This window comes from Staurois parvus, unplaced genomic scaffold (genome assembly GCF_062004578.1).
Source record: "Staurois parvus isolate SC_StPar_1 unplaced genomic scaffold, SC_StPar_1.0 ptg001762l, whole genome shotgun sequence".
Taxonomy (NCBI): domain Eukaryota; kingdom Metazoa; phylum Chordata; class Amphibia; order Anura; family Ranidae; genus Staurois; species Staurois parvus.
Window position 1 is genome coordinate 2,368 of NW_028319558.1, and position 72,089 is coordinate 74,456.

The following is a 72,089-nucleotide window of genomic DNA, read 5'->3' on the forward strand; positions in this document are numbered from 1 at the left end:
AGTGCCCCATCATTGGTGTCAGTGGGAGGAAAAGAGCCCCATCATTGGTGTCAGTGGGAGGAATAGAGCCCCATCATTGGTGTCAGTGGGAGGAATAGAGCCCCATCATTGGTGTCAGTGGGAGGAATAGAGCCCCATCATTGGTGTCAGTGGGAGGAATAGTGCTCCGTCATTGGTGTCAGTGGGGGGGATAGTGTACTTGTCGGTGTCAGCAACAGTGAGGCAAAGCTCTGGCCACTGACGGGGGGGTATAATGCCCCAGGGGCCGCATAAAAGCAACCAAAAGGCACACATCTAGTTTGGAGACCACTGGCCTAGGTGATTGGAGTGGAAGTGGGTAACACCGCCCCGCCCCCCCCCCCCCCAAGACCTCCAAAAGTAGGAGAGAAGGGAAGGTGTTAAAGTGGAACTTCCCTTTTAGGGTGATGTTTTGTATTTAAAGAACTTCTTTAGTCCCCATAATGCTGCGCCCCCCATATTTCAAAATCCGCCACATGCTCAGAAGGTATCTGCACGTGTGCCAAGTGTCCCCACACATGCGCAGACACCCCGAGATCCAGGTCCCCGGTAACCCTCATGCAGGTGCCATGAGGAGTAAGTAGTGCGCGGTCAATCTCGGGGCCCCCCCAGACAAGGAGGGAGGGAATGTGCTGTAACACAAAAAAAAAAAAAAGTATCTAATAGTGGGAGAGGGAGGGGGTATAATGGGTACAAATAATTGTTTTTTGATGCAAAGATCTGCTTTATGGACTAAAAAAATAATCATTGAAGCTGAACTCCAGGAGACAATATCATCTAAATCCATCGATCGCGTCTTCTCGGAGATCTGTGCCGTCATCCAGAGTGAGACTTCCTGGAATAAAGACAGCTCTCCTTGTGCAGGGGACTGGTCTGGGCTCCGCCCCCCTCCTATAGTTTTAGATGCTGGCTGGAAAATGATTGCCCCTCCTACAGTTCTGATGATGTCACTGCTTTTTTTTTTTTTGTAAACACAAGATAATATCTGGGTTTGCAAAGGTATTTGATGCACAGAGTAGATTTATACCCTTTGCAGCCATTAAGCAATACATTTAAAGGGAGATTTTTTTTTGTGCATTTTTTTTTTTTAGTTGGTAACCTCCCTAGCGGTCTGATTATGTCAGTATTTCTGTGCTCAAAGCGGTACATTTTTTTGCATGGAAATATGTTTTTTTATTGTAGGCTGTAATTTTTAGGAATAACTCACTGAAATCTGTCCGGACAAGTGTCTAGTAAACATCCCGGGGAGGATAAAATTTGAAACACGAAATCATAAATTATAATTTAATAAATAATCATAACAAATAATAATACATTTAATTCAATAATATAATCAAACCAAAAACACTGAAATGTGAAATAGAGCGCCAAGTTCGCACATCGCTGAGCTCAGTCGCAGAATCGTTTTCAGTGTCTGATGAGGAATTTCCCCCACCAATCATTATCACTCAATTCTGCAAGTGGTTCTGATTTACTATCGCTGTTCTCTAGCCGGTCTAAAACCGCGTCTGACCTAAAGGGACGCTTTTTGGACGCCATGGACGTTTCTCAGTTTCCAGGCAGAAAGAACAGTAAAAATGCAGGCAGGGCGCCGGACAAAGCACTCGGGACACAATGTATGTGAAATGGTTTGATACAGGAATGTTATACTATGTGATTTTAGTGGATTTAGTGAATGTCACTTTACACAGGGTGGATAAAAATCAATGAAAAAAAAAAAGATTTTTTTTAAAATCAGATTTTTTTGATATATATATATATAAAATGCTTTTTGAGGAAAATATATTACCATCCAAAGGTTATTCCATCATGAGATAAAGATTAGTTTTTTAATTACGTAGAATAAGGCTGTATGTGTTTCATTGTTTTGGTACATAAATTCCATGAATCCATTCACAATGTCGCTCTCCAGAGGTTTCTGTAAGATTATTGGGCAGTTTCTCTGCCTACAAGATATTATCACAGATGTCGGTTTACTTTTGCAGTTCTCAAAACTGAATGTGACTCAGCGGAGATCACATGCCTCTTCACAGCAAAAATGTTATAACATGAACAGAGGTAAGAAAAAGACCTTCATCCTAACTTCTACACACCTATGAATACAGAATCCACCCCTTCACTGCCAAGGTGCAAGAAGTTCAGTGAATAGAATAGAAACAATATTTTTCTGATTGTTTGGAGTGGAATAGATCTGCACGAGGAGGAAGGGGCCGACGGTGCGTGAGGAGGGAGGGGCCGACAGTGCGTGAGGAGGGAGGGGCCGACAGTGTAAGGTTCTTAAAATATATATATTTTGTTTAGCCAAATTAGGTAACAAACATGGATGTTTAACCCCTTGCCTACCAGGCACTTATACCCCCTTATTTACCAGGCCAATTTTCAGCACTGCCGCACTTTGATTGACAATTGCGCGGTCATGCAACATTGTACCCATATGAAATTTTGATCATTTTTTTCTCACAAATAGAGCTTTCTTTTGGTGGTATTTAATCGCCACTGGGCGCTTTACTTTTTGCGCTATAAATAAAAAAAAAGTGCAAAAAATTTGGAAAAAAAAAAAAGTTTCTTTTATAAAATTTTTCAAACAGGTATTTTTTCTCCTTCACTGATGTGCGTTGATGAGGCGGCACTGATAGGCAGCACTAAAGGGCACTGATAGGCAGTACTAATGAGGTGGCACGGATAGGCGGCACTGATAGGTGACACTGATTATGGGTACTGATAGACAGCACTGACTGGCATCACTGCTGGGCACTGACTGGCACAACCCCTGGGCACTGACTGGCAGCACTGATGGGCTGCACTGGTGGGCGGCACTGCAGAGTGGCACAGGTGGGTGCACTGCTGGGCACAGGTGGGCGGAGCTAGTGGGCGCACTGCTGGGCACAGGTGGGTGGAACTTGCGGGTGGCACTGCTGGGCACCGATCATCAGTGCTCTGATGATCGGTGCCGATCCCCGCTCTGACAACTGCCGGTTCTCGGCAGTACTTTCCTCACGATCTGACAGCGTGAGGAAAGTGCAGCCGAGAACCGGCACTTGCATTTCCCTCTGATCAGCGTGTCATTGGACACCGCTGATCAGGTGGTAAAAGGCCGCTGTGATTGGCCTTTTACCACATCACGTGATCAGCTGTGTCTGTAAGACACAGCTATCACGGATATCGCCGGGTGCGCGCCCCCTGGGGTGCGTTCTGGGTGGACGTCATATGACGTCCACTCAGAACTGGCCGGCCGCAGTGCAGCCGTCATTCGGCTATCTTCGGTCGGCAACTAGTTAATCAAATCACAGACGCTGGAATGTTATTGTTTCAGTTGAATAAATCTATTTAAATTGTTATTATTAAGGTGATGATTATTTTTCTCCTTCCTAAGTACAACAGAAAAGTTGTCCAAATATGAATGATTAACCTATTAAACTGGGGATAAAAAAACTAATATGAAAAGTTATTCTAAAAATCTTCATCTCCTTGTATATTAAAGTTATACCAGAAGAATTAGTCTTTATGTAGAAAACGAGGATTTACATCCAGCCTTACTGACTAGCGATTTAAATCAAATCCATCCTGCTTTTACAATTTTCAAATTTCCCGCCAGCTCAAGACAGATGCTTGCATCCGCCGGAGGACATTGCCGGGGACACTGCAGGGGGGACATCGCAGGAGCGCAGGACAAGGTAAGTGATCGAGAGATCCCGGAGCCGCGCCGCATGGTATTCCCGAGTGTACCTCGGGGTTACCGCTTGTGGTGCTCAAGCTTTACCCCGAGCTACACTCGGGAATACCGCCAGGGAGGTTAAATGATCCAGCCATCACTTTTTCCTGACCAGTTCTTAAAGTGGAGCTCCACACAAAAGGGGAAGTTCTGCTTTAAAGCATTTCTAAAAAGGGTCATTTTTTTTTTGGTAAAATAATAAACATGTCTATACTTACCTGTGTGTAGTGGTTTTGCGCAGAGCAGCCCTGATCCTCCTCTCAGTTCCCCCGCAGGCTGTCTGTCGGGTGCCCCCACAGTTAGCAGGTTGCTATGGGGGCCCCCGCTGCTCCGTATGTCTATTCACACACGGAGCCACAGCTTATCCCTGCCCCCTCTCTCTTCATTGGCTGACTCGGCCAATGAGAAGGCAGAGACCCAGGACAGCTGAGGCCGTTGTGTAAACCACTGGATTACGATCAGGCATTGAAGGGGGGCTGCTGCATACAGAAGGTTTACCTTCATTCATAGAATGCATGAAGGTAAAACAAACAAACAAAAAAAAAAAAAAAAGTAAAAAGTAAAATTAAAAAAAAAAAAAAAAAACAACAAACAAACCTAAAACCAAAAACACATTCTCCCTTTACAACCACTTTAAGATGGTTCAGCGGTTTGAATAGTCTGTTGGACTGGATTTGGCCTTTCCAGAACGGCAGCGCAAAGCCCGGATCATCATCATTAACAGACGCTTTCTATGCGTTTCGTTAAAACACCGCCCTGCCATAATGTCCAACACGCACGCACGCACACGTTAGGAAAAACACAACGCCGAGTCATTTTTATTTTTTTATTTTTTATTTAAATACCACATATATTCAAATAATATTCAGACACAATAGCTGCACGCCACACAAGTTTATTGCTAAAATTAATGCTCTACGATGCCATATAATTTAATGTTTAGAAAAAAAAAAAAAAAAAAAAAAGATTTTTTTTTTTTATTACAATACAGAGGGGATGTGATGCTGCAGAAATCAGCATCAGGAAAAAGTTCTGCACCTCTAGAGTGGAGAGGAAAAAAAATAAAAGTTACAAAAGCAATTTCTGGTGGTTATGGATTCTGATAGCGGGGGTCCTTGTCCTAGAGACTTGACCTGCTCCATCCCCATAGACAGCGATTTATGTGTCTGCAAAAAGAACAAAAAACATACAGGAGGTGCTAGAAAAAGGCATTTGGTCACCTGCTGCCCTTTCCTCTGGCTGCGAGGCATGCTGGGACTTATAGTTCCTAAAAGGGAAAAAAAAAAAAAAAAGGGCCAAAAGTGGCAAATAGAGGGCTACAGGTTTACTGTTCTGCAAAAGAAACCAAAAAATTCCAACAAAGGCTAAGTGAGAAATACCTGCCAAGACGACCCACTGGGCCCTCTGCCGAGACGACCCGCGGGGCCCTCTGCCGAGACGACCCGCGGGGCCCTCTGCCGAGACGACCCGCGGGGCCCTCTGCCGAGACGACCCGCGGGGCCCTCTGCCGAGACGACCCGCGGGGCCCTCTGCCGAGACGACCCGCGGGGCCCTCTGCCGAGACGACCCGCGGGGCCCTCTGCCGAGACGACCCGCGGGGCCCTCTGCCGAGACGACCCGCGGGGCCCTCTGCCGAGACGACCCGCGGGGCCCTCTGCCGAGACGACCCGCGGGGCCCTCTGCCGAGACGACCCGCGGGGCCCTCTGCCGAGACGACCCGCGGGGCCCTCTGCCGAGACGACCCGCGGGGCCCTCTGCCGAGACGACCCGCGGGGCCCTCTGCCGAGACGACCCGCGGGGCCCTGGGGGAGGGACTATAAGCACTAGTCTTACACACGCTTCATTATAAATATAGTCTTTAAATTAACTAGCAGTTTGTGTTTTAAAAAAAAGACATTAACTTAAGTGTCCGTAAACCCAAAATCCCCCAAATTATTGGCTGTTATTGTGCGCTCAACATTCCTGTCTTTCCTATATTCTGTAAAAGCGGGTTGATCTAGTCATTTCCCTTTGCCTCCATATTCAGAGGGGAAACGCTCTTCCAGTCCATCATCCATCTTCAGCGTTGCCTCTCTGATCATGACCTGCTCTGAACCAGAGTGTTCAATGTAAGGAAGTCAACATCTGCCCCTGAACTATGCAAAAGAACACATTGCTAGCATCCCTTTATATAGGCATGTTGCTCTCCACTAGCAACTGCGGACATTAGCTGTGCAATCTGTTGCAGAAGCAGCCGATAAGAGTAATCAAGCTAATAATTAGCTTTGCAATCTGCCGGTCAGTTGCAAAGCTAAAGTCAAGCAACTGATCAGCAGATTGCAAAGCTAAAGTCAAGCAACTGATCAGCAGATTGCAAAGCTAAAGTCAAGCAACTGATCAGCAGATTGCAAAGCTAAAGTCAAGCAATCTGCTGAAGTCTTTAGCACCCATTGCTCTCAAAGGCCCAGAAAGCAGCATGCACATCTAAAAGGGATGGCGGGGAAGTGTTCTTTCATATCAGGCTCAGTTTCTTCTGACGCTGAAACTAATTACACCCCGCTGTCAGACAGTGAGGTGGTACACGTTACATCACTTGAGTGCAAGATAAGAGGCCAAAAAAAGTTGCTTTACGTTAAATGGCCATAAATAGCATCTCTCCAAATGTAGGGTCCTCTTTAATCCTCGTATGCAATGAGTAGTTCCAATGGGTTTACATACACTTTAAAAATTGATCGACTCCCCAACTGCTCCTAGCTGCGTTGTTGAAGGAGCTTCTTCAGAAACAAAGTTTCCTCTGAACCTTGAAATACCAGATTTGATCCTCAAAAGCTGAAATTTTGTGTTTTGTGACCCAGAATATGACACTGTTCATTTTTTTTTTTATTATTCATTTAAGCTGATAAACTATATTTCAAGGTCACGAAAGTTCAGAAGAGCAGGCTGGTGTTCAACGCTCATCGGTGACGGCGGAGAAGGAACGCGATGTCTGGATGTTGATAAAGCACGAAAAGCAGACATCCCCCTCCCCCATCGATTTGGAGACTTGGTACCAGATATGAATTCTGAAATCCTGAAGGTTTTAAAAACCAGACGTTTAGCTGTTAGGACGAGAGGTAGAAACTCACTGGATCTTAGAGGAAAAAAAAATGCCTAATATTGAACCCGTCACCGTTTCCCCATAGGACTCATGTTAATCTGCAGTTTATTTATTCAGCAGGAAACACGTCCATCACCTCATACAATGCCACAAATATCAAAACTGAACCCAGCCATCCAATGTCCAAATTTATCAAACTGAAAACAAATGGTCAGCAGGGAGGAAAAAAAACGAAAAAAATTGAAATTTAAAAAAAAAAAAAAAAACAAAAAAAAAAAAAAAAAAAAAAAACCACCAACCACCAAAAAAACAAAGAAAAAAAAAACCAAAAATATAAAAATAAATTAAAAAAAAAAAAAAAGTTCCCATCAATGTCATTGATTTCCAAGGCTCCTTCGGGGGATTGGCTACAGAGGGCGAGGCAAGAGAGCCAGTCATAGAAGAGGAAATTGGTAACACTGTTCCAAGAAGTAGGTGGAGCCTTCAGTAACCTCCGCAAGCTCAAAAGCCAACAAAAAAGGGAAAAAATGCCAACAGAAAAAAAAAGTTGGTGCCGAGACCCGGGACAGTTCAGCCAAGTTGTCCTTTACCCATCATGCTTTGCAAAGAGAAGGCGGGGCCTCAGAATCCGAAGGTGGAAAGAGTCCAGTCACAGTAAAGAAGATTATAAAGGTCCCAACAGAACAAAAAGACGGTTGGCCAGGGTTGTGCGCTGCCCCCTATGTGGAGCTGCTGAGCAGTGCAACCTCCTCACTCCATGATGGCGCGGTACAAGGCGGGCTCGATGTAGTCCTCCCTATACCTGGAGTTGATGACTCGCTGTCTTTTCACCTCTTGCTTCACTTCCTGCTCTGTGAAGATTTCCGTAAAGCGCATGTCGGACGCCACAGACTGTCAGATGGGAAAAAAGAAATAAGAATTAGGAAACAAAGTTTAACCACTTCAATACCGAGCTCTTTCAACCCCCTCCCTGTCCAGGCCAATTTACAGCTCCGTCACACTTTGAATGACAATTGCGCAGTCATGCAACACTGTACCCACATACATTTTTTTTTTTTTTAGAGATTTCTTTTGGTGGTATTCAATCATTAGGTTTTGTTTTTTTAGTTTCTGCAAAAACCCCCCCAAAAACAAAAAAACAAAAAAAAAAAAAAAAACACCCTGAAAATTTTAATAAAAGATAAAAAAAAATAGTAAAAATATATAAAACAACAAATATCAAATAAAAAAATATATATAAAATAATTTTTATATATATATATATATATATATATATATATATATATATATATATATATATATATATTAAAAAAAATCTCAAACAAAAAAATAAAAAATATCAAATAAAAAAAAATTCTATAAAATGATAAAATAAATATAAGTTTCCATTATAAAATTTGATAAATATGCAATTCTTCACCAATGTGCACTGTGATTTAGGGATGTACTGGTACCGAGTATTTTCACAAGTACTCATGAAAATGCTCCCGATACCCAAAATCAATACTTTGCAGTGCAGTTTGCATCCCATACATTTTTTTTGTATTGAAGTAAATTGCACCACAAAGAATAGCATGCTGAAATCACATGCGGTTTCCCCACTGCTCCGATGTGAACCCAGGCTTGTCATTAGTGGGACCCCCCCCCCCCCCCATCACGAATCCCATGGTGTCACACAAAAGAAAAGCAGCTTCACAGGTCTGGGGATTTAAAATCCAAGTGGCTCTCTCTCCTCCCCGTGCAAGGATGACAGTATGGACTAGATCAGGGGTGGGCAAACTTTTTGACTTGAGGGCCGCAATGGGTTCATATATTGGACCCGGGGGCCGGACCAAGAGTAGATGAATGATGTGTATGTGTCATCCATAGTAAGTATAGTAATTCATCCCCCCTATAGTAATTCATCCCCCACACAGTAATTCATCCCCCACACAGTAATTCATCCCCCACACAGTAATTCATCCCCCCCTATAGTAATTCATCCCCCATATTAAGTCCCCAAGTCCCCCGTGTCAATTCACTTACCTTTGCTCAGCGCGTTCCTCTCGCCGTGTTCCCGCGCCGTTCCGGTGTAGCATGAAAATCTGTCTCCTATGAGGATCTGTCCCCCTCGACGTATCTGCGCATGTGCCAGTTTCAGGCATTAGCAGCCGATCGGCGATCTCCGGCACATGCGCAGATACGTCGCGTGGGACAGATCCTCATAGGAGACAGATTTTCATGCTACACCGGTCTTCAGGGCGGACTGTGAGAGGAGCCTAGCGGGAGATTAGCTCCCATCGCATTGCTGACCAATCAGAAGCCGGCTAGCTTGCTGCAAGGAGAGGAGAGAAAGCAGCCAGGATTTCAAATCCCCAGACCTGAGAGGTGGCTTTTCCTTGTGTGACAGCATGGATCAATGCGGGGGGGGGGGGGGGGGGTTTCTGGATAATGACAAGCCTGGGTTCACACAGGAGCAGTGGGGACAACACATGTAAACAATGTACCGACAACCTCACCTCACACAGGAGCAGTGGGGACACCGCATGTAAACAATGTAACAGCATCACCTCACACAGGAGCAGTGGGGACACCACATGTAAACAATGTACGGACAGCCTCGGCGGTTATCTCTTTTCCTCACAGACACGACATGTGAGCAAAGGACTGACTAACTGACAAGTCTGTTTACATGTGACCAGCTGTGATTCAACACAGCTGATCACACGATAAAGGGCCGCCGTGTTTGGCCCTTTACCCCGATCTGTGATCAGCTGTGCCTACAGGAAAAACAGGAGTCGCAGAGCATGCCCCAGAGGGCGCACAGGGGGTGGAGCTCAGAGAGGACCTCCTCTCAGAACCAGACGAATGCACTGCAGCAGTGTTTCGGTGATCATTTGGATGGCAAGCAGTTAAACATTCCAACCGACACCAAACACAGAACATGATTGACAGCCAAATACTCACCAGACGGGACTTCACTTTCTTTGGCAACTCTTCATCAAGAGTGTACACGTCGTCCCTCTTTGCTGGGAGCTGAGAGCCATCCTCGAACTCCACCTAAAAAATATAAAAATTGTACTGTAACCAAGGATACGGGATGATTAAAAAAAAAAAAAACAAAAAAACTTCACAACATAAAGTCGTAGAGATGGAAGACAAACCTAACAAGAAAATGTAAAGCTCAACCGACGTCTCAGCATTAGGATTTGTGATGGATTTTCTGCCTGGAAACGCATTGAGAATGTCACTTCCTGCCCTCCCGCTGCGGTGCTCTGCGCTTGCAGAGCTGAGTAACAGCCACAACCCCTCGGCACACGTGTTCTCACACAGACTCCTATTGCAGAGTGAGAGGGCGTGTCTGACAAGTACCACCTGCACTACCTGTGGTGCCTACTGGACAGACCAGCCTATTCACAGCCTTCACATGAGCTCTGGAGAGGTGGATCGTACATTACACTGCAGGTGGGAATTTGTCGCCTCTAACGGTCTTCCTTCCCTCACTTGTGTTTAATATACTTTCGGCCTCAAATAATTCCCAGTGACATTGCTGGACAACTTTTATCTGACCTCATATCTGCTGGGCTTTTAGTGATACATTCATACACACAAAAGAAAAAAAAAAAAAAAAAAAACCCACACAACACAAACAAAAACACAAAAAACACACAAAACAAAAACGCTTACCTGGTACATCTGTATAGTGTGAGATGCAACAAACTTTGCTCCATACACAAGGCCATCGGTCCAGCGGACCTGAACGATATCCCCGGCGGCTGGAGGACCCAAATTAAGACAGTCGCGGCTCTGCAGATTAAAATGAAAAAAAATTAATTTATTTTCCAAATATACAACTTTCTTTGGCATTCCAGGCATTAGAGACAAAAGAGGTGCAGCACAGGGATGGTGGGAACCCCTCAATGGGTACAGCAGGTGTACATACCCAGGAACTCCACACAGGGATGGTGGGCACTGTCATAATGGGCACAGTGGGTGTACACAGCTGGGAACTCAGCCCAGGGATGGTGGGAACCCCTCATAATGGGCACAGCAGGTGTACAGACCCGGTAGTTCCCACCAATAGAATCCCTAATGCAGGCCATAGACCGGTCAAAAACCGGCTGTTTTTTAATAAAAAGGAAAAAAAAAAAAAAAGTTGGATCATTCAATCGGCCGACGTTACCACCCACAGTAGGAAAAAAAAAAAGCGCCAATTTTCATCCCGTCTACGGCCAGCATTTAATGACTTCTGTCCCTTGCAGAGAGCTCCGCTATAATATTTGACATGAAAAAGTCTTGCAGTTGCAACAATGTATCCATTTTGGATACAGATGTTTTTATTCGGATACAAATAGATACATTGCTGCAACTGCAAGACTTTCACAAAATTTAATAGCGGACTGGAATTCTTATTCTTGCAGGTCACGGCTCATGCGCACATTTTTTTTTTTTTTTTTTTTTTTTTTTTTTTTTTTTTTTTTTTTTTTTTTTTTTTTAAATCGGCTGCAAACTTTCCAACTTTACCAATAAAAAATAAAAAAAAAAATGTGCCAAAACACCGAAAAACAGCCGACCAATGAACCCACTAACTGTGTGAAAATTGTCCGATTTTCTACCAGTCTATGGCCGGCATAAGTTTATTGCCAAACAGACATATCCGTGTTCAGTAGAGCGATCCTTTTCATGTATAATAACAGTCTGAAGTTTCTCAGACCCCCCCAATCTGTGAGCCGGCCAGCAGAGATAAACTCCCAAGTATAATCAATACCACACCCAGGACTGGTGGTTCCCCATTTTTGAGGGACCCCCCCACAGATACACAATCAGGGGAGCTGCCATTTCCCAAGCAATGTAGGGGATCCATATCCACGCATTGGGCATCTCTAGTCCAGGTCAGAGTCGGCTCTTACCACGATATCCTCTGGATAGAGATTGTCACTGAAGGAGCCATCATCAAAATTGACCTCGTAGAAGGTTTCCTTTGTCAGCTTGACCACCTCGCTCTGGTAGTAACGGCCATTCTTGTGTTTGGCGATGACCGTCTGCCCCAATACGATGTCTCTATCAGAGTCTTTGCCCTGTCGAGAGAGAAATGGAAGATGCAGCTTTAGGCTCCTCCCCGCCTATAAACCTACAAATACTTCCTGTGCACCAGATTAGAGTACATAGGAAATGAAGATTTACATTGGCGACCATTGATGGTCTTCTTCTGAAAATGCCAAAATGTCTTGCCTGTCCATGAAGCATTTAGGAGAAAGAAGGGGAACCAGAACTCCACCAGGCTTCATCATGCTGTGATGGCCAAGAAAGGGGCCTATGACCCTACAACTTCTATGCTTCCTTAGTAAAGGGGATGGGGGGGGGGGGGCATAGAAGATGAGTGGTTCTAGGTCTCTTCCTTAGGGGGTAGGGCATGAAGAAGCCTGGGTACGGTTCTGGTCCATCTCCCATCCTCCAGTTGTAAATGGGGACATAGAAGATGCAGGATTATAGGGAGGTCCATACCCTTAGGAGGTAGGGTGTGAAGAAATCTGGATAGGGCTCCGGTTCCTCTCCTGCCCCATAGTAGATTACTTCACGCCCTACCTCCTAAGGGTATGGACCTCCCTATAATCCTGCATCTTCTATGTCCCCATTTACAACTGGAGGATGGGAGATGGACCAGAACCCTACCCAGGTTTCTTCATGCCCTACCCCCTAAGGAAGAGACCTAGAACCACTCATCTTCTATGCCCCCCTAACCCCTTTACTATGGGGTAGGAGAGGAACCAAAGCCCTATACAGATTTCTTCACACCCTACTTCCTATGGGTATTGACCTCTCTATAATCCTGCATCTTCTATGTCCCCATTTACAATTGAGGATGTGAGCTGGACTAGAACCCTACCCAGGCTTCTTCTATGTCCCCATTTACAATTGGAGGATGGGAGATGGACCAGAACCCTACCCAGGCTTCTTCATGCCCTACCCCCTAAAGGAAGAGGAGGCCTAGAACTGCTCATCTTAAAATACCGGCAGAGAATCGATTCTTTATCAATCCAAAAACCGTACTCCACATTACCTCATTCTGGGAGGGTTTGTGTCTGGAGCAGGTTATGAACACCACGAAGGGCCAATCATCCGGCTGCATCATCACTCCAGCAGCCTGGGCGCAGGAGACATGGAACGACGTGGGGCATCGGCCGTGTGAGCACTGGACGCAGCATCCCGCCACCCTCTTTCGCCTCTTCTTGCAGAAAGCACATTTCTAGAACAAAGATGGAGGAGATCAGCACCTTTTGAAACACAAATCACCAAAAGCAAAAGACCCAACAAAGCCAGAACACATACCAGCCGGAACCTCATCAAGGGGATTTTACTGATGTCTACAGGACGCCTCTCGGCAATGTTGACAAATTTTGCTTCGGCAATGGCCACGGCACACATGACGTGAACCCACCTGGAAAATAAAAAAAATAAAAAAAAATAAAAAAGTTCAGAATGATCATTCTACAGAATTTATAACACCAAAGAAGAACACAGAATACAGATACAATACAAGAGGGTTAGGAGGGTCCTGTGCATGGGAGCTTACAATCTGAAAGGGAGAGGCAAGGGTTACAAATAGTAATAACTGTGTGGGATGAGCTAATAAAAAAAGAGGGGGAAAGGGAAAAAAAAAAAGGAAAAAAAAAAAAAAGGAAAAAAAAGGAAAAAAAGAGGGGGAAAGGGGAAAAAAAAGGAAAAAAAAAAAGGAAAAAAAGAGGGGGAAAGGGGAAAAAAAAAGGAAAAAAGAGGGGGAAAGGGAAAAAAAAGGAAAAAAGAGGGGGAAAGGGAAAAAAAGGAAAAGGGAAAAAAAAAAGAAAAAGGAGGGGGAAAGGAAAAGGGAAAGGAAAAAACTACCACACCCAAATCACAAGACTTCACTCCCACACTACATACCGGTTATCATTGGCTTTCTGTAACGCTCCACCTCTCAGAGAACACAGGCAGCAGTCCTAGGAAGAGCAGACAGATATGAGGGTGTCATCCAATAACAGATTACAGTAAGACATCAGTGCAGTTTGGTTAGAGGGGGGTGCTCTGGGGATCCTACCTGTGTGATGGCATCCTCCTCACAGCGAGAACACATCCAGCCCTCCACAGCTTTGTCTTTGGACACGCCGTAACAACCTGCAGAGAAAAGGAAGAGATAAGAACCAGAGGACAAAAATGGGACTGGATAGGACCGATCCTTTAAAAGGCCCCTCCCCCCTTTTCCTTTCTTGGTACCTCTAGGGTTATGATCTGTGACAGATTAGTTTGCCGTTGAGAACATTCTCTAGCCGAGCTATATCACAGCCTCATGCCTGTTGGCAGCTTCCTCCCCATGACCTCTGAAGAACAATGAAGTGGCCCTCGTTAGGCCGCCAGAGGATCCTGGCTCTAGTTCTTACACTTCTTTGAATGTTTATTAAAACTTATTAATCAGGTCGTTCCTTTAAGCTCACAGGCCCCCCATCCTTCCCCAGGGTTCGGAGGTCAGACGCAGCTCCTGCCATTCATCCCCCGTGCCTGAGCTCAGCCTCAGTATACAGTGAGCACTTACTTGCATGTACACACACGTTGCACTTTGTGCAGGAGATCAGCAGGCTGGTTCCATCGTCTTCCAGGAACGGAGCTGACAGGTTCAGCTCGGTGTTGCAGCTGGTGGTTGTGAAGCACATCTCTGGGATAAGTGGTTTTGTTTTCAGCTGGAAGGCTACAGGGGTGGGAACGGCCTTGCTCTGAGTTTCACAATCAGACTTGAGAAGGGGAAAGAAAAAAAAAAAAAGATTAACATTTGCCAGCTACAATTGTACCTCAGTTTACGAATTTAACGTGATCTCCGGGACGTTTCATATTGTGAAAAAAGGGTCGCTCTCACTATAGGTCAGTGCCGGTTTTTCAATGTAATTACCGGCTTTCCCCCCCCCCCCCTTCACTATAGCTCAGAGAATCAGCTGTGACTTTCCCCCCCAGCTAAAAGAAACAAGGTTCCATTTTAGTTTATTTCCCTGAGTTAAAAGAAACAAAAAGTATCCTATAGCTCCAGGGAAAGTGACAGCTAATTCTGTGAGCTATAGTGAGGAAAAAAAAAAAAAAAAAAAAAAAAGCAATTGTATTTAAACTATTGCTGCCACTGTTGTAAGATGTCATTCACCCGACATCCCTTTTTGATACAACACACTACTACTCATTCTCTTGGCTGAAACTTTGTGTAGGGCTCAACCTGCGGCCCTCCAGCTGTTGTGGAACTACAAGTCCCATCATGCCTCTGCGAGTCATGCTTTTAAACTGTCAGCTTTGCCTCATGGGACATGTAGTTCCGCTACAGCTGGAGGGCCACAGGCTGAACACCCATGGCACCGGGCAACTGTGGCCCTCCAGCTGTTGGTGAACTACAAGTCCCATTATACCTCTGTCTTTGGGAGTCATGTTTGTAACTGTCAGTTTTGCAATGCCTCATGGGACTTGTACTTCTACAACAGCTGGAGGGCCGCAGTTGCCCACCCCTGGTGTAGGGTATTGTATGGGATGCCTGTGGTTTGAGCTCAGGCACTGCAGTAGGGAATGCCTGTATACTGACCTCAAGCACTAAGCAGACTTGAGGGAATGGGAGTAAAGAAGCCCATAGATGATTCAGGTTTTGTCCTTCAACCAGCAGGTTGAATTGGGAGGAAAACAAAAAAAAAAAAAAAAACCCACACCACACACACCAAAAACAGGATTAAAAAAAAAAAAAAAAAAAAAAAAAAAACACAAACACCACACAATCCAGCACACACTGACCTGGTTCCCCCACCCACACATTCACTGTGGATGGCAGAATCATGAACTGAGCAATTGTGTTCTGTCGGCAGGGAGATTTCCTTGCCATTAGAATACAATGATCAGTGCTGCTGGGTATAGCCTGCAGCACTGATTGAGCAGCATTCATCCAGCAGGCGGGTCGTACAGAAGTCCATCAGTAAATCGATTTCTATACACACACAGTTTTCATACAAGGATTGAAATACCAGGCGGTCCCTGCAGAACCAGCTGAATTTTGATTCATGAATATCCGGCTACAAGAGCATTGGACAGACCCCATCTGCAGGCTGATTGGACAGGATGGAGGTCACAATCAGATATACTTTTTTCTATGCAAATAAAGTGGCCAGAGTAGTACTGTGTACACTATCAAGTGCTACAAAAATAAAAGTTTAACCTCTTGCCGACCGCGCATAGCCGAATGACGGCTTCACCGCGGCCGGCCAGTTCTGAGTGGACGTCATATGACGTCCTCCCAGAACGCGCTCTCCTGCGCGCCCCAGGGGGCGCGCACCCGGCGATCTCCGTGTCCTACGGACACAGCTGATCACGAGATGTGGTGAAAGGCCGATCCCACCGGCCTTTTACCACGTGATCAGCGGTGTCCAATGACACGCTGATCACAGGGAAATGCAAGTGCCGGTTCTCGGCTGCACTTTCCTCACGCTGTCAGATTGTGAGGAAAGTACTGCCGAGAACCGGCAGTTGTCAGAGCGGGGATCGGCACTGATGATCAGTGCCCTGATGATCGGTGCCCAGCAGTGACACCCGCAAGTTCCGCCCAGCAGTGCGCCCACTAGCCCCGCCCACCCGTGCCCAGCAGTGCGCCCACCCGTGCCCAGCAGTGCCACCTACATGTGCTCAGCAGTGCCACCCACCTGTGCCCACCCACCTGTGCCCACCAGTGTCACATACCTGTGCCCACCAGTGCCACCCACCTGTGCCCACCCACCAGTGCTGCCAGTCAGTGCCCAGCGGTTGTGCCAGTCAGTGCCGCCAGTCAGTGCCCAGAAGTGATGCCAGTCAGCGCCGTCTATCAGTACCCATCATCAGTGTCACCTATCAGTGCCGCCTATCCGTGCCACCTCATTAGTACTGCCCATCAGTGCCCTTTAGTGCTGCCCATCAGTGCCGCCTATCAGTGCCCATCAGTGCCGCCTATCAGTGCCCATCAGTGCCGCCTATCAGTGCCCATCAGTGCCGCCTATCAGTGCCCATCAGTGCCGCCTATCAGTGCCGCCTCATCAACGCAAATCAGTGAAGGAGAAAATATACCTGTTTGAAAAATTTTATAAAAGAAACAAACTTTTTTTTTTTTCAAATTTTTTGCACTTTTTTTTATTTATAGCGCAAAAAGTAAAGCGCCCAGTGGCGATTAAATACCACCAAAAGAAAGCTGTATTTGTAAGAAAAAAAATGATCAAAATTTCATATGGGTACAATGTTGCATGACCGCGCAATTGTCAAAGTGCGGCAGCGCTGAAAGCTGAAAATTGGCCTGGTAAGGAAGGGGGTATAAGTGCCCGGTAGGCAAGTGGTTAAACAAAAAAAGGCAGCAAGACAGCTTTACCCAGGCAGCCGGTCACAAATCAAATGAAGCAACACGCCTAATGAGCGACTTTAATTCATTTAAATTGTCACAAAGGAACCGTAAGATTTCCAACTCTCCCAAGCATCAGTTCTGCCCGGCAGCCGCACTACTCTCCGGCGAGAGCTCACCTGATAATACGTCCTGAAGAGCAGACATACGGAGCAGTGCGGAGGGACCCGAGACATGGCCAGGTTGTATTCCCTCTCCAACTGGAAGGTCTGAGGTTTGTTCTGCCACAGCTGGCTCAGGGGTTTGGCCCAGGGCTCCGTCTCCTCAAACTCATCATCCCTCAGAGTCTGTTCAGGCTGGTCTGGAGGACAAGGAGGAAGAAATAAGAATTTAATGGCAAAAAAAAAAAAAAAATTATATATATATATATATATATATATATATATATATATATATATATATATATATATATATATACACACACACATATATATATACACACACACACACACACACACATATATAAAATTTATGAAGATAAATTGTATACAATTATTTGGAGGGGGAAAAAAAAAAAATATAATACTAAAAATATATATATATATATATATATATATATATATATATATATATATATATATATATATATATATATATATATATATATATATATATATATATATATATATATATACACATATATATACACACATACATACATACACACACACATACACACACACACACACACACATATATATATATACATACATACACACGATAAATACTGAAATATAGAATACTAAAATATATATATTATAAATACTAAAACATAGAATATTAAAATATATATATTAAATAATACTGAAATATAGAATACTAAAATATATATAATAAAGAATACTGAAATATAGAATACTAACACATATACAATAATATATATATATATATATATATATATTTTAATTTGGGGTTTACAACAACTTGAATTATACCATGAAGGCACCTACCATCTTCACTACTGCTGTCCTTCATCACCAATGGGTGGTAACGGGGGAGTTTGGAGAGGGGCTGTCTTCTGCTTTTGGCATTCTGGTGCTCCTGCATGTTCCGGTGTTTCCCAGCAACCTGCCAGAAAAATGTGTTACTGCTGAGATACAAGTCATGATGCATATAGCAGATCCTAAAGTTTCAGTAAAGAGGAATTCTGGCCCCGTGCAATCCATGCACTCCAGGATTTCTGGTGTCCTACACAGCCCCCGACAGCAGCATCCACTTCCTGGCTCCTGAAGACATATTGCCTTCAAGAAAGTTTTACGTTGCCGAAAGAATCCATTTGAAATGGATTTTGTGATCTGCCCGACTAAAATGCCCCTCCCTGCCTGCGCGCCGTCTCCTCCAGCAATGTAAACATGTGTAGTTCAGCTTCGAGTGTTTGCCGGGCCAGTCTCCGAGAGCCAGAAGGACAGCCCCCTGCGCATGCGCATGCATGACGTCATACCCCACCAGACAATGAAGAGGACCAAAGACCAGCAGCCCGGCACTGGCACAGGACCGCTGAACAGGTAAATATTGGGACTAGTTCTGCTGAAATGAGATTTTTAGTCATTTGGTTTACATCTACCTCCACCATGGACACTTACCTCCTCCAGCTCGTGTTCGGTAAAGCTGGCCATGGAGCTGGTTTTCTTCTGCACGGCAGCTTTGCCTTTGGAGTAGCTGTGCACACCGGCCTTTTTCTTCGTGGTGCATCTTTGCTGTGTGTCGGAATCTGTGTCCGATGAGGCCGCGCTGTCCGGGGAGCTGTCCTGGGATGACGAGGAGCTGTCTGCACTGGAGGACGGGCTGGCCGGGTTGGAGTATGGAGTGTAACTTTCTGGCATGCCATAATTTTCAACATTTTTCAAAGTTTCATATTGTTGTCCAGAAGACCCTGAAAAAGGAGGCAGATTGAAATGTATGAGAAAGAAAAAAAAAAAACACACTCTCCAGTCTTCAAAACGGAATAAAATATCAAAGAAAAAAAAAAAGGAAAAGAAAGTATGGGGTGATATTCTTCTACCCTATAAAGGGTGTAAGGCAGCTTTTTTTTCAAACTGGGGTCCTCTCAACTTATGAGCTGGGGGGGTTAAAATGTGGCCCGACATTACCAAAAGGGCCACACAATGTTTAATATATGTAATGAGAGGAGTGTCAGACTGCAGACCTAATAGAGGAAATGAGGGTCAGAGAGCCAAGGAGGGGGAGACAGAGCCAAGGAGGGGGAGACAGAGCCAAGGAGGGGGAGACAGAGCCAAGGAGGGGGAGACAGAGCCAAGGAGGGGGAGACAGAGCCAAGGAGGGGGAGACAGAGCCAAGGAGGGGGAGACAGAGCCAAGGAGGGGAGACAGACACCATGCTAGTGTGCATGGAACATAAATCAACACCACGAGCCATAAAAGTTTGAACAACTAAAAAAGGACCCAACACAAGTGAACTGCATATACCAAGTCTGGTTGGTGAAGTGAAGACCTGTACATTGGGGACACAAAACCTCATTGCTGGAGTGGAGAGGAGTATAGTTCCGCTTTATGGAAAAGGGAGGAGATCTGTCAAGTAAAGCTAGGAGCACATTGCAGATAAGATATAAAAAAAAAAAAAAAAAAAGCCAACTGGATGACAAAGATCATCTACATCAAACTGAACAGGGTGGGGACCTTCAACACATAATGCCAATTTACTATCTCAGCTCAAATCAAATCAAGGAACAAACACCTAACAAGCTTCCAGACACCAATGATGGATGATGCAATCAGAACAGGGCAGGTCAATGTATTTTACACCTCTCTCTTGTTCTTGAACAATCAACATCTGCCTTGACACATTCCACAGAGATTGGATTAAGGTGTCTGTGCCAACTGTGTGAATACATTCGGTTTCGACACGCTTTGGAAGTGACTTGGATTAGCTACAAAGGGGGGTTTATGTAATAAAATCAGAGTGTACAATCAGGCTCACTTCTGCAAGGAGACCAATCAGCTTCCAGGTTTTATAGCCAAAGTTTAACTGAACAAGTGGAAGTCAGAAGCCGATTGGCTCCCATGCACAGCCGCACCGGATTCTGTGTGCTCCCAGTTTTAGTAAAATCAACCTCAATATCTATAACATTACAGAGCAAGTCTAGTTAACCCTTTTTAGCCGAGCGCACACAAAATATGCGGCCTCTCGGCCTTGACGCCGAGGGGCCGCATATTTGCATGCAGTTTGAAAATACATATGTGCTAAGAACAGGCTCCCAGCACATACATACGCAACTCATGGAAAGGTCCCGATCTCCCCTTACGATCGGGACCTTTTCCGATCATGTGACGACAAATCACGGCGGTCACATGATCCTAAAACCCCGCCTGCCTCCTGGCTTCTGAAACTCTTAAAGGGCCGGGAGGCACCGGCGCCAAGGGATTAAAGAGAGAACCAACCACTACTAGATATACCAGAACCTGAATCAACGAGAACCTTCCACTCACATTTTAGGGATCACCTCTAGCACAGAATGCTTGGGGACACCGCCACCAACCCAAGCAAGGGGGCGCTTTTCCACCAATTCACATTTTAAAAAAAGGAGAACTTCTTCAGAGACCACCAGTATCAAGGGCACTACTCTCTACAGACCACCAGTATCAAGGGCACTACTCTCTACAGACCACCAGTATCAAGGGCACTACTCTCTACAGACCACCAGTATCAAGGGCACTACTCTCTACAGACCACCAGTATCAAGGGCACTACTCTCTACAGACCACCAGTATCAAGGGCACTACTCTCTACAGACCACCAGTATCAAGGGCACTACTCTCTACAGACCACCAGTGTGTTAGAAGACATTCCTCCACTGACCACCAATGTAAAAGGTTTTTTTTTGTCTACTGACCCAAGTAAGCAGACGTTTCTCTAACTCCTAGATTAGGAAGCATTGCATAAAATGTTTTTCTTCTTAGATTTCTGTACTTTTTTTTTTTTTTTTTAATACTTTTTGGCACAATAAACTTGAGACAAAAAAAAAAAAAAAAAAAAAAAACAGCTGTTGATAAAGGCTGGTATAAGGTCTCTTTGTTTTACCCAGTTTATACCTCGTTCTTCTGGGAGGCAGGCATAGTATACCCACATACACTACATATGAGGATTTAGAATTTCATTTAGGGGCACCATTATGTCAGATTACACCCTTCCTTGCTTGGATCAGCGACTCACAGTTTCCAATGGCTGTACACTATCGCAGCTCTACATTCAGCAGAGTTCTAGTTTAGTAACCATTTCTTTTGCATTGTGCTTCCCCATCATGAAAACGGGAAAAAAAAAAAAAAAAAAAAAAAAAAAAGGCGAAAAGAAGAAAGAAAAGAAAGAAGAAAGAAAGGGCTCAAGATGTCCTTTGTCTTTTAGTTGGTGACCTATACCTGGTTCTGTGTCCTCCGGACTGCACTCCTCCTCTTTGACTTCATTCACACAGGAGGTCTCCATGTCACACTGCACATCTTTGAAGTCCTCATTGTGGCTCAGCTCCTCCGGGACCTCCAAACACACCCGGTGCCGCTTGGTTCCGATGCGGTGTCTGGTCACGCTAAAACAAAAAAGTCAACTACATTAAAAAGAGGAGCAAAATGGTCTAATAATGTAAAGTATTGCATTCATTAACTCGTTCACCCATACAATCTAACAGTCAACTGCACAACAAGCCAAGCTGAAGGTTCAACAACTCACACCTCCCCTCTGACAGGTTGCAGCCAACACTATGAGCAGCTATGAGCTATAAGGATAAGGATCCAGCCAGTGTGGTTCCCATCATGAGGTCACCATGTCCACTATATAACTGATCATTCACATGCAGGCTGGAGGTTTTACAAAAGAAGCCTTCAGCCTGAATGTGGCTGAGTGCATCTGTTTAATACTGTAATTGTCACATACAATTACTGCACTAAGGATAAAAAAAAAAAAAAAAAAAAAAAAAAAAAAAAAAAAAAAAAGGAAGAGGAAGAAGAATCCATCTACACACACTTTGCAGATTTTCCCAAACTGGACCTGGTCATCCAGACTTCGATGACATTCACTAGTGAAAGGGTTTCTCTCCCAAACACAGCATTATCAGTTTTGGTTAAATGGACCCCTTCCTTTACCAGCTCCTTCAGGGAATTCATACAGTAGATACACATGCAGGATGTACCTCCAGATTGCCACTGACCTTTTCTTTTGCTCAGATTCATTATGTTCATCCACAAACTCCGCTGCCTCCGGGGTGGGCAGGCTGTGGTCAATAACCGTGACGTCTTTTCCCACTTTCCAGAGTTTGTAGCGCTCGGGCTGGAACTTGCGTACAAACACATCCATCGAGATTTTCACCATGTCCTTTCTGCAGGAGCACTAGAAAACACAAGTTCACCATCAGGCATGGAGTTAAAAAAAAAGAAAGAAAGAAAGAAAAAAAATAAAAAAAAGGAGGTTCCTCAAGTTTTTTTTTTCTTTTTTGGGGGGGGGGGGGGGGGGGAGTGATTAGGGGGGGGTTGAGTGCTCAGGTGTAATATATGCCAACGGCAGTGAAAGGGTTGAATTGTATTTGTAGGCATAACACACCTATGGGTTGATTTACTAAAACTGGAACAATCAGAATCCGGTGTAGCTGTGCATGGGAGCCAATCAGTTTCTGACATCAGCTTGTTCAATTATGCTTTGGCCATAAAAAAAAAAAAAAAAACTTGGAAGCCAATTGGTTTCCACACAGAGCGGCACCAGATTTTGCACTCTCCAATTTTAGTAAATAACCTCCCCAGTTTACATTGACACACACACACACACCTCATGGGGCTCCAGGGCAATAAGGGATCATGGGGCCAGTGTCCTTGCCCACACTCAAATCACACAAAGCCTATGAAAAGGTACCAAGGACAACTCATGGGGCCCCCTACTGACCCCGGGCCCTCGGCCAGTGCCCAAGTTCCCCAATGTCCAGTCCGCCCCTGTATACATACACTTTACTGGCTGATCTCATTAACAATTGCAAACTTAAATTATTACTATGTGTCCCAACAGGATTAACCTCTTCCCACCTGCTCAGTTGTCCCTTTAAACTATTTGAAACACCCAGGGGGTGCGCAAAGGATCGGTGATCATGTGGCCACCAGATTGGAAGCAGCGCCCACTGACTGCTGATCTGTACATCAGACCAACGGTGGTCTGTAACAGCGCACTCTCAGCACATAAACAGGCACCCAGCGCAGAATATGTGCGGGAAATCCCTCTTTAGACACCACACGTGTGTTAAGGATCGTGAAGGGGTTGGCCTTCTGCATCCTATGTTAATGCGGGGCAGGGGAGACCCGGTCATTGGGGACAGACAGTTTCCTGCAGTCTGCCCGAGGTCTGCTCCAGAGACCCAGCAAGGTGAGCAATATATCTTTTTAGGTTTGTTGTGTGGATGGGAAGACCTAATACATAAAGCAAATAAAATTCTCAGGTTTGACAGCGAACACACACGTTAAAATCAATTGACTTTTCAGCAAGCTGGCATTTTAAAAAATCCGCTTATAACCTTCCTTTGTAATCATGGAGCGCACCTCTACCTGCCCTTTACAGAGTTTTTGGACCCCAGCCATCTATTGATCCGTCTGATCTCTGTGTGGATACGTTGTTTATACTCTACAGAAAGCAGTTTAAACTGGCATTTGCCTTCAATGACCAGGCACCGGTGTGATCTCTCTCTGCGAGCCCATCAATGAAACATTTGTTCTTTGTATTTATAATGGCCAGCTGTCTTCTAAATAAAAAGGGAAACTAAAATAGTTTTGGGTCTGTTATTTAAAAGTTCAAAAAAAGGAACTGTTGTTTAAAAAGGCATGCCCCCAACCCCATGAGTGCATCCCACCTGGCCTAATACTTACCTTTGTCTTTAATCCAGACCCCCCCCTTCACTGGGCGACAGTGCCTGGAGCTGCAGACCCTTTGTTCATGGAGCATCTCCGCTAGGTCCTCCTCATGCTTTAAGTTCACACTAAGGCTGAATTTATTCCCATAGAGAGCCATACCCATGGCACCCTCCAGAGAACAGTTCTTCCCAACAGGAAATTACATTTCCAGCCACATCCCTATATCCTGACTAGACCCCGCATTCACCGTATCCCCTCTCCCCGGACCCCGCATTCACCGTATCCGCTCTCGCCGGACCCCGCATTCACCGTATCCGCTCTCGCCGGACCCCGCATTCACCGTATCCGCTCTCCCCGGACCCCGCATTCACCGTATCCGCTCTCCCCGGACCCCGCATTCACCGTATCCGCTCTCCCCGGACCCCGCATTCACCGTATCCGCTCTCCCCGGACCCCGCATTCACCGTATCCGCTCTTCCCGGACCCCGCATTCACCGTATCCGCTCTCCCCGGACCCCGCATTCACCTTATCCGCTCTCCCCGGACCCCGCATTCACCATATCCGCTCTCCCCGGACCCCGCATTCACCATATCCCCTCTCCCCGGACCCCGCATTCACCATATCCCCTCTCCCCGGACCCCGCATTCACCATATCCACTCTCCCCGGACCCCGCATTCACTATATCCGCTCTCCCCGGACCCCGCATTCACCATATCTGCTCTCTCGCAGCAGACAGAAATTTTGGCAATAATTTTAGTAAATATAAAAAGGCTTAAAAAAAAAAAAAAAAAAGTCTTTCCTCATCAGCATTATATAGCAGTCTTGTGACTTCTATCAGTGTCCAGCAGAGCACTGGTAAAAGCTTATAGGAGTTTTCATTCTGCTCTGACTGCATAACCCCTGACCCTCTGTCTGGACAGTGCCAATCAGCCCTGTGCTAATCACATACACACCCCCGTGAAGAGTGACTCCTACAGCTTTGTACAATCAGCAGATGGACTGGGGACAGTAGAAGAGGAGGATCAAAGAAGTCAGGATCAAACAGCCTTTTTACACAGTGCAGAGGATTGGCCCCTTAGGTTCCACAGTGCGTACATCAAGAATGCTTTACTGCATCCAAGAATGATTTTACGGTTGTGGGTTTAGTAACACTTTAATAGCCTTTTTAAACCTTCTTCAAAATAAACTTCACAATTCGGAAGTCTCAGCGAATTGGAATCCACTTACCAGAACAGCCTGTTTCCCGTACTCGATCCATCTCAACGTAGCGAAGTTGGTGGACTCGGCACAGTTGAAGCCGTGGTTGAAGCCAGCATGGTAGCCGTATGGGAAGGTGACCATGAACTCTCCAGCCTCCTGAGTGATCTGCAAGAATCACAGATTAACAACTTTACTGATCAGATTGTGTCCAGAGAATCACAACCGAAACATTTGCCTTCTCTGCTCACCTTATCGAAGGGGATGCCGTATTTCTTCAGGATGAAGGGCGAGATGACAGTCATCTTGTGACGCAGAAATGCTTCACAGTTCTGAGCGCTGCCGGGGAAGAAGCCTGTGCAACAAATACCGCCATCAGATATAAAAAATAAAAAGGGCCGAGTTTACAAGGCGCTGGAACTGGAAGTGACATCACTCCGGTCCTCCAAGGGCATAGAGATGAGTGGAGGCCATCCTTTCCTTCACCATTCTCTATGCCCAGCGCCGGGATCATTTGGTGGTTTCTCTGGTAAGGCTGAGAACTACAGAGAGGCGTATGCATTCACCACTATAGCAAATTTAAAAACCTTTTTTTTTTTTGTAATTATTTTTTTTTTTTTTTTTACACTGTCCCTTTAAAAATTTGAATCACTTATTCCTATTACAAAGAATTCCCTTGTGACAGAAATAATTAGTGACAGGTCCTCTCTATGGAGAATAAAGACCCCCACATCTCGTTCTACAATGTAAAGCATTAGATCAAAAAACAAACAGAACATTGATCTAAAGATTTGGAAAAAAAGGAAAAAAAGGCCCTTGTCTACAAGACACCAGAAACGGAAGTCACATCACTCCGGTCCTCCAAGGGCATAGAGATGAGTGGAGGCCATCCTTCACCATTCTCTATGCCCAGTGCCGGGATCATTTGGTGGTTTCTCAGGTAAGGCTGAGAACTACAGAGAGGCGTATGCATTCACCACTATATGAACACGGGGGCACTTTAGAAAAATTTTATTTTTTGTATTCTTTTTTTTTTTTTTTTTTTACACTGTTCCCTTTAAAAAAAAATTTGAATCACTTTTATTCCTATCACAAGGAAATGCCTTGTGACAGAAATAATTAGTGACAGGTCCTCTTTATGGAGAAGACCCCATATCTCTCCTCTACAATGTAAAGCATTAAATAAAAAAAAAAAAAAAAAAAAACCACACACACAAACAAACACTGATCTAGAGCTTTGAAAGAAAAAAAGCCTTGTTTACAAGCCGCCGGAACTGGCAGGGACATCCCTCTGGTCCTCCAACAAAAGCATAGAGATGGAGGCCATCTTTCCTTCACTAATCTCAGTGCTGGGATCATTTGGTTGTTTCTCAGGTAAGGCTGAGAACCATCTAAATTGTCCCTAGTATGTGTATGTATGAATGTAAGTACGCCCCCTTGAGGGTTAGGGACCTTAGATTGTACGCCCCCTTGAGGGTTAGGGACCTTAGATTGTACGCCCCCTTGAGGGTTAGGGACCTTAGATTGTACGCCCCCTTGAGGGTTAGGGACCTTAGATTGTACGCCCCCTTGAGGGTTAGGGACCTTAGATTGTACGCCCCCTTGAGGGTTAGGGACCTTAGATTGTACGCCCCCTTGAGGGTTAGGGACCTTAGATTGTACGCCCCCTTGAGGGTTAGGGACCTTAGATTGTACGCCCCCTTGAGGGTTAGGGACCTTAGATTGTACGCCCCCTTGAGGGTTAGGGACCTTAGATTGTACGCCCCCTTGAGGGTTAGGGACCTTAGATTGTACGCCCCCTTGAGGGTTAGGGACCTTAGATTGTACGCCCCCTTGAGGGTTAGGGACCTTAGATTGTACGCCCCTTGAGGGTTAGGGACCTTAGATTGTAGGCCCCTTGAGGGTTAGGGACCTTAGATTGTAGGCCCCTTGAGGGTTAGGGACCTTAGATTGTAGGCCCCTTGAGGGTTAGGGACCTTAGATTGTACGCCCCTTGAGGGTTAGGGACCTTAGATTGTACGCCCCTTGAGGGTTAGGGACCTTAGATTGTACGCCCCTTGAGGGTTAGGGACCTTAGATTGTACGCCCCTTGAGGGTTAGGGACCTTAGATTGTAGGCCCCTTGAGGGTTAGGGACCTTAGATTGTACGCCCCTTGAGGGTTAGGGACTGATGTGAATGTACAATATATATGGAAAGCACTGTGTAAAATTGACGGCGCTATACAAGGACCTGAAATAAATAAAATAAATCAAGCAGCAGCGGTGGGCGGGTTGTTTTCGGCACCTGTATTGGTGCTTTTTGGGGGTTTTTTTCCTTCTTCATATCAGCCAACGACTGATGGGGGTGTTTTTGGCCACCGAAATTTCGGCGCACCCCTAAAGATGACCCCAATATTTGTATAGTGCAACACTTCGATATCTGCTATGGTGTTCCTCGATATACGGACCCATACAAAACAAACTTTACATGTTAGTATAGTAGGTCTTTGTACCAATTATCCCTGAAGATCTCAAATCAAAGTTTTCACTAAACTGTTCTGGATTTCATCTCACTTCCTATTGTATGAACATCCAACACCGTCCTCCATGCAACTCCATGATCTACATACCAGATTTTATTTCTTCCTTTATGACTGATTAACAGGCAGTGCTTACACCCCGCAGTCCCCTGTGACTGGAAAGAAAGATGTTTCCCTTGACAAGAGTCTGGCTTCTAAAGACGGCTTGCAATGACCAACCCCAAAAACCTCAGACTTCTTTTATTATCCCGAAGCGACAAACCCCTCCCCCGGACTGGTCACAGGACTCACCTTTGGCCAGTCTCTCCAGTCTCTTGCCATGCTCTGGTGGAATGCTGTACCTAAAAAAACAAAATCAAAAAAATTAAAAATAAATATCAATGAACAAATAATTCTGACGCTTCGGCTGCGAGAGACAACATCCAGGACTGGCCACACTCACCATGATTTGGGCTCTCCGAAGTGCAGGTAGTTGATGCTGTACAGGTCCATGTCTTCAGTGTGCCAGGCAAAGGAGGTCTTCCACATGCCGAAATACAAATACGGGGTGTTCACACCCTCTATGGTGATGCCGCTCTCCCTCTCCACCACGTCCAGGATGGTGTTCAGACGGCCGATGTTCCATTCTTCCACATGCTGCCAACAAGGAGAGAACAGTGAGGATGGGCACCATACAGATTACAGGCATTTCTTCAATAGGTTACACATGCAGTTGGGGGGGGGGGGGGGGGGGGGTGGGGGTAGTACACATGCCACGGCTGAGATTCTTCGTAGCTGCAGCAAAAAAGTGAATATGCTTTTGAATTCTACAGGGGGTCTTTATTCTGAAGTCAAAAGATAAAAAAAAACTAAAATAACTAGAGGCCATGGGAAAGAAGGGAATGTTCTGTAGCAGAACAGGAGGGGAAGAACAGAGCAAAACAAAGTGGCAGCGCACAGAGAAAAAAAAAATTAAAATAAAAGCAAAAAAAACACAACAAAAAACAGACAGGAAGTGAAGAAATCCCTTCAAAGGGAATCCCTTGGGGACCTTCAAGTCAACAGAACTAATGTCCCCATTGTTAGATTTCCCCTCTATTAATTTTTCAGAGGACAACACAAAGTTTGGGGTCCTCTTTTACTTTCAATAATGGTATACAGAAAGAAATAGGGAGGGTGAATCTCCTAAAAACGGGGGCCACAGACAGCAATAAAGACTGGCAAGGGTCCTAAAACCAACACAACCAAGAAAACCAACACAACCAAGAAAACCAACACAACCAAGAAAACCAACACAACCAAGAAAACCAACACAACCAAGAAAACCAACACCAAGAAAAACAAAACCAAAACCAAGAAAAACAAAACCAAAACCAAGTTGTGCCTGTAGTTATACTTTAAAAGGACAGCTTGTACTGAGAGCTCCAATGGGTCCTACAAAAGGGAACCATTCCTGACAGCCATGTCACAGATCAGCATCTGCTTGGTTCTAGGTCAGCGACTAGAACCCTGTCAGGAAAGAAACCGTCAGGTCACATGACGTATCTGGATTCACCAAGCAGAGGGAAGTATGACCAGCCTTTTCACCGAATGCTCAGAACAAGACATCCTCTCCTCCCCCCCCCCAACTACCATCAGCTTTGATAAATTCCTTTTGTGGTCATCGAAAATCTCAGTGTAAAGCAGCTCCTGATGAATACCTTGTCATAGAGAGTCCCGTTGACATCAGCTCCATAAATCGGAGCGTTGAAAGTCAGATTCTTCCAGTATTTGCGTTCCAGATCTTCAAAGTCAGCGTAGCGAGGTGTACAGAACCTGGACAAGGAGAAAAGGAAACAAAATAAAAACATTTCTACACAACGCTGGGAGATTTCGCCTCAAGCAGAGGAATTTTCCCAGGACTCTGCAGTCAGCGGAGGAGGTTTTGGGATTATGGCCCATTTCATCCAAACATCAAAGTATTACCAGGTTCTGGCTTTATCGAGGGAAGTGTGCAGAGATTCCATCAAAACATACCGGGGGTGTAAATACTTAACGTGCATTTTCTTCTTTATCCCCCCCCCCCAATTGTTAAAGGCTACTCACACTTTTAAAATAACCCTTTAAGGACCACCTCTGTCCATTTATCTTTAACCTCTTCATGCCGGCACCTCCTGGTCCTTTAAGGGGTTTCAGATGCCAGGAGATGGGGCAGGGTTTTAGGGTCATGTGACTGCCATGATTCGCTGTCACGGCAGTCACATGATCGGAAGAGGTCCCAATCGCAAGGGGAGATCGGGACCTTTCCACGAGACAGACATATGTGCTGAAAGCGCACAGGGCGTACGGGTGAAGCAGCTGTGAAAACTCCGTGGTCAGCAGTCATGTGATAGTTGAGGTCTCGCCCCTAGAGCCGGCGGGGGACAAATGCAGCATCCACATCCATACACAGATATATATATATATATATTTTATTCAGTGTGCGTGAAAGTATTTTGAGATAGATATATCTATATCTATCTCAAAATACTTTCACACACTGAATAAAATTCAAAATACTAACAAATCCATCCACAACTCTGCCCCCGGCTACATCACCAACCTGGTCTCAAAAGATCAACCAAACCGCTCTCTTCATTCCTCCCAAGACCTTCTGCTCTCTAGTTCCTGTGTGACCACCTCCCATGCTCGCCTCCAGGACTTCTTCAGAGCTTCTCCCATCCTATGGAATTCCCTACCCCAATCTGTTTGACTATCTCCTAATCTATCCACCTTTACACAATCCCTGAAAACCTTTTACCCCCAGTTCACATATCTGCAGTTCTGCGGTCTGCGTTTTGCGGGGACACGAGAGCCCATTCATTTGACTGGACTCCTGTGCCCCGGGACACGCAGGGAAGAAGTCCTTACACTTCTTCTGAAAACGCAGACGAGGTTCCCAGTACGGTTGTGAATTCCAGTGCAGGCAGCGTGCCATTAGAATGGCACCCGCCAGTGGGTGCGCATTCCTCTGTGTGGGTGGTGCGGCTGCACTTTTTTTGTGCAGATCCGCAGCGGCACCACCCGCACAGATGTGAACCTAGCCTAAAAGCAGCCTATCCTGCTTCTACCTAGTAAACTGCCACTTATTTCCTCCATCAGCTCCTCCCCCACAGCCATTACCTTTTGTATCACTCAACCCTTCCTCCTAGATTGGAAGCTCCCAGGAGCCGGGCCCTCTGTGTCCTCTTGTACCGAATTGTATTGTAACTGTAATGTCCGCCCTTCATTTTGTACAGCGCTGCGCAAACTGTTGGGCTATATATACAATTTTTTTTTTTTTTTTTTTTAGTTAAAAAGCAACTCCACGCACTTCTTTTAATGGAGGCGGCCAACTGTGAGCAGAAAACACAACCAATCCCTGGTAGTTGTACAATCTCGTCTTGATCAGTGGAAGGGAAATTAAACTGTATCCAATCCCAACAACGAATGCAATATTACAGCACACCGGTCCTTAGATGGGATAATTGTGATATTGTTTTCCTGGCATCTCTTTACCCGGGTGATCCAGCCATGTCCTAGGCTGACAACATTTACTCCTTGTACGGCTTTCCATGGAGGAGCAGGGCTCTCCCCCAGGCCGACAGAACCCCCCAGGGTCTCCCCCCGGCCGACAGAACCCCCCAGGCCGACAGAACCCCCCAGGCTCTCCCCCCGGCCGACAGAACCCCCCAGGCCGACAGAACCCCCCAGGCTCTCCCCCAGGCCGACAGCACCCCCGGCCCTCCCCCAGGCCGACAGCACCCCCAGCCCTCCCCCAGGCCGACAGAACCCCCGGCCCTCCCCCAGGCCGACAGAACCCCCGGCCCTCCCCCAGGCCGACAGAACCCCCGGCCCTCCCCCAGGCCGACAGAACCCCCGGCCCTCCCCCAGGCCGACAGAACCCCCGGCCCTCCCCCAGGCCGACAGAACCCCCGGCCCTCCCCCAGGCCGACAGAACCCCCGGCCCTCCCCCAGGCCGACAGAACCCCCGGCCCTCCCCCAGGCCGACAGAACCCCCGGCTCTCCCATCATCTCCACAAACATGGGAAAGGTGTTCTGTAATTCAGAGAAGGCTCAAGATTTCTGGCAGGATCAGGAAATTGATTTTAACTGCAAAAATGTCCTAAATGGAATACTTAACAGACCTAAAGAGAAGAAAAAAAATAAAAAAAAAAAAAGTTCCTCGTTGGGGTCTACATACAGGATGTCCTGTACAAACTACGCCAGTGCAGAAGAGAAGTCACAAAGCCGCAGGAGTGGAGAAGAAGCGCTGCCAACACCAGATGTACCGATTTGAATATATGGACACCACGAAGGTAACCGCATCCCTCAGTGAGCAAATATTGTCAACAAGCAAAACCAGATGCAAAGCAGGAAACTGTCCGTCTGCCGATGCAGAACATGGGACAACGAACATGAAAAAACATGGCCTCTTCCCTGCTGAGGACGAATACTGTGCGTGGTCCGCGATCTCGTGTCTGGAAGGACGCACAATCCCAAACGCCCACGTAGCTGCTAAAGATGGCTGCTACAACGACCGTCGGCTGGAACCGAGCAGAGACAACGGAGAGAGGTCACCGGCACACCAAGGATCTCCAATATGGGTCCGAGAGGCTTTTATGAAGGTTGGAACTAGGTAAAACATTAACCCTTTGGTGCCGGCGCCTCCCGGTCCTTAAAGGGTTCCAGAAGCTGGGAGGTGGGGTTTTAGGGTCATGTGACCACCGTAATTCGCTGTCGCATGATCGGGAAAGGACCCAATCGAAAGAGATCAGGACCTTTCCGTGAGCACCGAACGTGTGTGCTGCGCGCTCTCAGCGCGTTTTTTTTTTTTTTAATAGAACACAAATGTGCAGCCGCTCAGCGTCTAGGCCCAGACACCAGGAGGCCACACATTTGTGTTCAGCCGGCGCCAAGAGGTTAAAGCCTTTTTGGACCCCGAGGTGCTGGTGACATTTTTCTCCATTATATGGAAGGCTGGGGATTGTACAGTTGTTGAAAAAAATGTTTTTTCTTTAAAGCAGACCTTCCATGGCACCTCAGCCAATCAACAACCAATCAGCTTAGGTGACGCGTTACGGTGCTTGCCAACAGCGCTGCGAGCTCCAAATCCGACAAGAATCCACTCTTTCAATGGGCTGGAGTACATTTTTTGCTGGATTTCAAGCCAAGTCTGCCGGAAGACATGATGACGTCACTGACGCCTCTTGGGAGCAGAGGCAGCTGGGGCAAGTGTTAAAAGGCAATGGATTTCAAGCCCACCAAAAGACATAATGATGTCACTGATGCCTCCTGGGAGCAGAGGCGGCTGGGGCAAGTGCTGGGGGCAATCCCGCACGCCAAGCTGTTCGGGCTGAGGGCAGAGTGCTGGCAAACAAAAAGACGACTGTGCGTCCCATAAAAAAGGTACATTAAAGCGGAGTTCCACCCAAAAGGGGACGTTCCACTTTCAGCCTTTGTCCCCCACTACGGATTGGCACCTTTGGGGAGCGGGTGTCGGCGGGTCCCTGAATTTGACAGGTACCCGCTCCCACTTCGATTGCCTAGGTGACTGGAAACGGAAGTTGTCCTCTCCCACTTCCTCCCCGTAGTTTTCTGGGACACGTGACAGGTCCCATGGGGCCATTCACAAAGCGCAGAGCTTCTTGCGCATGCGCAGTGGGCACCTGGCTGTGAAGCCGTAAGCGGTCACAGCCGGGTGCCCACACTGAAGATGCCGGGGAGAGAAGACGGCCGGTGAGACCAGCCGTGGTGAGGACACCGCTGGATCGAGGGACAGGTAAGTGGCTGAATTTTATAAGTCAGTAGCTACAGTTTTTGTAGCTGCTGACTTTTATTTTTTCCCCACTTTAAGATCCGTAAAATGGCCATTAGAGGCAGCCCTCAGTGGCTCAATCTCCATCGTAATAGTTCTCAGCCACACAGGGATTGCATGGTTTTCAATGAGTCAGCTGACTGGAGACATGTACTGTGGAGGAGGGGGCAGTAAAGCATAGCCGTAGTGCTGCAAAACAGAAGCAGAGCCTGCGTATGTAATGAGTAAAGACAGCGGCTCCCAAGAACAGGGAGATCTCCACATACAGGCTTTTAAAACAGACTGGGGAGGAATTTACCAAAACTGGAGCAGCTGTACACGGCAACCAATCAGCTTCTAGCTTTCATTTCATTTTGAAAACTGAACAGGTTGGAGATGCAAGCTGATTGGTTGCCATGCACAGCTGCACCAGTTTTGATCTCCCCCCCATATAGGATCATCCTTTGTAGGTTTCCCAGCGGTCACTTACTTGTCACTGTTGGCGATACGTCGGAACTCTTTGACGGTCATGGGCTTCTTCTGAATGTTGTACTGTGTGAAGAGTCCGGATTGGCCGGTCACCACCTGCTGAATGGGTGCCGGGATCACCAGATCGTCCAGGTCATCGTAACAGGTCCGTGGCTTCCATTCCTTGGGAGGGACCACCTGCAATCACAACGATCAATCACTGAGTGATCAGCCATCGACAGCCCGGCACCATCTATAATCAGGCTTTCACCCAGCTCTGCCACGGAGCCCAGGGAGTGCCGGTCATTGGCCGGATCAGTGCTACTGGATGACACACTCGGGGTGTTCCCTGATACAATGTATCAATCAGAGAGTTCCCAGTGCGATACAATGGAACGACAATTCCAGAAGCTCCCAGTGTGATATATGGTCCTACCTTGGCCAATCCTGCGCGGTGCGCTCCCTGAGACTCCATGTACGCCATATACCGCTTGAAGTTGCGGAACTCCTCCATGGTCGGGTAGAAGGTCATGATCCGGGAGCCGGGGTTGGGGGTTTCATTCTCCCCCGCCATTCTGACGTCTGATCCCGAGAACGATTCTCAGTCACCGAGGAGCTGAAGACAGAAAGATAAATGGAATATTATAGGATGATCCTCTATACCCCTCCCCCACCCACAGATCTCAATCCATGTATTGCTGGTGATCGGTCCTTACCAAAACTCCCCCCACTCCACAGATCCCTGATGACCGGTCCTCTTTACACCAACTCCCCCCTTCACAGATCCCTGATGACCGGTCCTCTTTACCCCAACTCCCCCCTTCACAGATCCCTGCCGACCGGTCCTTTCTACCCCAACTCCCCCATCACAGATCCCTGCTGACCGGTCCTCTTTACCCCAACTCCCCCCTTCACAGATCCCTGCTGACCGGTCCTCTTTACCCCAACTCCCCCCTTCACAGATCCCTGCTGACCGGTCCTCTTTACCCCAACTCCCCCCTTCACAGATCCCTGCTGACCGGTACTCTTTACCCCAACTCCCCCCTTTACAGATCCCTGCTGACCGGTCCTCTCTACCCCAACTCCCCCCTTCACAGATCCCTGCTGACCGGTCCTCTTTACCCCAACTCCCTCCTTTACAGATCCCTGCTGACCGGTCCTCTCTACCCCAACTCCCCAATGCACAGATCCCTGCTGACCGGTCCTCTCTACCCCAACTCCCCCCTGCACAGATCCCTGCTGACCGGTCCTCTCTACCCCAACTCCCCCCTTCACAGATCCCTGCTGACCGGTCCTCTTTACCCCAACTCCCCCCTTCACAGATCCCTGCTGACCGGTCCTCTTTACCCCAACTCCCTCCTTTACAGATCCCTGCTGACCGGTCCTCTCTACCCCAACTCCCCAATGCACAGATCCCTGATGACCGGTCCTCTCTACCCCAACTCCCCAATGCACAGATCCCTGCTGACCGGTCCTCTCTACCCCAACTCCCCCCTGCACAGATCCCTGCTGACCGGTCCTCTTTACCCCAACTCCCCCCTTCACAGATCCCTGCTGACCGGTCCTCTTTACCCCAACTCCCTCCTTCACAGATCCCTGCTGACCGGTCCTCTTTACCCCAACTCCCTCCTTTACAGATCCCTGATGACCGGTCCTCTTTACACCAACTCCCCCCTTCACAGATCCCTGCCGACCGGTCCTTTCTACCCCAACTCCCCCTTCACAGATCCCTGCTGACCGGTCCTCTTTACCCCAACTCCCTCCTTTACAGATCCCTGCTGACCGGTCCTCTCTACCCCAACTCCCTCCTTCACATATCCCTCCCCATGCACCCCTGGTGACCAATCTTCTTTACCCCCCCCCACCCTCAACCATGGATGCTCCCCAAGTACCCCTGATGACTGGTCCTCTCTGCTCCCCACCCAGATACTGTACATCTCCCTGGTGACCAGTCCTCTCCACACACACACCTTGTGACCCATCCATCCCACCACACAACCCCCCCCCCCCCCCCCCATGTGACCTGTCCTCTTCACGCTACACAAACAGCCCTCCCATGTGACCCGTCCTCTTCACTCCACACAACCCACCCCCCCTTCACTCCACATTAGGGTGGATAAAAATCAATGATTTAAGAAAAAAAAAGGATTTTTTTAATTTAAAATCAGATTTTTTAGGAAAATATATTACCATCCAAAGGTAATTCCATCATGAGATAAAGATTAGTTTTTTAATTATGTAGAATAAGGCTGTATATGTTTCATTGTTTTGGTAAATAAATTCCATGAATCCATTCACAATGTCGCTCTCCAGAGGTTTCTGTAAGATTATTGGGCAGTTTCTCTGCCTACAAGATATTATCACAGATGTCGGTTTACTTTTGCAGTTCTCAAAACTGAATGTGACTCAGCGGAGATCACAGGCCTCTTCACAGCAAAAATGTTATAACATGAACAGAGGTAAGAAAAAGACCTTCATCCTAACTTCTACACACCTATGAATACAGAATCAACCCCTTCACTGCCAAGGTGCAAGAAGTTCAGTGAATAGAATAGAAACAATATTTTTCTGATTGTTTGGAGTGGAATAGATCTGCACAAGAAGAAAGTGAAACTAAGTGTGAGGAGGGAGGGGCCGACAGTGCGAGGGGGGGAAGGGGCCGACAGTGCGAGGGGGGGACGGGGACGGCAGTGCGAGGGGGGGGCGGGGACGGCAGTGCGAGGGGGGGGCGGGGACGGCAGTGCGAGGGGGGGGCGGGGACGACAGTCTAAGTTTCTTAAAATATATATATTTTGTTTAGCCAAATTAGTTACCAAACATGGATGTTGAAGCAAATCACAGACGCCGGAATGTTATTGTTTCAGATGAATAAATCTATTTAAATTGTTATTATTAAGGTGATGATTATTTTTCTCCTTCCTAAATACAACAGAAAAGTTGTCCAAATATGAATGATTAACCTATTAAACTGGGGATAAAAAAACTAATATGAAAAGTTATTCTAAAAATCTTCATCTCCTTGTATATTAAAGTTATACCAGAAGAATTAGTCTTTATGTAGAAAATGAGGATTTACATCAAATCCACCCTGCTCCCCCCCCCCCCCCCCCCCCACACACGTGACCCGTCCTCTTCACTCCACACAACCCCCCCCCACACACACACCTGATCCGTCCTCTTCACTCCACCCCCCCTCATTTGACCAGTCCTCTAGAAGATCTGTGTGATACAATGTAGCAATGCACGATGTCATGTATCCATAGATAAGACGATAATAAGACGATAATGTAACAATCTGACAGACCTCAGTGTGATACAATGTATGCCCCCCTCCCCCCCATGACTCCAATAAAGATACAATGTATGCCCCCCTCCCCCCCATGACTCCAATTTAAGATACAATGTATGCCCCCCTCCCCCACACTGCAGTCACCGGACGGGCCACTGGCGGCACTACAGCTCCCAGCCCTCCCCGAGGGGGGGGGGGGTGGACGGTCTCCTCTCCGCCCGTGATGATTGACAGCAGAGACCGGAAATAACTGCGGGAGAAGGGCAGGCCCTGCTCCCAGCCTCCGCCGCTGATTGGCTGATGCTCCCCGGACCGGAAGTCAGCTCGGGGAAACGTGCGCGGCGCTCCCATTGGCTGAGAGGTCGGTCGCTTTCTTCGGGTCTCTCCCTACCCCACCCGGGCTCCGGAGCCGAGGGATGAGGCCGAGGGGGGGCCCGGCGGACGGTCACTGACCTTTGTTTGTGAAGTGCAGAGAACTCAATCGGGCGTCTTCGCCTGGTAGGCCCAGGACTGGGCGTGTCTCTCAGGGACGAGGTCCCCGGGGCGGCCGATGAGTCGATCCCGCCGTGTGATAGCTCCTAAGTCCGCTGTGTTCCTCAGATCCGCTCGTCTCCCCAGAGCTCCGTTCAGCGTCGCCTTTCGTTTTCTTGCCGTTGCGCCTGCGCACTGCGTCCCAGACCTCTTGGCTAATGGGAAACCTATGCCAGGCGGCCAATCAGCGCGCTGGTCCCGCCTCTTCTACCGCCAGTGGCCACGCCGTTTACCTGGTTCGACTCCCTATTGGCTGAGAGGTCTGGCCCGTCCAACCAGGGATGCGCTGAGTGTCTGTTTTCGCCAATGGGACGCCCGGGGTGTGGTGGCGAGAGGCTGCGCCTGTGTTATTGTGTGAGGGACTCGGGGCCTCCACCGACCGATAACGACCGATAATGGCCGACATCGGAGAGATATCGTGTCACAGCACTACACACACCGACCGATAATGGCCGACATCGGAGAGATATCGTGTCACAGCACTACACACACCGACCGATGCCACCCAGAGAGACACAATGTAACAATAATATTCATCCATATCGAAGAGATACAATGTAACAATAATATTCATCCATATCGAAGAGATACAATGTAATAATGATCCATATCCAACCCAGAGAGACACAATGTATCAATAATAATCGTCCAGATGAAAGAGATACAATGTAACAATAATAATTGTCCATATCGAAGAGATACAATGTAACAATAATAATCGTCCATATCGAAGAAATACAATGTAACAATAATATTCATCCAGATTGAAGAGATACAATGTAATAATGATCCATATCCAACCCAGAGAGACACAATGTAACAATAATATTTATCCAGATTGAAGAGATACAATGTAACAGTCCATCAAATATAGAACCAGCCTGGAGAGATACAATGTAACAATAATAATCGTCCAGATGAAAGAGATACAATGTAATAATGACCAATATCCAACCCAGAGAGACAATGTAACAATACATCAAAAATTTGATCCCACCCAGAGAGATACAATATAACAGCATATGATTCCGATCCCACCCAGAGAGATATATACTGTTACATTGTGATACAGATCTGATCCAGAGAGATACAATGTAACAATAATAATAATAATGATGATCAAGAGATACAACGTAACAATAATTCTCATTGAGATCCAACCCAGAGTGATACAATGTAACAATAAATCCAATATAGATCCTAGTTGGAGTCATACAATGTAATAAATCTTATCAAGATCCAACCCAGAGAAAAACAAAGTAACAATCATGCTCCATGCACATTGGCTTAATACACAGCAGTGCTCTTGGCAGAATAAAGCGCTCCCTCTGAGTGTTTTATACGAGTGTCTGGCAGCGTTTAGTTTTTTTTTTTCTGCCAGAAAACTTCTCTCAAAATGGCAAAACAGAAGGTTTTATTTTCTCCCTCTAAACGCCGATCTCCGGCACCGCCTCCAGGAGACCTGACGCTGCACTCACACCGGAGCCATTTGTAACCTGAAGCTCCAAAAAAGCTCAAACCTAAAAAACCAATAGCTGTCTATGGTGCCTGTTCACACCTGATCTCAGGGACAGGCACCATAGAGAACAGCTGGTTTTGAAGTTTGAGCATTTTTGGAGCTTCGAGCTACAAATGGCTCCAGTGTGAATGCAGCCTTATAGTGCGACACACACAGTGGGTATGGGAAGGAACCCCCCCCCCCTTAAAATAATCACATTTTGTTGCATTGAAGCCTGAAATGAAGACAGACACTGTGTTTGTTTTATGCAGTTGTATTTACTCTGTGCAACTTATAACATACAAGCGAAAGACGGAACACCAACTTGTCAGGGAAAAATAATCAAATATCAAAAACAGAACCACTGAGTTGGAAAAAGTATCCCCCCCCCTCCTAAAAATGACTCAAAACCCAGAGTGATACATTGTGATAATCATCGACTGAACCCAGAGTGATACATTGTGATAATCAGCGACTGAACCCAGAGTGATACATTGTGATAATCATCGTCTGAACCCAGAGTGATACATTGTGATAATCATCGACTGAACACAGAGTGATACATTGTGATAATCATCGTCTGAACCCAGAGTGATACATTGTGATAATCAGCGACTGAACCCAGAGTGATACATTGTGATAATCAGCGACTGAACCCAGAGTGATACATTGTGATAATCAGCGACTGAACCCAGAGTGATACATTGTGATAATCATCGACTGAACCCAGAGTGATACATTGTGATAATCAGCGACTGAACCCAGAGTGATACATTGTGATAATCATCGTCTGAACCCAGAGTGATACATTGTGATAATCAGCGACTGAACCCAGAGTGATACATTGTGATAATCAGCGACTGAACCCAGAGTGATACATTGTGATAATCATCGTCTGAACCCAGAGTGATACATTGTGATAATCAGCGACTGAACCCAGAGTGATACATTGTGATAATCATCGTCTGAACCCAGAGTGATACATTGTGATAATCATCGACTGAACACAGAGTGATACATTGTGATAATCGTCTGAACCCAGAGTGATACATTGTGATAATCAGCGACTGAACCCAGAGTGATACATTGTGATAATCAGCGACTGAACCCAGAGTGATACATTGTGATAATCATCGTCTGAACCCAGAGTGATACATTGTGATAATCATCGACTGAACACAGAGTGATACATTGTGATAATCGTCTGAACCCAGAGTGATACATTGTGATAATCAGCGACTGAACCCAGAGTGATACATTGTGATTTGAGCTGTACATTTTCCGCACCGCATCAGTGTGAACCCGGGCTGTCACCTATACCAGATCGCATGGACGCCGAAGCAATTCCAATGCGGTGCGGGAAACTCCGCAAATCCTGTGTGTTTCCCGCACCACATTGCCATCGCGCGGCGTCCATGCGATCCGGTACGGGTGTCAATGTTAAATTAATGACACCCCCGAAACAGATCGCAAAACCGCAGCGTGATTACCAGAACTCTCATCGCATGAGTGTGAACTAGGGCTAATGTAGAGCCTGACTCGTTCTCCCGGGATGTCCGGAGCTGTGAAGATGATTGTCTTTCTCTCTATCACGGGGGATGTGAAGGGTAGTGGAAGGGTCTCCCAGATGGGCGGCAGGGGTGTTGTTGCTCAATGTTGGGAGGGGGAAGGGGGGGAGTGTTGGTCGGTGTCCTTGGGGGGCAGACAGTTTTTGTGTTGCCTAGGGCAGCACAATACCTATATACACCACTGCCAATGGGGACGGAGATGACCCAGGAGGGATACAGGAGCTTGGTGGTGTCACTGGTTGGGAATCAGGAGCTTGGTGGTGTCACTGGTTGGGAATCAGGAGTTTGGTGGTGTCACTGGTTGGGAATCAGGAGCTTGGTGGTGTCACTGGTTGGGAATCAGGAGCTTGGTGGTGTCACTGGTTGGGAATCAGGAGCTTGGTGGTGTCACTGGTTGGGAAGGGGCGTATTCTGGACATATTGAGGAGCTCAAGGCAGCATGATTTGGACAATGGTTGGATGTTGGGCTGAAAGGGGAGTCCAGGATTACACCCAACACCTCACCATGGGGGGATGGGCTGATGTACAATGTACATACCTGACCTGAACCTATACAGTAGAACTGTCCTGTGATTGGCTGCCTCCTCCTTTGTCATGGGCAGTGCCAGCAAGTCTACATGAGAATGGAAAATCTGCCTGAGGCAAGTCACAAGCAAGTCAGGCATAGGTCCAGGGGCGGACTGACGACTCATGGGGCCCCAGGGCAATAGGGGATCATGGGGCCCCTGTGTCCCTGCTCACACTCAAAGCACACCCAAAAAAGCCTATAAAAGGTACCAGGGGAATTTCATGGGGCCCCCTACTGACCCTGGGCCCTTGGGCAGTGCCCAAGTGCGCTAAAGGTCAGCCCGCCCCTGCGTAGGTCACATGTACTGGCAGGGGCGGACTGACAACTCATGGGGCCCCAGGGCAATAGGGGATCATGGGGCCCCTGTGTCCTCGCCCACACTCAAAAAAACCTATGGAAAGGGTACCAGGGGCATCTCATGGGGCCCCCTACTGACCCCAGGCCCTCGGGCAGTGCCCGAGTTTCCAAATGGTCAGTCCACCCCTGTGTACTGGTCAATGACTCTCAGAAGTATCTCAAACCGATGTCCTCCTAACCAGCCTGAAGCTCCTCCTCACCAGCCTGAAGCTCCTCCTCACCAGCCTGAAACTCCTCCACACCAGCCTGAAGCTCCTCCACACCAGCCTGAAGCTCCTCCACACCAGCCTGAAGCTCCTCCACACCAGCCTGAAGCTCCTCCACACCAGCCTGAAGCTCCTCTTCACCAGACTGAAGCTCCTCCTCACCAGCCTGAAGCTCCTCCTCACCAGCCTGAAGCTCCTCCACACATCCCCAGTGATGGGAACCTATCAGTCCTACATGAGGCTGAACGAGGACTGAGTGCTGAAGATTCCGATTCTGGCATCAACCCAACTGTGTCCATCCTCAAGGGTCATCCCAACCAAAAATGATGGGCGAGTCGGCTTTGATCTCCATCCCATCATTCCTGACACCTGGGAGTGGAAGTTGTGTTCCTGGACAGCTTTGTGTGTTCCATCTCCCTATGTTACACTCTTCATAATATAAAATAAATAGAACCCAGAGCATGGATGGTGGGAACCCCTCATAATGGGCACAGTGGGTGTACAGACCCGGAAACAAGGCACAAGGATGGTGGGAACCCCTCATAATGGCCACAGCGGGCGTACAGGTCCGGGAACTCGGCACAGGGATGGTGGGAACCCCTCATAATGGGCACAGCGGGCGTACAGATCCGGGAACTCGGCACAGGGATGGTGGGAACCCCTCATAATGGGCACAGCGGGCGTACAGATCCGGGAACTCGGCACAGGGATGGTGGGAACCCCTCATAATGGGCACAGCAGGCGTACAGATCCGGGAACTCGGCACAGGGATAGTGGGAACCCCTCATAATGGGCACAGCGGGCGTACAGACCCGGGAACTCAGCACAGGGATGGCGGGAAGCCCTCATAATGGGCACAGCGGGCGTACAGACCCGGGAACTCAGCACAGTGATGGCGGGAAGCCCTCATAATGGGCACAGCGGGCGTACAGACCCGGGAACTCAGCACAGGGATGGCGGGAAGCCCTCATAATGGGCACAGCGGGTGTACAGACCCGGGAACTCAGCACAGGGATGGTGGGAACCCCTCATAATGGGCACAACACCCTAGGGCTGGGAGTGTATTAGAACTACAGGACACCTCCATATCATCGATGGGGGAAGTGTTTTGTAGTCCACAAAAAGAGCTGGAAACAATGTCATGGGGATTTTCTAGTACAATACAGCGCCACTACCGCAGTGCTGTACACCAGACTCATTGAAATCTATTCAATCTTCTTGCATCCAACCTCCTATGGTGCGGGCGAACCCTTAGAGGGAGGGGTAAGTGAACCTGCCCCCCACATTCAATTTAGTACATTGCGCCATTCTGCTCGGTACGCGGCCCCTGCTTCCGGAAGTGATAATTGGCCGTTCCGCCATGAGTGGCAGTTCACGCTGCGTCTGTCCCATGATGGGGCTCATTAGCGGCTCTTCTATGTATGAGCTGTGCGTCGTCTTTTGTCTGAGACGTCCATTTTTGGATATTCTTCTATCGTCCTCCGTCTCTCTGATCTCCTCTCCAGGAGACTCCTCAGAACTCATCTGCTGGAATCTTTTTTCTGTCTTCTCATGTAAATGAAAAGATTCCTCCACATCACTGCTCTGTCGTCGGAACCTTGGTGAATATTATCCCCGCGGCGCGGTGCGAACGTTCACAGATGACAGATTACCGCCAATTCACCGCCAGACAGGGATTGTCCCCTCATTAGACATCACACATCGACTATCACCCCATTTATACAATACTCACATCAATCGCACCCAGTCTACATACACTTATTTCAGATGGAGCGGAAACTTCAGCCGAACAGATTAATGGAGATCAAAATCCAACGTAGGTCTAAATTCAGCGAAGATTGAAATCCAACGCAGACCTAAATCCAACACAGATCGAAATTCAATGAAGATCGAAATCCAGTGCAGATCGGAATCAAATGCTGATCATAATCCATCACAAATCTAAATTGATCACAGATCTAACTCCAGCGTAAATGGAAATCCAATGTAGATCTAAATCCATCACAGAATGAATTCCAAAGCAGATCTACATCCAACATAGATCTAAATCCATCTGAGATCTACATCCAACATAGAACTAAATCCATCTGAGATCTACATCCAACATAGATCTAAATCCATCTGAGATCTACATCCATCATAGAACTAAATCCATCTCAGATCTACATCCAACATAGAACTAAATCCATCTGAGATCTACATCCATCATAGAACTAAATCCATCTGAGATCTACATCCAACATAGATCTAAATCCATCTGAGATCTACATCCATCATAGAACTAAATCCATCTCAGATCTACATCCATCATAGAACTAAATCCATCTGAGATCTACATCCAACATAGAACTAAATCCATCTGAGATCTACATCCATCATAGAACTAAATCCATCTGAGATCTACATCCAACATAGAACTAAATCCATCTGAGATCTACATCCAACATAGAACTAAATCCATCTGAGATCTACATCCATCATAGAACTAAATCCATCTGAGATCTACATCCAACATAGAACTAAATCCATCTGAGATCTACATCCAACATAGAACTAAATCCATCTCAGATCTACATCCAACATAGATCTAAATCCATCTGAGATCTACATCCAACATAGAACTAAATCCATCTGAGATCTACATCCAACATAGATCTAAATCCATCTGAGATCTACATCCAACATAGATCTAAATCCATCTGAGATCTACATCCAACATAGAACTAAATCCATCTGAGATCTACATCCAACATAGAACTAAATCCATCTGAGATCTACATCCATCATAGAACTAAATCCATCTGAGATCTACATCCAACATAGAACTAAATCCATCTGAGATCTACATCCATCATAGAACTAAATCCATCTGAGATCTACATCCAACATAGATCTAAATCCATCTGAGATCTACATCCAACATAGAACTAAATCCATCTCAGATCTACATCCAACATAGAACTAAATCCATCTCAGATCTACATCCATCATAGAACTAAATCCATCTGAGATCTACATCCAACATAGAACTAAATCCATCTGAGATCTACATCCAACATAGATCTAAATCCATCTGAGATCTACATCCAACATAGAACTAAATCCATCTGAGATCTACATCCAACATAGATCTAAATCCATCTGAGATCTACATCCAACATAGATCTAAATCCATCTGAGATCTACATCCAACATAGAACTAAATCCATCTGAGATCTACATCCAACATAGAACTAAATCCATCTGAGATCTACATCCAACATAGAACTAAATCCATCTGAGATCTACATCCAACATAGATCTAAATCCATCTGAGATCTACATCCAACATAGAACTAAGTCCATCGCAGATCTACATCCAACATAGATCTAAATCCATCTGAGATCTACATCCAACATAGAACTAAATCCATCTGAGATCTACATCCAACATAGATCTAAATCCATCTGAGATCTACATCCAACATAGATCTAAGTCCATATGAGATCTACATCCAACATAGATCTAAGTCCATCTGAGATCTACATCCAACATAGATCTAAGTCCATCTCAGATCTACATCCAACATAGAACTAAATCCATCTGAGATCTACATCCAACATAGAAAAATATCCATCTGAGATCTACATCCAACATAGATCTAAGTCCATCTCAGATCTACATCCAACATAGAACTAAATCCATCTGAGATCTACATCCAACATAGATCTAAGTCCATCTCAGATCGAAATCCACAGCAGGTCTAAATCCAACCCCGATCTACGTAAATCCATTGTAGATCTACAACCCCTGGAACCCCTGGCATAAAGTATGGAATCCCCACTCTTGGAAACTGTTCATTCAATTGTTTGTGTTTTTATTTAACATTCCAACCTTCTGGCTTTAAGAAACACTTAAAACAATTAAAAAGTAATTAAACTGTAGTCAGCTGCAACTGTTTTTGCAGATCAAGCAGAGGAGAAAAATATGGAATCCTTCAACTCTGAGGACAATATTATGGAAAACACTCCAGTACACCACAAGTACTTTGTCGCACCACCTCTGGCTTTTATAACAGCTTGAATCCTCTGAGGTGTGGATTTAACTATTGACAAACAGAATTCTTCATCAATCTGGCTCCAACTTTCTCTGATTGCAGTTGCCAGATCAGCTTTGCAGGTTGGAGCCTCTTCATGGACCATTTTCTTTCATTTCCACCATAGATTTTCAGTTGGATTGGGGTGCGGACTATTTGCAGGCCATGCTATTGACATGACACGTCTTTCTTGAAGGAAAGTTTTCACACCTTTTGCCCTATGACAAGATTATTATAATACAGGATTTATGGCGCCAACAGTTTGCTCAGCGCTGTACAATATAAAGGGAGGCAATACAGCAACAAAACAGTTCAATACAAGAGGGTTAGGAGGGCCCTGATCCTGGGAGCTTACAATCTAAGATGGAGGGGCTGGTGTTACAAAAGGTAATAACTGTGGGGGATGGACTGGTAGAAAGAATAGAAGATTCCATTATTAGCTGAGGGCAGGATAGGCTTCCCTGAAGAGATAGGTTTTCAGAGATCACCTAAGAGTCTGATAGATTGGGGTAGAGAGTTCCAGAGGATGGGGTAGGCTCTGAAGAAGTCCTGGAGATGAGCATTGGAGGAAGAGACAAGGGTGCTAGAGAGCAGGAGGTCATGCGAGTGGAGAGGACGGTTTGGGTGATATTTGGAGACAAGACTGGTGATGTCATTTGGGGCGGAGTTACAAAATGGGTTTATATGTTATTGTTAATGTTTTGAATTTTATTCGTTGGGCAATGGGAAACCAGTGGAGGGATTGGCAGAGAGGGGTGGAGGACACTGAGTGGAGGCCAGTGGAGGGATTGGCAGAGAGGGGTGGAGGACACTGAGTAGAGGTCAGTGGAGGGATTGGCAGAGAGGGGTGGAGGACACTGAGTGGAGGTCAGTGGAGGGATTGGCAGAGAGGGGTGGAGGACACTGAGTGGACGCCAGTGGAGGGATTGGCAGAGAGGGGTGGAGGACACTGAGTGGAGGCCAGTGGAGGGATTGGCAGAGAGGGGTGGAGGACACTGAGTGGAGGCCAGTGGAGGGATTGGCAGAGAGGGGTGGAGGACACTGAGTGGAGGTCAGTGGAGGGATTGGCAGAGAGGGGTGGAGGACACTGAGTGGAGGCCAGTGGAGGGATTGGCAGAGAGGGGCGGAGGACACCGAGTGGAGGTCAGTGGAGGGATTGGCAGAGAGGGGTGGAGGACACTGAGTGGAGGCCAGTGGAGGGATTGGCAGAGAGGGGTGGAGGACACTGAGTGGAGGCCAGTGGAGGGATTGGCAGAGAGGGGCGGAAGACACCGAGTGGAGGTCAGTGGAGGGATTGGCAGAGAGGGGTGGAGGACACTGAGTGGAGGCCAGTGGAGGGATTGGCAGAGAGGGGTGGAGGACACTGAGTGGAGGCCAGTGGAGGGATTGGCAGAGAGGGGCGGAGGACACCGAGTGGAGGTCAGTGGAGGGATTGACAGAGAAGGGTGGAGGACACTGAGTGGAGATCAGTGGAGGGATTGGCAGAGAGGGGTGGAGGACACTGAGTGGAGGCCAGTGGAGGGATTGGCAGAGAGGGGTGGAGGCCAGTGGAGGGATTGGCAGAGAGGGGTGGAGGACACCGAGTGGAGGTCAGTGGAGGGATTGACAGAGAAGGGTGGAGGACACTGAGTGGAGATCAGTGGAGGGATTGGCAGAGAGGGGTGGAGGACACTGAGTGGAGGCCAGTGGAGGGATTGGCAGAGAGGGGTGGAGGACACTGAGTGGAGGTCAGTGTAGGGATTGGCAGAGAGGGGTGGAGGACACTGAGTGGAGGCCAGTGGAGGGATTGGCAGAGAGGGGTGGAGGACACTGAGTGGAGGTCAGTGGAGGGATTGGCAGAGAGGGGTGGAGGACACTGAACGGAGGTCAGTGGAGGGATTGGCAGAGAGGGGTGGAGGACACTGAACGGAGGTCAGTGGAGGGATTGGCAGAGAGGGGTGGCAGATACAGAACGGTTAGTAAGGTGGATGAGTCTGGCAGCAGTATTCATGATAGACTGAAGAGGGGATAGCCTGCGATGAGGTCGGCCAATGAGGCGAGATGCATTACCATCCTGAAATATGGCGTCATCATCACCAAACATCCTTTCAATTGATGGAATAAGAAAAGCATTCACAACCTCAATATAAACTTTTGCATTTATTGTAGATTGAATGACTGTCGCTGTTGTTTCAGCCTTTCTCTGACATGCAACCCCAGATCCTGGATGATGGTGGACATTTGCATGTTTTCTCCAGGCTGGGGTCTTTATACATTTCATTGAAAGGGCACCAAACAAAAGTTCCGGCATCTTCCCCCTGCCCAATGCTGATTGGTGGTTCCTCCCTGAACATCCCCTTCATCCAATCATCCGCAGCCCAGGATTGCTTTTCTTTAGCTCACTGTCACTTTGTTGTTTTCTGTTCAGGTGTTGATGATGGTTTTTGTTTGGCTTTTTTGTATGTAAATCGCATTTTCTTTCGGAGTGTGCTTACAGTTCAGTCGCAGACAATGACTCCGGGTTCTCCCATTTCTTCATTTGTTTTGTTGGGCATTTTCTGTTCTCAAGGAGTATTGCTGAGTTTTCTATCTTGAGGGGTTGATGTCCTCCTTGGTCTGGCAGTATTCTTCCCTACTTCAGCTGACCGGGAACAACCAGCATCTTCTGCAACATTCTGTGATGATTTATCTTCTTGTAGAAGTTTTCTGATCCTCTCCGTTGTTTCAGCGGACACCTCCGGTGTTGGAGCCATGATACGTGTCCATCAGCTTGGCGGAACAGCCCACCAAGGGGTGCAGGCACTCTTTTTAAACCGCAAACTTACGCAGTCCATAGACGGGTCGTTTATCGGCCGATTTTTTCCTCCGCACGATTTTGCGGGCTGCTTTCGGGGTGTTGTTAACATACACACCCGCAGTGGTTCGCATGAATGGGGTGCGATTCTGAAGCGTTGCGGACTTGGCGCAGGAAAACGCTTTGAATTCCGCACCGCATCAGTGTGAACCCGGGCTGAAGCTATTTACTGTTGATGGGCTCACTGCCTCTGCTGGAAGTTGATTCCAAGCTTCCACTACTCTTTCAGTAAAATAGAACGTTCTGAGAGCTAAGCTGAAGAAAAAGAGAGGGAAAAAATGAACCGGAGTGCTTCACAAACGCACCAAAATGTGTCAAACGCACATCCGGATCGCATCTGGACTGCGTTTGTAGTGGTTATCACTGGGGGCGCACTGATACCATTTTTTTTTTAACCAGTGAGTATGCGTACTAATACCTTTTGCGGTACAATTTGAGCCCCAAAAAAATCAATGCGGTGCAATTCCTGTCTGAATCACATTCGGTTTCCCTGCGGGTACAGTGCGATTTGCACCATTCCTTTTGTATGGCTCCAACTGCACCGCACCCACGTGTGATTCAGACAGGAACTGCACCGCACCCGCAGGGAAACCGCGTGCGATTCAGACAGGAATTGCACCGCACCCGCAGGGAAACCGTGTGCGATTCAGACAGGAATTGCACCCACAGGGAAACCGTGTGCGATTCAGACAGGAATTGCACCCACAGGGAAACCGCGTGCGATTCAGACAGGAATTGCACCGAACCCGCAGGGAAACCGCGTGCGATTCAGACAGGAATTGCACCGCACCCGCAGGGAAACCGCGTGCGATTCAGACAGGAACTGCACCGCACCCGCAGGGAAACCGCGTGCGATTCAGACAGGAACTGCACCGCACCCGCAGGGAAACCGCGTGCGATTCAGACAAGAACTGCACCGCACCCGCAGGGAAACCGCGTGCGATTCAGACTGGAATTGCACCGCACCCGCAGGGAAACCGCGTGCGATTCAGACTGGAATTGCACCGCACCCGCAGGGAAACCGCGTGCGATTCAGACAGGAATTGCACCGCACCCACAGGGAAACCGCGTGCGATTCAGACTGGAATTGCACCGCACCCACAGGAAACCGCATGCGATTCAGACAGGAATTGCACCGCACCTGCCGGGAAATCGCGTGCGATTCAGACAGGAACTGCACCGCATTCCTGTTTAAATCGCATGCGATTCTTGCAGTGCGATTTGAGCCATTCATTTATGTATGCGCTCAAATTGTTTTTGCGGTGCAATTTGAGCCCAAAAAAAATCAATGTGGTGCGATTCCTGTCTGAATCACATTCGGTTTCCCTGCGGGTACAGTGCGATTTGCACCATTCCTTTTGTATGGCTCCAACTGCACCGCACCCACGTGTGATTCAGACAAGAATTGCACCGCACCCGCAGGGAAACCGCGTGTGATTCAGACAGGAATTGCACCGCACCCGCAGGGAAACCGCGTGCGATTCAGACAGGAATTGCACCGCACCCGCAGGGAAACCGCGTGTGATTCAGACAGGAATTGCACCGCATTCCTGTTTAAATCGCATGCGATTCTTGCAGTGCGATTTGAGCCGTTCATTTATGTGTGCACTCAAATCGTACCACAAAGATATTGGAGCCTTTATACAAGTACTGCAAATGCTTCGTATCGGCACCAATACCGCGCCAATCCGAGTTGTCACATATGTATAATTGTGTGTTGTTGTTTTGTGTTTTTGTTTTATTAATGTGTGTTCATCAAAGTGAAACATCTGCAGGAGATATTAATGGTAAACTCAATAAATCTGATCATTAAAGTCCATTCCTAAAAAAACCAATCTCATGGTGCAGGAAGTCGATGTTTTAGGGGCATAGAAAATGCCAATGAGGGATCTGAGCAGAAAGGTGAAAGCATACAATGCATCAGGTTCCATGCACAAAAAAATGCTGGTAATAGCGTTTATAGGAGTGGTAGCGTTTATTTATGGGGTTTTTTTTGTTTGTTTTTTTTTATAGTACATATAGAAGGGAAAAAAAGCTGTTAGGAGCTCCAAAAAAAGATGCTGAAGGTCAAAAAATGCTAATAGCCTGAAGCAGTGTGCACAGACACATAGGAGGACACTGTGCAGCTTCTAGGAGCAGACATTCCTATGCTGATAACAGCTTCCAGGAGCTTAAAAACTGCCAGTGTGTATGGAGCCTCAGCCGGGGTTCACACTGATGGGGGGCGGCACATCGCATGTGATTTCTGTGCAGTGCAATTTGAGACGTACATGTCGTTATTTGGCTCAAATCGCACGCATCCACACAAAAATAGTCAAGGACTCTTTTTTTTTCAAGCACAAGAAAGGGTTCCCTTGAGGGTAGTATGGGGGGGAGGGGTCACCTGAGGGTAGTATGGGGGGGGAGGGGTCACCTGAGGGTAGTATGTCTTCTCTGAAACCCGCCTCACTACCTGCCCCCTAGACCCTATCCCCTCTCGACTCCTCCAGTCACCCCCCTCTTCCCTCATCTGCTCCCTCACCCACATCTTCAATCTCTCCCTCTCTACCAGCGTATTACCCTCCCCCCTAAAGCATGCGCACATCACCCCCATACTCAAAAAGCCCTCCCTGGACCCCTCTGACCCAAACAACCTCAGACCCATCTCCCTGCTGCCACTCACTTCCAAACTCCTGGAGCGCTTAGTCTACAACCGCCTAAGCGCCCACCTAACTGACAACAACCTCCTTGATCCACTACAGTCCGGCTTCCGTCCCCTACACTCCACCGAAACCGCCCTCCTCAAAATCACCAACGACCTACTTACCGCCAAAGCCAAAGGCGACTACTCTGTCCTCCTCCTCCTGGACCTCTCCGCGGCCTTCGACACAGTTGACCACCCCCTCCTCCTTAATAAACTATTCTCCCTTGGCGTCAGAGACACCGCTCTCTCCTGGTTCTCCTCTTACCTATCCCGACGCTCCTTCAGCGTTTCCTACAATGGTGCCACCTCCCCTTCCCTCCCCCTCTCTGTTGGGGTCCCCCAGGGCTCTGTCCTTGGACCCCTTCTCTTCTCCATCTACACCTCCTCCCTTGGCAAACTCATACACTCCCACGGCTTCAACTACCATCTCTATGCTGATGACACTCAAATTTACCTCTCCACCCCTCACCTCACCTCCACTTTCTCTGCCCGCATCACTCACCTCCTAAACGACATCTCTGACTGGATGTCGCTCCATTTCCTCAAACTCAACCTCTCCAAAACCGAGCTTCTCGTCTTCCCTCCTGCCCGCGCCCCCCCCCCCCATCCTATCCATCACTACTAACATCACCACCATCAATCCCGCCCCGCAAGCCAAAGTCCTTGGGGTCATTCTGGACTCTAACCTCTCCTTCCAACCTCATGTCAAATCACTGACAAACACATGCAGGCTCCACCTCCGCAATATCGCCAAAATACGCACCTTCCTTACCCCAGACACCGCTAAACTACTTGTGCACTCCCTGATTATCTCACGCCTGGACTACTGCAACTCCCTCCTCACCGGCCTACCCCAGTGCAGGCTCTCCCCGCTTCAGACCATCCTGAACTCAGCTGCCAGACTCATCCACCTCACCAGCCGCTCCACCTCTGCCACCCCCCTCTGCCTCTCCCTCCACTGGCTCCCTATCGCCCAACGCATCAAATTCAAACTACTCACTCTGACCTACAAAGCCATTCACAACACTGCCCCTAACTACCTCACCGACCTGATTCCCAAGTACCACCCTACCCGTACCCTCCGCTCTTCACAGGACCTCCTTCTATCTTGCTCCCTGGTCTCCTCCTCACACGCACGTCTGCAAGACTTCTCCAGGTCCTCCCCCATCCTCTGGAACTCACTACCCCAATCCATCAGACTGTCACCTTCCCTCCTCACCTTCAGGCGCTCCCTGAAAACCCACCTCTTCAGGGAAGCCTACCCCACCCTCACCTAACTGCTGCTCTCCTTCATTCCTCCTACCACTCCATCCCCCACAGCCACTTCCTCCTGTACCACTACCCCCTCCCTCCCAGATTGTAAGCTCGAAAGAGTAGGGCCCTCTTACCCCTCGTGTGCTGTTCGTAGTTGCTGTAATGTTTCATGTATTGTCCCCCCCTCTATTGTACAGCGCTGAGCAAACCCTTTGGCGCTATATAAACTCAATGTAATGTAATGTAATGTAGTATGGAAGGGTCACCTGAGCATAGCATGGAGGGGGAGGGATCACCTGAGGGTAGCATGGAGGGATCACCTGAGGGTAGCATGGGGGGGGGGTCACCAGAGGGTAGCATGGAGGGGTCACCCGAGGGTTGCATGGAGGGGTCACCTGAGGGTAGCATGGAGGGATGGAGACGTCATTCGAGGGTAGCATGGAGGGGGAGGGGTCATCTGAGGGTAGCATGGAGGGGAAGGGTCACCCGAGGGTAGTATGGAGGGAGAGGGGTCACCTGAGGGTAGCATGGAGGGGTCATCTGAGGGTAGCATGGAGGGGTCACCTGAGGGTAGCATGAAGGAGGAGGGGTCACATGAGGGTAGCATGGAGGAGAAGGGGGTCACCCGAGGGTAGCATGGAGAAGGGGGTCACCCGAGGGTAGCATGGAGGGGGAGGGGTCACCCGAGGGTAGTATGGAGGGGTCACCTGAGGGTAGCACGGAGAGGGTCACCTGAGGGTAGCATGAAGGAGGAGGGGTCACATGAGGGTAGCATGGAGGAGAAGGGGGTCACCCGAGGGTAGCATGGAGGAGAAGGGGGTCACCCAAGGGTAGCATGGAGGAGAAGGGGGTCACCCGAGGGTAGCATGGAGGAGAAGGGGGTCACCCGAGGGTAGCATGGAGGGGGAGGGGTCACCCGAGGGTAGTATGGAGGGGTCACCTGAGGGTAGCACGGAGAGGGTCACCTGAGATTAGCAATGGTCACCTGAATAAGCCCCCGTATTAGTCTGATGGCAGGGAGCAGTGATGGTGTCAGGGAGTGTTGGTGTCAGGGAGCAGTGATGGTGTAAGGGAGTGTTGGTGTCAGGGAGCAGTGATGGTGTCAGGGAGTGTTGGTGTCAGGGAGCAGTGATGGTGTCAGGGAGTGTTGGTGTCAGGGAGCAGTGATGGTGTCAGGGAGCAGTGATGGTGTCAGGGAGCAGTGATGGTGTCAGGGAGTGTTGGTGTCAGGGAGCAGTGATGGTGTCAGGGAGCAGTGATGGTGTCAGGGAGCAGTGATGGTGTCAGGGAGCAGTGATGGTGTCAGGGAGTGTTGGTGTCAGGCTAGGAGTCAGAGCCGGAATCTCATCTCTGTATCCCACAGATTTTGCATTTTTATGCCGTTCTGATTCCACCTGAAACTTACACCCCCCATGTACATGGATGGAGGATTAGAATTGCAAATCCAAATGTTGTGGTTTTGGCACAGTGGCCGCGCCGCTTCTCTATGAGAAAAAAACAAATCTCTTCCCGTCTCATGTCTCTGAAAAAATAAATGTGCACAGTGCGGTTGTAATGCAGAGAAGTGTGGAGAAGATGGGAGGGTTGGTGGCTTAAAGGCGACCTTCAGTCTTCCTTTCAGATTTATTTTATTTGACCCCCAACAGTACCAAGAGATCCAATGAGGAACCCCAGCAATACCAAGATATCCAATGAGGAACTCCAGCATCTGAGGGTAGCATGGTACCTCAACAGGGTGGCACATTGGCTAAATGGTTAGCACTTCTCTCTGGCAGTACTCGGGTCACTGGTTCATATCCCAGCCACGGCTCCACCTGCCTGGAGTTTGCATGTTCTCCCTGTGCCTGCATGGGTTTCCTCCAGGTACTCTGGTTTCCTCCCACACTCCAAAAGACATGCTGGTAGGTTCATTGACTCCAGTCTACATTGTCCCTAGTATGTGTATGTATGAATGTGAGTTAGGGACCTTAGATTGTACGCCCCTTGAGGGTTAGGGACCTTAGATTGTACGCCCCTTGAGGGTTAGGGACCTTAGATTGTATGCCCCTTGAGGGTTAGGGACCTTAGATTGTACGCCCCTTGAGGGTTAGGGACCTTAGATTGTACGCCCCTTGAGGGTTAGGGACTGATGTGAATGTACAATATATATGTAAAGTGCTGCGTAAATTGACAGTGAGTACCTGAAATAAATAAAAAGATCCAATGAGGAACCCTAGCAATACCAAGAGATCCAATCAGATCCCTGACAATACCAAGAGATCAAATCCTAGACAATACTAAGAGATCCAATGAAGAACCCCAGCAATACCAAAAGATCCAATTGGCTCCCTGACAATACCAAGAAATCCAACCAGATCCTTGGCAATACCAAGAGATCCAACCAGTGCCCCAACAATACAAAGAGATCCACTTGGCTCCCTGAGAATACCAAGATTTCCAATCAGATTCCTGACAGTACCAAGAGATCCAACCAGCCCTGAACAATACAAAGACATCCAATGAGGAACCCCAGCAATACCAAGATATCCAATCGGCTCCCTGACAATACCAAGAGATCCAACCAGTCCCCCCAACAATACAAAGAGATGAAGAACCCCAGCAATACCAAGAGAGATCCAATTGGTTTCCCCAAGAATTCCAAGATATCCAATCAGATCCCTGACAATACCAACTGCAAGAGATCCAGCACCCCAGAAGATCCAACCAGCACCCCAACAGTACCAAGAGCTCCAATGAGGAACTCCAGCAATACCAAGAGATCCAACCAGCACTCACAACAATACCAAAAGATCCAACCAGCCCTCCCCCAATGATACCAGGAGATCCTAGCAAGAGAACTATCCAGCACTCCAACAATAGCAAGAGATCCAACCAGCCTGGGGGGGGGGGATGGTCAGGATATTTGGAGTTCACTCTCCTCTTTATTTTCCATGAAGAGGTGAATTCTTTCATTTAGAAGGTGTGATTTTTTTCCTCTCTAATGAAGGGTGGTTCAGTTTCATTCAGTTTTGTTTGTATTTGTTTCCCCAGACTGGTGGGAATAACAATCCAGCTGGGAAATTCCAGTCTGACCAGTCCCTGACAAGGTCGGGGGAGGGGGTGGGGCCCTATAGACATACTGATATGTTCATTAGTCCCTACCCTGCTGAATGGGGCAGACTGACCCCCCTCTGGGAGTGGATTTACTTTTGAACAATGAGAGAAGATAAAATGATCAGACTGATGGACCTGATAGTCCCACCTAAGACACAATCCTATCCATGGCAGACCATGTGACTGTCATGGGGCCCAGAAGCTCAGGGGGCCCCCTGGGTGATCTGTGCAGAAATTGCATTTTGTAGTGACATTTGGATGAAATAACTTACATATGGATTCTAGGAGGACAATGGAGGCCATTTGTATCATTGAAGGAATTGTCTGGGGGAGGTAGATTAACCCCGGGGGCGGACTGACCATTCCAGCATTCGGGCACTGCCCGGGGTCAGTAGGGGGCCCCACGAAATGCCCCTGGTACCTTTTTTTATAGGCTTTTTTTCGGCGTGCTTTGAGTGTGGTCAAGGACACAGGGGCCCCATGATCCCCTTTTGCCCGGGGGCCCCATGAGTTGTCAGTCTGCCCCTGATTAACCCCTTCATAACACATCGCCAATGTCACGTGTTCTAAACCTGTACAAATCATCATGTATCCACGTATCCACGGGAACGGCACCGCATTTATTCTCAGGACAAAATGGACCATTTGGTAATAAATCGTAATCGATATTTCCTGATTTTTTTTAAATTTAATTTATTATCAAATGAAACATTTTTTATTTTTCTTTGTAAGTTTTTTTAGTTGTATATTTCTTGCAATTACCAAAACTCCTCACCAAAGAGCCCAACGCAAATTCTCCTGCTCCTGACAATTGCAGCGATGCCACATGTGGATACTTGATGGCGTTACCCGTAGTGCGGCCCGGAAACTATGGTGCGCATTTTGCTTTTTTTAACTCCTACCTAAAACACACGAACTGCCACTAGAAGCTCATTCACACGTACAGCCAGTGTTGCCCCTTTTCTGGAAAAGCAATTCACAATGCATCGCTTTTCAGAGGGTATTTGACAGGCGGCATGTTACTTCCCAGCCTATTTTAACCATCATAAATGCAGACCCACTGCGCCACAACTGCCGCGTTGAACACAGATGGGGGACAGTTGCAGTGCGGCCCACCATTCCCTTGAACGGGTCAGCACCTGCTGAATGCAACATGCCATTTATTTATTGCTGCGCTATGTGTACAGCCCTGCGCCGTTGCATTTCTGTGTTTAGGTGGGAAGTTGGGGGGCTGTAATACCACAGCGCAACTGCCTGTGTTTACTGCTCCCAGGCTGCCCATGTGAGCGAGCCATTACCAACAGTAAATAATAAAAAAAAACGTTTAAATCCTACCTAGTCCTGACACTGACCTTGACCCCAATCCTGACACCGACCTTGACCATGAACCTTATCCTGACACAGACCTTGACCCCAATCCTAACACTGACCTTGACCATGACCCTTAGCCTGACATTGCCCTTCACAATCCATCCTACCACTGCACTTGACCCTGATCTATATCCTGACACTGGCCTTGACCCCAGCCCAGACACTGACCATGACCCTTAGCCTGACACTGGCCTTGACCCCAGCCCCGACACTGACCATGACCTTTAGCCTGACACTGGCCTTGACCCCAGCCCCGACACTGACCATGACCCTTAGTCTGACACTGATCTTGACCCCAGCCCCGACACTGACCATGACCCTTAGCCTGACACTGACCTTGATCCCAGCCCCGACACTGACCATGACCCTTAGCCTGACACTGCCCTTCACAATCCATCCTACCACCGCACTTGACCCTGATCTTTATCCTGACACTGGCCTTGACCCCAGCCCAGACACTGACCATGACCCTTAGCCTGACACTGACCATGACCCTTAGCCTGACACTGACCTTGACTCCAATCCTGCCACTGACCATGACCCTTAGCCTGACACTGACCTTGACCCTAATCCTGGCACTGACCTTGGCCATGACCCTTATCCTGACACCGCCCTTTACAATCCATCCTACCACCGCTCTTGACCCTGATCTTTATCCTGACACTGACCATGACCCCAGACCCGGCACTGACCATGACCCTTAGCCTGACACTGACCTTGATCCCAGCCCCGACACTGACCATGACCCTTAGCCTGACACTGCCCTTCACAATCCATCCTACCACCGCACTTGACCCTGATCTTTATCCTGACACTGGCCTTGACCCCAGCCCAGACACTGACCATGACCCTTAGCCTGACACTGACCATGACCCTTAGCCTGACACTGACCTTGACTCCAATCCTGCCACTGACCATGACCCTTAGCCTGACACTGACCTTGCCCCTAATCCTGGCACTGACCTTGGCCATGACCCTTATCCTGACACCGCCCTTTACAATCCATCCTACCACCGCTCTTGACCCTGATCTTTATCCTGACACTGACCATGACCCCAGCCCCGGCACTGACCATGACCCTTAGCCTGACACTGACCTTGACTCCAATCCTGACACTGACCATGACCCTTATCCTGACATGGACCTTGACCCTAATCCTGGCACTGACCTTGGCCATGACCCTTATCCTGACACCTGCCTTGACCATGGCCCTTATCCTGACACCGGCCTTGACCATGACCGCCCTTCGCAACACTGACCTCGCATGTGATTTCTGTGCAGTGCAATTTGAGCCGTACATGTTGTTGTTTTGGCTCAAATTGCACCGCATCTGAACAAAAATAGTGAAGGACCCTTTTTTTCTGCACCAGAAGGGGTTCCCCTGAGGGTAGTATGGAGATGGGGGTCCCCTGAGGGTAGTATGGAGAAGGGGGTCCCCTGAGGGTAGTATGGAGAAGGGGGTCACCTGAGGGTAGTATGGAAGGGTCACCTGAGCATAGCATGGAGGGGGAGGGGTCACCTTAGCGTAGCATGGAGGGGGTCACCTGAGGGTAGCATGGAGGGGGTCACCTGAGAGTAGCATGGAGGGGTCACCTAAGGGTAGCATGGAGGGGGAGGGATCACCTGAGGGTAGCATGGAGGGGTAGGGGTCACCTTAGGGTAGTATGGGGTGGGTCACCTGAGGATAGCATGGAGGGGTCACCCGAGGGTAGCATGGAGGAGGAGGGGTCACCAGAGGGTAGCATGGAGGAGAAGGGGGTCACCCGATGGTAGCATGGAGGGGGAGGCGTCACTGAGGGTAGTATGGAAGGGTCACCTGAGCATAGCATGGAGGGGGAGGGGTCATCTGAGGGTAGCATGGGGGGGTCAGCTGAGGGTAGTATGGAGAAGGGGAGGGATCACCCGAGGGTAGCATAGAGGGGAAGGGGTCACCCGAGGGTAGTATGGAGAAGGGGAGGGATCACCCGAGGGTAGCATAGAGGGGAAGGGGTCACCCGAGGGTAGCAGGGAGGGGTCACCCGAGGGTAGCATGGAGAAGGGGAGGGATCACCCGAGGGTAGCATAGAGGGGAAGGGGTCACCCTAGGGTAGCAGGGAGGGGTCACCCGAGGGTAGCATGGAGAAGGGGAGGGATCACCCGAGGGTAGCATGGAGAAGGGGAGGGATCACCCGAGGGTAGCATAGAGGGGAAGGGGTCACCCTAGGGTAGCAGGGAGGGGTCACCCGAGGGTAGCATGGAGAAAGGGAGGGATCACCCGAGGGTAGCATAGAGGGGAAGGGGTCACCCGAGGGTAGTATGGAGAAGGGGAGGGATCACCCGAGGGTAGCATAGAGGGGAAGGGGTCACCCGAGGGTAGCAGGGAGGGGTCACCCGAGGGTAGCATGGAGAAGGGGAGGGATCACCCGAGGGTAGCATAGAGGGGAAGGGGTCACCCTAGGGTAGCAGGGAGGGGTCACCCGAGGGTAGCATGGAGAAGGGGAGGGATCACCCGAGGGTAGCATGGAGAAGGGGAGGGATCACCCGAGGGTAGCATAGAGGGGAAGGGGTCACCCGAGGGTAGCAGGGAGGGGTCACCCGAGGGTAGCATGGAGAAGGGAAGGGGTCACCCGAGGGTAGCATAGAGGGGAAGGGGTCACCCGATGGTAGTATGGAAAAGAGGAGGGGTCACTCCAGGGTAGCTTGGAGGGGGAGGGGTCACCAGAAGGTAGTATGGAGAAGGGGAGGGGTCACCTGAGGGTAGCATGAAGGGGGAGGGTTCACCTGAGGGTAGCATGGAGAAGGGGAGGGGTCACCCGAGGGTAGTATGGAAGGGGAGGGGTCACCTGATATTAGTAATAGTCACCTGAATAAGCTGTGTCCCCGTATAATTCTGCTGGCAGGGAGCAGTGTTGGTGTCAGGGAGCAGTGATGGTGTCAGGGAGTGTTGGTGTCAGGCCAGGAGTCAGAGCCGGAATCTCACCTCTGTATCCCACAGATTTTGCATTTTTATGCCGTTCTGATTTCACCTGAAATTTACACCCCCCATGTACATGGATGGAGGATTAGAATTGCAAATCCAAATGTTGTGGTTTTGGCACAGTGGCCGCGCCGCTTCTCTATGAGAAAAAAACAAATCTCTTCCCGTCTCATGTCTCTGAAAAAATAAATGTGCGCAGTGTGCGGTTGTAATGCAAAGAGAAGTGTGGAGAAGATGGGAGGGTTGGTGGCTTAAAGCCGACCTTCAGTCTTCCTTTCAGATTTATTTTATTTGACCCCCAACAGTACCAAGAGATCCAACCAGCCCCGAACAATACAAAGAGATCCAATGAGGAACCCCAGCAATACCAAGAGATCCAATCAGATCCCCGACAATAGCAAGATATCAAATGTGGAACCCCAGCAATACCAAGAGATCCAATCAGATCCCCAGCAATACCAAGAGATCCAATCAGATCCCCGATAATACCAATAAATCCAATCAGATCCCTGACAATACAAAGAGATCCAATGAGGAATCCCAGCAATACCAAAAGATCCAATTGGCTCTCTGAGAATACCAAGATATCCAATCAGATTCCTGACAATACCAAGAGATCCAACCAGCCCCAAACAATACAAAGAGATAAGGAACCCTAGCAATACCAAGAGAGATCCAATTGGCTCTCTGAGAATACCAAGATATCCAATCAGATCCCTGACAATACCAAGAGTTCCAACCAATACCCCAACAGTACCAAGAGATCCAACCAGCACCCCAACAGTACCAAGAGATCTAAAGAGGACCTCGAGTAGTACCAAGAGATCAAAAGAGGAACTCCAGCAATAGCAATAGATCCAATGAGGAACTCCAGCAATACCAAGAGAGCCAATGAGGAACTCCAGCAATACCAAGAGATCCAATCAGATCCCCCAAAAATACCAGGAGATCCAAGCAAGAGAACTATCCAGCATTCCAACAATAGCAAGAGATCCAACCAGCCCATAGGATCGGGGTCTGGGGGGATGGTCAGGATATTTGGAGTTTGCTCTCCTCTTTATTTTCCATGAAGAGGTGACCTTACCCCAGGGGTGTATTTACCACAAGGCAAACAAGGCACTTGCCTAGGGCGGCATTTTTCAGGGGGGCAGCAACTCCCCCCAGAAGAAGGGATGAAAGAAGGGACATGCAAGCCATGGGAACCAGGTGGGACCCGAGAGGGGGCTGCTTGATGGTCTATGTAGAGCCTGACTCTCTTTCCCGGGGATGTCTGGAACTGTGAAGATGAGTGTCTTTCTCTCTATCACCAGAGGGGGGGGGGTTGATGGGAAGGGTAGTGGAAGGGTCTCCCAGATGGGCGGCAGGGGTGTTGTTGGTCAATGTTGGGAGGGGGAAGGAGGGAGTGTTTGTCAGTGTCCCTGGGGGGCAGACAATTTTTGTGTTGCCTAGAGAAGCACAAAACCTAAGTACCTCCCTGCCTCACCCTTTAAAACAATTCTTTCATTTAGAAGGTGTGATTATTTTCCTCTCTAATGAAGGGTGGTTCAGTTTCATTCAGTTTTGTTTGTATTTGTTTCCCCAGACTGGTGGGAATAACAATCCAGCTGGGAAATTCCAGTCTGACCAGTCCCTGACAAGGTCGGGGGAGGGGTGGGGCCCTATAGACATACTGATATGTTCATTAGTCCCTACCCTGCTGAATGGGGCAGACTGACCCCCCTCTGGGAGTGGATTTACTTTTGAACAATGAGAGAAGATAAAATGATCAGACTGATGGACCTGATAGTCCCACCTAAGACACAATCCTATCCATGGCAGACCATGTGACTGTCATGGGGCCCAGAAGCTCAGGGGGCCCCCTGGGTGATCTGTGCAGAAATTGCATTTTGTAGTGACATTTGGATGAAATAACTTACATATGGATTCTAGGAGGACAATGGAGGCCATTTGTATCATTGAAGGAATTGTCTGGGGGAGGTAGATTAACCCCGGGGGCGGACTGACCATTCCAGCATTCGGACACTGCCCGAGGGCCCGGGGTCAGTAGGGGGCCCCACGAAATGCCCCTGGTACCTTTTTTTATAGGCTTTTTTTGGGTGTGCTTTGAGTGTGGTCAAGAACACAGGGGCCCCATGATCCCCTATTGCCCGGGGGCCCCATGGGTTGTCAGTCTGCCCCTGATTAACCCCTTCATAACACATCGCCAATGTCACGTGTTCTAAACCTGTACAAATCATCATGTATCCACGTATCCACGGGAACGGCACCGCATTTATTCTCAGGATAAAATGGACCATTTGGTAATAAATCGTAATCAATATTTCCTGATTTTTTTTTTAATTTAATTTATTATCAAATGAAACATTTTTTATTTTTCTTTGTAAGTTTTTTTAGTTGTATATTTCTTGCAATTACCAAAACTCCTCACCAAAGAGCCCAACGCAAATTCTCCTGCTCCTGACAATTGCAGCGATGCCACATGTGGATACTTGATGGCGTTACCCGTAGTGCGGCCCGGAAACTATGGTGCGCATTTTGCTTTTTTTTAACTCCTACCTAAAACACACGAACTGCCACTAGAAGCTCATTCACACGTACAGCCAGTGTTGCCTCTTTTCTGGAAAAGCAATTCACAATGCATCGCTTTTCAGAGGGTATTTGACAGGCGGCATGTTACTTCCCAGCCTATTTTAACCCTCATAAATGCTGACCCACTGCGCCACAACTGCTGCGTTGAACACAGATGGGGGGCGGTTGCAGTGCGGCCCACCATTCCCTTGAATGGGTCAGCACCTGTTGAATGCAACATGCCATTTATTTATTGCTGCGCTATGTGTACGGCCCTGCGCGGTTGCATTTCTGTATTTAGGTGGGAAGTTGGGGGGCTGTAATACCACAGCGCAACTGCCTGTGTTTACTGCTCCCAGGCTGCCCATGTGAGCGAGCCATTACCAACAGTAAATTAAAAAAAACAAAAAACGTTTAAACCCTACCTAGTCCTGACACTGACTTTGACCCCAATCCTGACACCGACCTTGACCATGAACCTTATCCTGACACTGATCTTGACCCCCATCCTACCACCGCCCTTGACCCTGATCCTTATCCTGACACTGACCTTGACCCCAGCCAGCCCCAACAACGGCCAAGACCCTTACCCTGACACCGACCTTGACCCCAGCCCCCCAACACTGACCATGACCCTTATCCTGACACTGACATTGACCATGACCCTTATCCCGACACTGACCTTGATGCCAATCCCACCATCAAACTTGACCCTGATCCTTATCCTGGCACTGACCTTTACCCCCAATCCAGACACTGACCATGACCCTTATCCAGACACTGACCTTGACTCCAATCCCACCATCAACCTTGACCCTGATCCTTATCCTGACACTGACCTTGACCCCCAATCCCGACACTGACCATGACCCTTATCCAGACACCGTCCTTGACCCCCCGCCCCAACACCGCCCATCACCCTTATTCTGACACTGACCTTGACCATGGCCCTTATCCTTGACTCCAAATCAACCACCAGCCTTGACCCCGATCCTTATCCTGACACTGACCATGACCCCAATCCCGACACTGACCATGACCCTTATCCTGACACTGCCCTTGACCCTGATCCTTATCCTGACCTTGACCCTGACTCCAATCCTGACACTGACTTTGAGCCTGGCCCTAATCCAGACCCTGACCCCATTCCTGACACTGACTTTGACCCTGTCCCTAATCCTGACAGTGGCCAAGACCCTAATCTAGCCCTGATCTATTTCATGGCCCCGTACACACTGTGTGTTTTATGTGTGGTGCGGTGCACTCAAAAATGTCCTGTGTGCTGCATCAAAACATGTTCTGTAGAGTTCAATGGCTGCGTGCAATTCAATGCGTCAAAGTGTGCACTGCACAGATGTGACCCGGTCTTTATTCGTTCTGCAGACTTGTTTGGATTCCATTCTTCTCCTAGTACACAGCGTGTCTTTTTCTTCAATGCAGAGGAAGTGGAGTACAGGGGTGGGCTGTACAGTGATAGCCAATCACAGACTATCACACAGCCATCATGTGATCGAGAGATGGTCCTTCCGATAATTAGTACAAGACATGTAGAGGTTATTGATAGGTCAGTCTCTGTGCTGAATCCCTTGGTATTGTTGGGATGGTGGTTGTATTGTTGAGGTGTGGTTGGATCTCTTGATATTGTTGGGGGGGGGGTTGGACCTTGTGATATTGTTGGGGGGGTGGTTGAATTTTGTATTGTTGGGGGGGGGGGGTTGGACCTCGTGGTACAGTTGGGGTGGAGGTTGGACCTCATGGTATAGTTGGGGTGGAGGTTAGACCTTGTGGTATTGTTGGGATGATTGTTGGACCTCTTAGTATTGTTGGGGTGCTGGTTGTATTGTTGGGGTGGTGGTTGAATCTCTTAGTACTGTTGGGGTGGTGGTTGGATTCTTGGTATTGTTGGGGCGGTGGTTGGACCTCCTTGGTATTGTTGGGGTGGTGGTTGAACCTCTTGGTAATGTTGGGGTGGTGGTTGAACCTCTTGGTACTGTTGGAGTGGTGGTTGGACCTCCTTGGTAGCGTTTGACCTCCTTGGTATTATTTGGGGTGGTGGTTGGACCTCCTTGGTATCGTTTGGGGTGCTGGCTGGGGCGGGCTGGGGGTGGGGTTGGAGGCGGTCCTGGGCAAGGTTGGGTGGGGCAACTGATGGAGAGTAAGGTTTGTGCTTGGCTAGTAGGTCTAGACTTGAAATTGTAAGCCCTGCTCTATGTAAAGCTAATGTTTTGGCTTTAGATACAGTTTGAGGGCCATATGTTAAGTGCACGTAAAGTTGGAGAGACATGCTGGAGAAGTTGATGATCAGAGACCAAAGCCACCCTGGAGGAGATGATGGTTAGAACCTGAGGAAATTCTGAAGAAATTCATGGTCAAATACTACAGACATACTGGAGGAGTTGTTGGCCAGAGACCGGGGACATGCTGGAGGAGTTGTTGGCCAGAGACCGGGGACACGCTGGAGGAGTTGTTGGCCAGAGACCGAGGATACGCTGGAGGAGTTGTTGGCCAGAGACCGGGGACACGCTGGTTGAGTTGTTGGCCAGAGACCGAGGACACGCTGGAGGAGTTGTTGGCCAGAGACTGGGGACACGCTGGAGGAGTTGTTGGCCAGAGACCGAGGACACGCTGGAGGAAATGATGGTTAGAGTCTGAGGAAATGCTGGATGTGTTGATGATCAGATAATACAGACATACTGGAGGAGTTGATGACCAGAGACCAAGGACACACTGGAGGAAATGATGGTTAGAACTTGAGGAAATACTGGAGGAATTGATGGTCAGAGACCGAGGACATAATACTAGAGGAGTTGATGATCAGAGACCAAGGACACACTGGAGGAAATGATGGTTAGAACTTGAGGAAATACTGGAGGAATTGATGGTCAGAGACCGAGGACATAATACTAGAGGAGTTGATGGCTAGAGACCGAGGACACGCTGGAAGAGTTGATGGTCAGAGACCGAGGACACGCTGGAGGAGTTGATGGCCAGAGACCGAGGACACGCTGGAGGAGTTGATGGTCAGAGACCGAGGACATGCAGGAGGAGTTGATGGCCAGAGACCGAGGACACGCTGGAGGAGTTGATGGTCAGAGACCTAGGACACGCTGGAGGAGTTGATGGCCAGAGACCGAGGACACGCTGGAGGAGTTGATGGCCAGAGACCGAGGACACACTGGAGGAGTTGATGGCCAGAGACCGAGGACACGCTGGAGGAGTTGATGGCCAGGGACCGAGGACAACTGTGGGTGGAGACTGCGGATTTGGTACAGAACACAATCAGAGACTAGAAACATGCTATCTGAGGCTGGTAGAGATCACTGCTTTTACCCCTTCACCACTCCCATTGAAGATATCTGGGGTCCAGGTGTTGCACAATAAGTCCCAAAGGGCCACATGTGACCCTCAGGGCACTAGCTAGGCACAGGGAGATTGAGCCTTCATGTGAGTTTCCTGTGCAGAGATGTGAGTTCTGGGCTACATGCAGTTTGCGCCCCTATTTATTGTGCCACGGGTTTGTAAATGGTGAAAAGTTGCCGCCATGTTCCCCAGTCTCTAGGCAGTCTTTAGGAACAGTTTTTACCCATTGCGATTTATTTTTCCATTCCAGTGTGTCCCCGTTTGAGGAACGCCTGCCATCTTTGGCAGGAACTGTAAACCTGTAGCTGTTCAATGGAGATTGAAAACTTCATCCAAACTGGCTGCCTATTGAAGTGGATATCCAGGCAGAACTTATTTGTGAGCGTTGGATGGAGCGGGAAAGATCAGAACTCCCTCAGATTTTTGTTTTGGGTGACTCTGTCAGAGAGCTTTCTTCTCACTTCCTGCCATGCTGGCAACAATTTTGCCAGACAGGAGGTGAGGGGAACTCCCCAACAGGGGCAGTCTGAAATAAAAAATTTTGACTGGGAATCTAAGCCTTCCGGCTCTACTAAAGAAAATCAAAACCAGCATATTAAATTGGGGGACATCTCTGTAATGGAGCCTCAGAGACCACTATACACCCAACAGGGGAGCCTCAGAGAGCACTGTACACCCAACAGGGGAGCCTCATAGAGCACTGTACACCCAACAGGGGAGCCTCATAGAGCACTGTACACCCAACAGGGGAGCCTCAGAGAGCACTGTACGCCCAACAGGGAGCCTCAGAGAGCACTGTTCACTCAACAGGGGAGCCTCAGAGAGCACTGTACACCCAACAGGGGAGCCTCAGAGAGCACTGTACGCCCAACAGGGAGCCTCAGAGAGCACTGTACGCCCAACAGGGAGCCTCAGAGAGCACTGTTCACTCAACAGGGGAGCCTCAGAGAGCACTGTACGCCCAACAGGGGAGCCTCAGAGAGCACTGTACGCCCAACAGGGAGCCTCAGAGAGCACTGTACGCCCAACAGGGGAGCCTCAGGGAGCACTGTACGCCCTACAGGGGAGCCTCAGGGAGCACTGTACACCCAACAGGGGAGCCTCAGAGAGCACTGTACGCCCAACAGGGGAGCCTCAGAGAGCACCGTACACCCAACAGGGGAGCCTCATGGAGCACCGTACACCCAACAGGGGAGCCTCAGAGAGCACCGTACACCCAACAGTGGAGCCTCATGGAGCACCGTACACCCAACAGGGGAGCCTCAGAGAGCACCGTACACCCAACAGTGGAGCCTCATGGAGCACCGTACACCCAACAGGGGAGCCTCAGAGAGCACCGTACACCCAACAGGGGAGCCTCATGGAGCACCGTACACCCAACAGGGGAGCCTCAGAGAGCACCGTACACTCAACAGGGGAGCCTCAGGGAGCACCGTACACCCAACAGGGGAGCCTCAGAGAGCACCGTACACCCAACAGGGGAGCCTCAGGGAGCACCGTACACCCAACAGGGGAGCCTCAGAGAGCACCATACACCCAACAGGGGAGGCTCATGGAGCACCGTACACCCAACAGGGGAGCCTCAGAGAGCACCGTACACCCAACAGGGGAGCCTCAGAGAGCACCGTACACCCAACAGGGGAGCCTCAGAGAGCAACGTACACCCAACAGGGGAGCCTCAGAGAGCACCGTACACCCAACAGGGGAGCCTCAGAGAGCACCGTACACCCAACAGGGGAGCCTCAGAGAGCAACGTACACCCAACAGGGGAGCCTCAGAGAGCACCGTACACCCAACAGGGGAGCCTCAGAGAGCACCGTACACCCAACAGGGGAGCCTCAGAGAGCACCGTACACCCAACAGGGGAGCCTCAGAGAGCACCGTACACCCAACAGGGGAGCCTCAGAGAGCACCGTACACCCAACAGTGGAGCCTCAGAGAGCACCGTACACCCAACAGGGGAGCCTCAGAGAGCACCGTACACCCAACAGGGGAGCCTCATAGAGCACCGTACACCCAACAGGGGAGCCTCAGAGAGCACCGTACACCCAACAGTGGAGCCTCAGAGAGCACCGTACACCCAACAGTGGATCCTCAGAGCACCGTACACCCAACAGGGGAGCCTCAGAGAGCACCAAAACACCCAACAGTGGAGCCTCATAGAGCACCGTACACCCAACAGGGGAGCCTCAGAGAGCACCGTACAGCCAACAGGGGAGCCTCAGAGAGCACCGTACACCCAACAGGGGAGCCTCAGAGAGCACTATACACCCAACAGGGGTTCTAATTCTTCAGCGCTCCATCCAAAACTAGAAAAATGTTTTTGGCTTTCGATACATTTATTTCTAGAAGCAGATGTTTGTATATATTGTTCTGTTGATGCATGGAGAGAGGTGTATATCATGTAAGGTGACAACCTCAGTAACGTGACTGTGTTGCCTGAAAAGGTGATCACCGGCTGAAACAAGTCCTACCAAGCTCATAGCTGCTGCAACCGTGAGCTTCTATTTAACTGCCTGATATCCAGCCTACTTCTAACCAGCATTACTGAGGTCACATGGCTGAAGTGTATGGAAACCCAACAATGATGTTCTTTCATTTGTTCCTTTTTGCTCTGTTCTACATTATTGAAAGTATTTTGTTACATCTGTTCAATAAGTGCAAAAAATAACTTCCTGTTCTCTCCCTGTGATGCGCTCTTATCCATCTAGCTCAGGGCTCGCCAAACTCTCTAAACAAAGGGCAAGTTAGGGGAGCCAGACTGTGGCCAGTGGGAGATGTCCCAGCATCAGTGGGAGTAACAGGCTTGGTGGAAGAAAATTGCATAGCACTTGTGGTCAGTAGGAGGAGGAATAGTGTTCCATCGTTGGGAGAAATAGTGTCCCATCGTCGGTGTCGGGGGAGGAATGCTGTTCCATCATCGGGGGAAGAATGGCGTCCAGTTGTTGGTGTCAGGGGGAGGAATGGCGTCCCATCTTTGGTGTCGGGGGGAGGAATAGCGTGCCATTGTTGGTCAGGGGAAGGACTGGTGCCTCATCATTGATGTTAGTGGGAGGAGTACAGCTGCAGTTTGGCAACTACTGGCCTAGCTCTGTAGACTACAGTACATCTCCCCCTATGTTTATGCAAAAGAGGAGGGGACAGGGGTGGACTGACCATTCGAGCACTCGGACACTGCCCAAGGGCCCGGGGTCAGTAGGGGGCCCCATGAGATGCCCCTGGTACCATTTTCATAGGCTTTTTTGGGTGTGGGTGAGGACACAGGGACCCCATGATCCCCTATTGCCCGGGGGCCCCATGAGTTGTCAGTCCACCCCTGGGATGGGGCCTGTAGTTCTGTGCTAATGTGACTACTTATTTTTTTTTTTTCTTACCATAGACTTCTGTCCTAGGGTGACAATGCTCACTCCCTGTACTGTATCAAAGGGAGTCATGGTTGTGGCCTGGGCTGGACTTCAAACATGTCTTCCTCTCTCTTTCTCTCTCCAGCTCCATTAGAGAAGGGGTGGATTAGTAGTTTACAGAAGGGAGATAACATTGTTTGTGTCTTTTAGTTCAGCTCCCAAGAAGAGACAAGGACACGGCCTTTCTGGCAGGATCAACGGCTCTTTTCTGTACTGGCTTAGAAAACTTAACGCAGCCACAACTTATAATGGTAAGCTGACATGTATTACATTTTTGTTCTTGGCTTCAGTTGTTCTTTTAAAGGCTCCATTTTTTTTTTTGACCAGTTGTCTACCGGGACAATTCTGACAGTTCTCTAAGGACGCCCCTAGAACTCACAGCCAATTCTTACATCACTGCTTGGTAACTAAACAGCACATAGTAATATCATTTGGAAAAGCTCAGAAATCTTTGTGTTTTCAGCCAGCACATGTTTTTATAATGATGTCCTCCTTCAAGAGAAATGACCAGAAGTCTGGATCTCCGGCCGCCTACCCGGCTCTCTAATTTTCTATTTTAAAAAAATGCTTATTTTTTTAGGCGGCCGGAGATCCAGACTTCTGGTCATTTCTCTTGAAGGAGGACATCATTATAAAAACATGTGCTGGCTGAAAACACAAAGATTTCTGAGCTTTTCCAAATGATATTACTATGTGCTGTTTAGTTACCAAGCAGTGATGTAAGAATTGACTGTGAGTTCCAGGGGCGTCCTTAGGGTTTGTGTCACCCGGTGCGGTAACACTTGGTGACACTCCCTGTGACGATCCAGGCAGGATGGATCGGATCTGCGGATTGAGCATAATGGACCGGAGTCCGATCCATTATGCTCCCCACTCTGCAGATCCGATACATCCTGTGGGGATCATTGGCATGCAACCTATACGGGGTGACACCGGATCCGCCCCACGAAAAGGTAAGTTGTAAAGAAAGCCGAAAATCCCCGCAGGATGGATCCGAGGGAATGTTAGGACCTTTACCGACGAGAGCGTAAGGGGAAATCTTCCCAAAGGAAATGTCGAGGGCAACAATCCTTCCCTGTTCTAATACAGAATACAATCTACTGTAGACAGTGGCTTTAACATCCTCCATTCTTCTGAAAAGACTTTCCACAACATTTTGAAGTGTGTCTTTGTGCCAGTTTGTGATGTCGGGTAATGATGTTGGATGAGAAGACCTGAGTCAGACCTCACATTGGGCACAAAAAAAAAAGACCTGGCTTGTATTAAGTACAGGACACTCGAGTTCTTCCACACTAAACTGGTCACACCATGTCTTATAGAAATGTTGGAAGACCAAGCTCATTCTAATTCACCCCAAAGGTGTGCAGTAGGGTTGAGGTCAGGATTCTGTACACGACATGCAAGTTCCTCCACACCAAACTGGTTACGCCATGTCTTATGGGAGATGTTGGAAGACTGGGCAAAGGTTTTCAGTTTGGTGTGGAGGAACTAGAGTGTCCTGTACAGAATCCTGACCTCAACCCTACTGAACACATTTGGAATGAGCCCAGTCTTCCAACATCCCTATAAGACATGGTGTGACCAGTTTGGTGTGGAGGAACTAGAGTGTTATGTACAGAATCTTGACTTCAACCCTACTGAACACCTTTGGAATGAATTAGAATGAGCCCGGTCTTCCAACATCTCCACAAGACTTGGTGCAGAAGAACTCTAGTGTCCTGTACAGAATCCTGACCTCAACCTTACTGGTCGCAGCATGTCTTATGGAGATGTTGGAAGACTGGGCTCCTTCCAATTCATCCCAAAGGTGTTCAGTAGGGTTGAGATACTGGAAGAACTGGAGTGTCCTGTACAAACTGATCACACCGTGTCTTTATGGAGCTGGCTTTTTTCTGTTCCACCATGACTGTGCCCCTGTGTACAGAGTCTTCAACAAATTGTTACCACAGGGTTGTGTAATGTAGTATTAACAGTACCCTTCACTGCAAAGACATGAACTCAGTTGTTGAAGGGCCATATAGAGTAATTGTTGTTCTATATGGATGTACACTCCTCAAAAAAATTAAAGGAACACATTTTAATCAGTGTGTAGTATCAAGTCAATTAAACTCCTGGGATATTGATCTGGTCAGTTCAGGGGGTTGTTAATCAGTTTCAGCCTCTTTGGTGTTTAATTAATTTTACCAACAGGTGCACTAGATGGGCAACAATGAGACTACCCCCAAAACAGGCATGGTTTTACAGGTGGAGGCCACTGATATTTTTTTCCCTACTCATCTTTTCTGACTGTTTTTCACTAGTTTTGCATTTGGGTAGGGTCACTACTAGTAGCATGAGGCCATACCTGGAACCTACAGAGGTTGCACAGACAGTCCAACTCCTCCAGGATGGCACATCAATGCGTGCAATTGCAAGAAGGTTTGCAGTGTTTCCCAACACAGTCTCAAGAGCATGGAGGAGATTCCAGGAGACAGGCAGTTACTCTA

The 72,089-nt window shown here is 48.3% G+C and overlaps 1 protein-coding gene across 1 annotated transcript; it reads right to left on the reverse strand.

Annotated features, from left to right (window-relative positions):
- Window positions 1-7,072: 7,072 nt before the first annotated feature.
- Window positions 7,073-37,930, reverse strand: KDM4A (lysine demethylase 4A). Its single transcript, XM_089663751.1, has 22 exons — window positions 37,731-37,930; window positions 34,425-34,604; window positions 34,011-34,186; window positions 29,427-29,541; window positions 28,190-28,383; window positions 28,039-28,088; window positions 25,480-25,583; window positions 25,259-25,396; window positions 22,352-22,530; window positions 21,570-21,733; window positions 18,780-19,069; window positions 18,147-18,264; window positions 17,316-17,497; window positions 14,353-14,548; window positions 13,861-13,937; window positions 13,707-13,762; window positions 13,116-13,224; window positions 12,847-13,032; window positions 11,696-11,863; window positions 10,473-10,592; window positions 9,753-9,845; window positions 7,073-7,697 (listed from the first exon to the last, which is right to left on the reverse strand). The coding sequence occupies exons 2-22, from the start codon at window positions 34,560-34,562 to the stop codon at window positions 7,557-7,559; spliced, it is 2,994 nt and encodes a 997-aa protein (XP_089519877.1). The 5' UTR covers window positions 34,563-34,604; window positions 37,731-37,930; the 3' UTR covers window positions 7,073-7,556.
- Window positions 37,931-72,089: the final 34,159 nt, after the last annotated feature.

Coding starts and splice junctions, on each gene's coding strand:
- KDM4A (XM_089663751.1), bottom strand. CDS start 34,562: ATGGCGGGGGAGAATGAAACCCCCAACCCCGGCTCCCGGATCATGACC. Junction 14,549..17,315: donor TCTTCAGGACGTATTATCAG/GTGAGCTCTCGC, acceptor CCCCTTCTCAAG/TCTGATTGTGAAACTCAGAG. Junction 10,593..11,695: donor TCTATCCAGAGGATATCGTG/GTAAGAGCCGAC, acceptor TTTAATCTGCAG/AGCCGCGACTGTCTTAATTT.